The 72,089-nt window shown below is 34.8% G+C and overlaps 2 protein-coding genes and 1 pseudogene across 2 annotated transcripts; 1 reads left to right on the top strand and 2 right to left on the bottom strand.

Annotated features, from left to right (window-relative positions):
* Positions 1–30,074: 30,074 nt before the first annotated feature.
* On the top strand, positions 30,075–31,071 carry LOC115702385 (thionin-like). The gene is made up of 3 exons (XM_030629856.2): positions 30,075–30,447; positions 30,543–30,623; positions 30,738–31,071. Exons 1-3 carry the CDS (start codon positions 30,216–30,218, stop codon positions 30,848–30,850), a joined length of 426 nt encoding a protein of 141 aa, XP_030485716.1. The 5' UTR covers positions 30,075–30,215; the 3' UTR covers positions 30,851–31,071.
* Positions 31,072–37,851: 6,780 nt separating this feature from the next.
* On the bottom strand, positions 37,852–38,289 carry LOC115719060 (uncharacterized mitochondrial protein AtMg00810-like). The gene is made up of 2 exons (XM_030647963.1): positions 38,085–38,289; positions 37,852–38,039 (listed from the first exon to the last, which is right to left on the bottom strand). The coding sequence occupies exons 1-2, from the start codon at positions 38,287–38,289 to the stop codon at positions 37,852–37,854; spliced, it is 393 nt and encodes a 130-aa protein (XP_030503823.1).
* Positions 38,290–41,123: 2,834 nt separating this feature from the next.
* On the bottom strand, positions 41,124–41,260 carry LOC133032873 (small nucleolar RNA Z247; annotated as a pseudogene).
* Between the last annotated feature and the right edge of the window lie 30,829 nt (positions 41,261–72,089).

The following is a 72,089-nucleotide window of genomic DNA, read 5'->3' as shown; positions in this document are numbered from 1 at the left end:
AATATAACTCACTCTCTCTTTAATTGATCTATTAATTTTAGTTCTTCTTCCGCAACAATGATGATAACTTTCTAACTTACAGCTTTGCAAGTTTGATTATGGGAAAGCAAAAGCATTATTTAGTCACCAACATGATACACATAAGAGGGATACAGAAGTCGTTACATGCAATGGTTGCAAATTACTTTTCAAGAACGAAGATAAAATCACTCATCACAAGTCTTTCTTTAAAAACGGAGTGTGATGAGTTGAATTGGTATGTGGATAAATCTTCCTCAGCCAACAAGTATAAGATCAAAAAGAAACACTAAGATCAAGATGTACGGGGAAATGAAGGTTTTCTTCTTTATTTTTGGTGTAAGAACAAATATTATTGATTTTGTTATTTTCTTTTTATATATATAAATAGAAATGTGGATGATTTTGATAATAGATGTGATATAATTTTTCTAAATGAAAAGATCTCCATAAGATTAATTCAAGTAATGAAAAGTTAGTTGTCTCCCGGAAGAATGTTCCCGGACAGCTAGCTTGTCCATTCAGAAGAAGTCTCGTGGAATGATAGTTGTCACCCGAAAGGGAGTTCCCGGATGACTATCATGTCCACTCCGAAAAGAAATTTCGGATGGCTAATCTTCCTCCTGAAAGGGAGTTTCGGATAGTCGACTCCTGCTAGCTCGCTTCCTATTCGAGAAGTCCCTTCAACATACGCTTCAGTCCTTTGTCCCGAGAACCTATGTCTCATCCAGAAGCACTCTGTCTTGTGCTGACGTGGAGATTCTGTTACGAGGAAGTTGTTAAGTTAGTTATGGCGTAACTAACTTAACAATTTATCAATTGCAGCCACCAAGCTTAGGATCTTTATCCCGAGCCTATAAATACCACCAACACTTATCATTTTATGAATGTAGGGTTCACACGAGTTTCGAGAGGAGAATTTTCAAGATTGAGAGGTGGAGAGAACGAGGTACTAAGAATAGAGAGAGAGATTGGGTTTAGATTTTGTATCAAGAATCTTCTGTAGATGAAGAAGATTCTTGGGAAAGAATGTGAGTTGAAACACTTTGAGAGAATTCAACATATAATCGATCTCGATTGTATTGTACCCTTGTTCTTGCTCAATTAATAAAGAGAATTTGGTGGTGTTCCAGAACTGGAGTAGAGTCATAGAGTACATCGATCTATAGGACTTGAACCAATATATATCTTGGTGTTGATTTTATTATTTTACTGCTTTAATTGATTCTGATTTAGATAACTCTCTTCATCCGTGTTTTTCCTCCGATTATTGTTTGTGATTCATCTATCTTGTCATTGCTAACTATGAGTTGATTTAAGTTTTAGTTGATTTGATTCTGCACACTAGTCCTAATTTCCCACAAATCAAAGCATAGTAATCGATCAAGAACACAAAATCAAGATTCTTTCCGCTGAAAATCTGTAAGAAACAGTTATCAGTGACAATGGCAAAATTCGATGGAACAAGAGACTTCGCATTGTGGAGAGAAAGTTTGAAAGGGATCCTAGTGCATCAAAAGGTCTACGAAATTCTTAGAGATGAGAAGTTATTGGCTAAAAAAAAACTAGAAGAGAAATAGAAATGAGAAAGATGGCGGATTACACGATCATTATGTATCTATCAAACAATGTTCGAAGAAAACTCATCCTAGAAAAGACAGTGAAAGGAGTCTCGAACAAGTTGAAAGAATTATACTTAATACTATCAATTGTTTGTTAGATAAATTAACAATTAACCCAAGATCTATTTGTATATAACATAGAACTCAATAATAAGATATAATAATTAGGTATGTGTACCTGATTGATCCATAGCAATTATCTCTGTTTGATCCACAGCAGTTACTCCAATTTGATAGTGCAATACTATCAACTAAGTCTTCCTCCCTAGATTTCTAAATCAGAAGCAGTTTATTTTATCTGATTATCAAAAGGTATACAATTGTGATGAGACAATATGTATTTATAGAGTTAGGGAGGGGACTTAGCTACAAAACCCTAGTTGGGCTGGGCCTGCTCATCAAAGGCTTCAGTCAACTAGAAAAGCCCACACTTCTGCTTCACCTAGACTTTACACACAGATGCTAAGCCCATTAACAATTGATCACCAACAACATGGGCTAACACAGCAAAGAACTATCCAATCAACCCAAGTTTTAAAAAAACCAATAAAACTTAATGTAAGCCCAAATAAAAAGTCTAACATTCTCCCACTTGGGCTACATTAATTTTAATACATATATATTATATATCAAAATAATTTTATTTGAAAACGACTCATGGGTTGAACAACAGAAAAACATTTGTGGCCACTTTAAAAAATGATAGTTCTCTGATAGCATCTCAACATACCGGTCCAATTTAACCTTTGATAATGAACTATGACAGTCATATTGTTTTTAACTCAACAAAAGACATTCATAATCACAAATACCAAAGTATTAAATCGACATGGTCAATAAGTCTAGTAGTGTGGTAAGGAATTATGTTCAACATGTGATCAATTTAAAATAACATAATATCCTTATCAGTCCTCAATTTCACTGATACCGTGATGCTTAATAAATAAGCCAGTGAAATTAAACATACACAACTTAATAAATAAGTCAGTGTCACTAAATTTGCTTAAGAATTAAGCCAACAAAATATCATTGTCATTAAGCAAATATACTTAATATACAATGATCACAACAAGATATGAACTACATGCTTTCAATTCAATTATTCTCGAGAATATAACAAAGCCTAACTGAAAGCATAAACATCCAATAATCAAAAAAGTATTGGCCCACAAAGTAGTTCATAACATCAACAAGTAAATTACATATAAATGTAATCTCAAAAGATAAAGCAAGAAACTCCCACTAACCCAAAGGAGCAAAAGATTATAAAATGCCTATAATAAAAACTTATTTATCAAACAATATGACACTTAATCCTTTGGTTAGAGGATCTGCAAATATCAACTTGGTCTTTCAATATTCTATCACAATGTCTCCTTTCTTGACCAAGTCTCTAATAGTGAGATACTTTATTTCCATATATTTAGAAGCACTACTAATCTCATTATTCTTTGAAAAGAAAACAACAATACTATTATCACAATAGATTAGTATAGGAGAGGAAATAGAATCAACTAGTCGTATCTCTAAAATCAAATTCCTTAACCATAAAGCTTACAAAGATGCCCCATAACATGCAACAAATTTAACATACATAGTAGATGATACGATTAAAGTCTATTTAACACTTTTTCAAGAAATAGCAGCACCAACAAAAGTGAAAATATAGCCAGAAGTTGACTTTAAATCATCTACATAACCACCAAAATCTGAATCTGAATAACCAACAACTTAAAGACTGTTGACATGCTTATACACAAGCATAAAACTCTTCGTTCTATGCAAATATCTCAAAACTTTCTTGGCTGCAACCCAATGATCATGGCCAGGATCAGATAAATATCTCCTAAGAACATCGACCATGAAAGCAATATCAGGTCTAGTGCAAACCTAAGCATACATCAAACTCCCTACTGCACTTGCATATGGGATATTCTTCATTGCTTCTCTTTTTAAGTCGTTCTTAGGACAATGTTGCTTAGTAAATTTGTCCCTTTCAAAATAGGAACGAAACCAGCTTTACACAAATCCATGTTGAACCTTTTGAGCACACGATTATTGTAAGCTTCTTGAGGTAAGCCAAGAAATTTTCAATTCTTATCATGATAAATCTCAATCTCCAAAACTAAAGATGCCTCTCCAAGATCTTTCATATCAAAATTGGTAGATAGAAAACTTTTGGTCTCATTTAGTAATGACAAATCACTGCTGGCAAGTAAAATATCATCTACATAAAGAACAAGAAAAAATATGATGACTCCCACTGATCTTCATATAAATACACTAGTCAAACTTGTTCTCGATGAAACCCAATAGTGTCACAACCTTATCAAACTTCAAGTACCACTGGTGAGATGCCTGTTTGAGACCATAAATGGATCATTTCAATTTGCAAAACAAATTGTCATTTCCATTTTCCTCGAAGCCTTCAGATTGAGACATAAATTGCTCACTCAATTCTCCATTCAGAACAATAGTTTTAACATCCATTTGATGCAACTCTAAATCAAAATGCGCAACTAAGTCCATAATAATTATGAATGAATCTTTAGTGGAAACAGGTGAGAAAGTTTCAGTGTAATCAATACCTTCTCTTTGAGTAAAGCCTTTAGCCACTAAACGCGCTTTAAACCTTTCCATCTGTCCCTTTTTATCCCTTTTAGCCTTTAAAATCCACTTACAACCTATTGGTTTAAAACCATCAGGTAATAAAACTAGCTCCCATACACCATTTTTCTTCATGGAGTCGATCTCATCATCCGTAGCTGCTAACCATTTTGAAGATTGTGGACTATTAAGTGCTTCACTAAAAGTGACAGGATCCACAAAATGATCAATATCATATTCTCCTTCTCCAAGATAAACAAAATTATCATGACACTTTGTTGACTTCTTTTGTCTCTGAGATCTTGTTAGAGGAGGTACTTCTGGAATAACTTCTCTTTGTTGATCATTGTTTTGAATAACATCTTCCACAACTGGAATTTCTTCAATAACAGGATTCTCATTAACAATAGGAGCTTCATCATTAACAAGCCCTTCATCAATAATAGGACCTTCATCATCTTCGATATCGGGAGCAATGTATTCATCAACAATGGGAGCATTACCAACTGGAGTAGGATGGAGACTACTATTATCATCTCTTGAAAATGACATAGGAATACAAATTCCTTTAGAGGACTCCCCCATTTCAAGAGATGTTGAAGGAATTTTTTCAGCAACATCAAATTCCAGAAATTTAGCGATGCGAGATTCAACAATTCGCGTACCACGAGTGGGACAGTAAAAGCGATAGCCTTTTGAGCGCATTGGATAACCAATGAAATAACAGTGATTTGTTCTCGGATCTAACTTTTTCAAATTAGGATCATAAATCTTTACTTCAGCTGGATAACCCCATACACGAAGATGATTTAGACTAGGCTTCCGCCCAGTCCACAACTCAAAAGGGGTCTTGGGAACAGATTTACTGGGAACACGATTTAAAATATAAGTTGCAGTCATAAGTGCTTCACCCCATAAAAACTCTGGAAGATTTATTCTACTCATCATACTTCTAACCATATCCATGAGAGTGCGATTTCTCCTTTCAGCAACGCCATTTTGCTCTGGTGAACCAGGCATAGTGTATTGAGCAACTATACCATTTTCTTGTAAGTACTCTGCAAAAAGCCCCATGTGTTGTCCAGATTCTGTATAACGACCATAATATTCTCCTCCACGATCAGAATGAACAACTTTGATGACTCTTCCTAATTGTTTCTCAACCTTATTTCAAAAAATTTTGAGTTTATCAAGGGCGTCAGATTTTTCTTTAATTAAATAGGTGAATCCATAACGAGAAAAATCATCGATAAAAGTGATAAAATACTTATTTCTGCACAACGTGGTGGAATAAGGGCCACTGATGTCCGTGTGGATAATTTCCAATAAAGATTGACTGCGGTTTGCAGTCTTCTTTCTTGTTTTAGTTAATTTTCCACGAGTACAATCAACATAAGTATCCCAATCAGAAGCATCAAGAGGAGGAAGTATTTCAGATTTAATTAAACGATCAACCCTTTCTCTGGAAATATGACCCAATCTTTTGTGCCATAACAATAAGGATGTTTCCTTAATATGAGGTCTTTTACCCACAGTATTCACAACATTAAAAGAGGAATCTAAAGGAGCCAATGACAACTTGTAAAGACCATCAGAATAAAAGCAATTTCCAATAATTCGAGAGTCAAGCATAATGTCAACATTATCATTTGCAAAATGAAAAGAATATCCTTGTTTAACCAAAAGCGGAAGCGAAACTAAATTCCTTTTAAAAGTAGGAACATAAAAGGTATTGTTCAAAATTATCTTAACAGTAGACTGTAATTCAAGAATAAATGTTCCAACATAGATAACGTCAACTCCAACATCATTGCCCACTTTAAGCTTGGACTCCCTCTCACTTGGCTTCCTGAGATCCCTTAGCCCCTGTAAGGAAGCAGAAACATGAACAGTAGCACCACTGTCTAACCACCAAGAATCAATAGGAACATCAACTAGATTAGATTCAAAACAAACACATGCTAATGGATTACCTGATTGTGCTTGCTTCTTTTCTAACCAAGTCTTAAATTTGTGACAGTCCGTTCTCCGATGCCCCAATTTTTCACAAAGTAACACTTCACATTAGAGTATTTGGACTTTCCATTGTTATTCTTCTGTTTATTCTTATGCTCCTTACCATTACCATTCTGTTTAGTAGCACCATCATTTTTATTCTTCAATTTTCCTTTTCCTTTGTTGGGCTTGAGGTGAGAAACATAGTTAGCAGATTCATTCTTCTCCCTTTTAAGCTTGCTTTCTTCAGCTACACACTGAGAAATTAGGTCGCTGATAGTCCATGTTTGATTGTAAGTGTTGTAGGCTGTCTTGATAAGGCTGAAAGAGGCAGGAAGAGCATGAAGAGCTCGATGAATAATGAAAGAGTCAGGAAGAGGAATATTATGATCTTTCAACTTGGACCGAATATTCACCAATTTCAGAATAAAATCTCGCACTCCTTTTAATTCATCATACTTAATGGTTGTCATTTCATCCATAAGATGTCCAGCTTCAGCGTTTTCACCAGTGTCGTATAATTTTTCTACAGCATTGAAAAACTCTTTGGCATTTGTAGTGTCTGGCAAACCACTCAATAGATGTTCAGGAATGGATCTTTTTATAGTAAGAAGACTACGTCGACTTGACTTTTCCCATTGTGCATGATGAGTTCTCTCGGCAGCTGTACTGGAGTTAGTAAGATCAGCAGATTTTTCTTCTCGTAGGCACAAGTCCAAATCCATTATGCCTAAAGTAAATTCCACATCTCGTTTCCATGTCTTCTAGTTGGAAGCATTCAAAATATGGATGGAAGCATTATTGTTGTTCACAGAAAAGGAGACTGAAAAATTCAAAAATTAAAACTTGAATAAGCAATATGAGCAATGTATTAGAAAATATTGTAGAATCAACTGATCATTATAAACTCCCCTTTGGGGTGAGAATATAACACACACATGATCTACCTTCATGAAGTTAACAACAAAGAAAAAATACATATCATTTAAGAATTTTATTGCCTTTGGTCAAATAAATTTCTTATAAATATGTATTAATTCAAGCAAAAAAATAATAATAAATTTATATATTTAAATTATTACCTTTGGGCAAATAATTAAAATATATATATTTAATATTAACTCATTTCATGGAATGTGAACTAATATATGTAAATACTACCTTTGGGCAAGTAATTACACATATAGTCAACCAAAAGATATAATATTTTCTTCAACATGTTAAATTTGGTGATAAAACAATCTTTGAAAATTAATAATTTTCAACCAAATTTCCAAAAGAGATATATAATTGCTTTTATTATATTGATAATCAAAAAATAAAGTGTCCACCATAACACATTATTTTTGTATCAAACAACCAAGTTTTATAACTTTAGAACAACAAATAATCAAAAGATGTGAACATAAGAAAATTTGTGGAGACTACATAGTCAAAATAAATTAAATAAGGGAGTGACTATGTCTAATGGAAGGAGAAGAAATTCAAAAAATTTTCTATGATTTACGGATTTTGAAAAATCATCAAAAATTATTTTTAATAATTTTTTAACTGCATAATTATCATTAAAATAATAATAATTATTAAATTGCGTCAAAAAATTAATTAAAAATCACCAAAAAATCAGAAATTAAATTCTAATAACGCTGGAAAAAAAATTGTCAAAAAACGACGTCGGACGGCAGCGCACGTGCCCCCACGCGCCGCTGCTGAGAGTGGGCTTTGCTGGCTATTGGTTGTCTTCAACCTCAAGCCGGATCTCCAGTGGGTCGCACGACCCGGTTCGGTCGCAGGCGGGTCTGGACGAATTCCGGCCAAAAAACACCACGAAAACTTGCGATTTTTGATGGGTTTTGTTCGGGACACGATTTCTCATCAATCTATGGTATTAATTTCGGGTATTAAAGATGATAAGGGTCTCGATCGGATTGTGTTCAATCCGAAAACTAAGAACAAAAAAAATGCCCGATTTTGATTTTTGTTGCACGCCGAATTCAAATTAAATGATGTAGAAACATGTAAATTAGTTGGTAATGAGATTTGCACCATCAATTTTAGTGTATAAACTATAGAATCAAAAATCCCAAATTGAAATTCATAAAGAAAAAATACATAAACCCTAAAAGTTTAATCTTAAAATTCTCCTAATTTACTCAATGATTTTATGCAAGTAAAAGAAAGAGAATTTAATGAGGAATAAAACCCCTAAACTTTTAAGATCGAAAAATAAAAAATTCAACATAAAATAATAACGAAATTAATATGTAATTGGAAAAAAAAAGTAACATATACATATTAATTGTTATAAAAATTATAGGTTCTAAATCATATACAATAGGCAATCTGATACCACATGTTAGATAAATTAACAATTAACCCAAGATCTATTTGTATATAACATAGAACTCAATAATAAGATATAATAATTAGGTATGTGTACCTGATTGATCCATAGCAATTATCTCTGTTTGATCCACAGCAGTTACTCCAATTTGATAGTGCAATACTATCAACTAAGTCTTCCTCCCTAGATCTCTAAATCAGAAGCAGTTTATTTTATCTGATTATCAAAAGGTATACAATTGTGATGAGACAATATGTATTTATAGAGTTAGGGAGGGGACTTAGCTACAAAACCCTAGTTGGGCTGGGCCTGCTCATCAAAGGCTTCAGTCAACTAGAAAAGCACACACTTCTGCTTCACCTAGACTTTACACACAGATGCTAAGCCCATTAACAATTGATCACCAACAACATGGGCTAACACAGCAAAGAACTATCCAATCAACCCAAGTTTTAATAAAACCAATAAAACTTAATGTAAGCCCAAATAAAAAGTCTAACATTGTTAGCAAAAATAATTTGCTAGAAATGTTATACGGTTTTAAAAAGATTTCTTCTATTTCTTTAAATAATAATATTGACAGATTTAATAAAATTATTGTAAGACTGGCTAATATAAATCACAAGATTGATTAATTTATATAAACTATTACAAACTACCATCATCATCATCATCAGTTTCTCTTCATCTGATAAAATAAACAAACATATATTCCCCATTGGGGTACACCATATAATATCACCCTTCCATTATTTTATCAATTTGATATTGTATACAGTATAGTTTTATTGTTTTGAAACCAAAAGTATATTTTTCATCCAACAATTTGTTTAAAATAAAACTCTTCCTCAAACTTTGATCTTCTGTAGCTACTCTACAAGAACTCGATCTCCTATCTATTTGATTTTCCATCTCTCTCGTGTTAGTATCCACAATTTTGTATTTTAATTAATTTGAAGTATATTATTTATGTTGAGAAATACTAATAAAAACCAGTAGAATAAATATGCCTTTTTAAAGTTAATATGAATTAATAAACAATGTCTCTATCTATCCAAGGTAGAAATTAACCAAAATAATGCATCACCAAGAATCATATATATATATATATATATATATATATATACCTCAACAACTTTCAAAAAATTAAAATAAAATATGAGAATAATTGACAAAGCAACTACATTAGAACAAGAAAAAGGCTCAACTTAATTAACTTAGATCTTCATTCAAAACAAAGAGAGCCACCAAAATACATAAGAACAAAGGGTATAAGCTGATACTAGACAAAATGAAAGTAGTCAATTTCATCAGTAATAAGATACTAATATATACAAGCTCAAAAGAAGTAACATTTCAACATCAGGTATGATATAATATGGATCAAATATTAAAAGGATAGTTAGCATATGTCATTTCCATTAACAGATAATGTTTCTATTAACTTTCTTGCTGATGAACACCCCATCACCAAGCGCGACACTATCATAACTCAGACATGCTACCATTTAGGTAAAGGAGAACGACATAACCTTTTACAATTGTCTGGCATGACCAGCGCCTTCAACTACATATGAATTCAACAAACACATATTCAAAACAAAATATGCGAAAATAAAATACAGCAACATAATCAAATTAAGAGAATAAACGAAAATATTCAATATAGGTAATGGACATACCTTATCAGAAGAAAGACGCAGTGTTACAATATTCCAAGAGCAATTGAGATTCAAAAAAAAAAGTTCAACATACTCATCATAAACCAATTTGTGTCATATTTGTCATGATGATCATCAATGACAAATTTTCCATTCAACAAATTGGATGTCTTTATTGATATGTTGCAATTGATATTACCTTCATAACAACCTTGCTTATATCACTCTCTTCGTGATTAGCATTTCTCATTTGATGCTTTTCAAGTGTTGATTTGAGATTGTAAGATGCCCCAACCCTGACTTACAATAAGAATTATCAATTGTCAAAGCCTCAAGGAGTGGGAGGTTTGTCATGAGATCTTCAAATGATGACTGAACAGTCATTCTCCATGTACAACTAGATAGTGTGAGAGATTTGTTATTGCCTTACATGCAGACAAATTTACTTTCCCAAAGCAAGCCCAACATAGCACCAAAGATTCAAGATTTATGGTTTCAACTCGAAGAAATACGTAATGTAATTTTGTAGATTATGAATAGAATACGAAGTACTTAACGACAGTTTGTCAAGGGAAGGGCAATCCATGAAAGACTTGGTTAGCACATCAGTAGTTACATTATTTGAAAGTCGAACATCTTGCAATGACAATGATTTCAAGGATGGAAAACCAAATGAGTAACACAACTCGATTCCACTCAACTACAAAATGTTCAAAGATCTTAAGTTGAATATTGTTTTAGGTAAGCAATAGAAGTAATTTAATAACCTTGCTTCTTAGATAGCATTGTATATGAAGCTTGAAACTAATTAGAGCTGAATTAGCAATAAAATACATATCTTTCTTGCGGTGTTCCAAACTATAGTTTAGGCGACAGTTTTAAACCGTCGGGTATAAGAGTCCAATAAAAAATCGTTAACTACTTCTCGCTACATTTTCCATGTGCCCACCTACTTCTTTTATATTTTCCAGATGCCCACCTATTTTTTCTCACCTATTTCTTCTCCATTTCCCACACCCTAAAACGAAAATATTAACTCTCCAAAATCTCACCCACGCATCCGCACCATCGCCTCCCTCTCTCCCCGTCTTCCTCCCTCTCTCGATCTCCCTTTCTTCTCGTGTCTCACGTCCATCGATCCCCACCCACCCCTCCTCCCGTCGGTCTCCCTCTCCTCTCTGCCGCATACGTCGGACCGCCATCGCCTCCCGTTAGTGTCCCTCTCATCTCCGTCTCATACGTAGGACCACCACCACCTCCCGTCCTTCTCCCTCTGTCTCTTTCTCTCTCCGAGCTGGGTATAAATACGTTTATTTATTTATATACTTTTTATTTATTTAATTATTGTATAAATTTAATGTATTTAAAAGTAAGTTATTATTGTAATAAAATTAATTAGTTGTTTTATTTTAGTTTAGATAAAATTATAAAACTAATGGTAGAAAAATCTGTATTTTTTTCTTTTTTTTTTTACATTCCTGACGGTTTAAAACCATCGCCTATAATAGGGTATAGGCGACGGTTTTAAACCATGCCCTATACTATAGGCGACGATTTAAAATCGTGGATAATAATTTGACATTTAAATATACCTACAGAGTTTTAGAAATATGACTTAAGTATTATTACCGCTAAAAGTTACTTATGTATTTATTTACAACCAGGAGTTAGATTTAGGTATTTATACCGCAAATTACTTTTATTATTATTATTTATTTTTTTTAATATTTTTCTTACGAAGCATTGTTTTTAAATTGTTTAAAAAAAAGACTTTTATGTTATATTATTTATAAATTAAATAATATAATATTAAGATTAAAATAAGTGATATATTATATATTAATAAGATATTAATATATGATATTAATGAGAGTCATATCATTTGATATAATATAATTACTCTTGAAATTGTAATTTATGGAGAGTTACAAATCTGAATCTTAGATTTGTAACTTACATATCATATTTGATACCAATAATATATAATTAAGTGTAAAATTATATAGGCGGTTATGAATTCAAAAGGATGAGTTTCGGTGGTGGTGGTTAGTAGTTTCGGTAGTGCGGGGAAGAGAAAGAGAGAGTGGGAGGAAGAGGTGTTGGAATTATTTTACCAGGATCTTAGATCTACTCACAAGTATGTTTATTAACATCCTAAATAAGAACTTTCTAAAACGATAATTTAAACACACATAAAGTTAAAGAAACCTTACATTGGGTGCAGCGGAATAATATGACTCCTTCCGTTCAGATATCTAGCCCTTGATTCCTTTCTGTAGCAGAGTATTATCAATATCTGAACCTGGATCTCTTTCTCTGAATCTTTGATGTTGAATCTCCTTTGCTGATGATCTTTCTTCACGATCTTCCTCACTATGATTGAGGTATCACTTGATGTGTGTGGGCACTACTCATACACTAAGGATTTCGAAATATTGAAGAAGAAGAGAGAGAGTGGTCAGCTAAAGATAGGGAGAGAGAAGGCTCAGTTTTTTCTGACTCAGAAAGTCTGAAGAAAAGTGTAATTTTCCTGAAGCCTTCACTATCTATTTATAGCATTCCACTAGGGTTAGATTTGAATTATATGGCATTAAAATAATGAAAAAAATCAACTTAAAATACACACAATAGGTGGCCGGCCAAGCATTAGTGGATTGGGCCTTGGGTTTTGCAATTTTGTAATTTTAACACCTTTTGTATCTGATTTTCTCAAAAATGCCAATTTCTTAATTCAATGATTTAAATGCCAATTCTAACTATTTAATAACTATAAATAATTATTAAATAATATTGTCATTTATCATATTTATTAATTGAACCATACAAAGTATCATAATTAACAAATATGCCCCTATAAACTCTTTCTTTACAATTTCGCCCTTACTTAGTAAAAATTTCACAAATAGACATAGTCTAATTTGAGAATTATAATTGATTAATCAAAACCAATTACATGAGTCTTACAAGCAATATTATCTCAACTAGTGGGGGGACCATGGGTCTATATAACCGAGCTTCCAATAAGTAGATCAAGAATTTAGCACTAAAATTCACTAACTTATTAATTCTTCGTTGAATCCACGCATAGAACTTAGAATTGCACTCTCAGTATATAGAATGCTCTATATGTTCCACCATATAGACACATCATTAGTTATCCATTTTTATAATCCTAATGTGATCAATGATCCTCTATATGAATGATCTACACTGTAAAGGGATTAAATTACCGTTACACCCTACAATGTATTTATTCCTTAAAATACTTGACCCCGTATAAATGATATTTCAGCTTATGTGAAATGAGTACTCCACCATTTATGTTCGTTTGGTCAAGCTCGAAGGAGATCATCCTTTGCTTACTATTCGCCAGATAGAAGCTATAGATTCCATGTTTATGATAGCACTCCCACTCAATTGCACTACCGTGTTCCCAAAATGTACGTATCACCCTGACCTAAAAGTAGGCTTAACTAACAAATCAAAGAACACGTATAGCCTTTCAAGATTGAGCCTAATCATAACAGGATTCAGAACATTTGATCTAGGATCAACTAGGCGATATTGACTTGAATAGATATTACGGTAAGTTTAATAAATCTAAGTCAAAGTTCAATATCGGTCCCTTCCAATGCATACTCCATGCATCCAACCTGAGCTTTACTTTAACCAATGCTCTGGAAAGAACATAGCATTTCTCCAAATGCAAGTAAACTCTGTTGTAGATTATCATATCAGTAAAACCCTATGTCTGATAAATCTAGGAAACTTTATTCACATAGTCATGTTTACTTTCCAATGTGTTGACGGCACAATAAACAGGATCAAGTATGTGAATAGGGTTTCAGATGAATTCATACATTATGTACATATAATCATGAAATAAATCATGTGAACCATGCAACATTAAATGTTATTTCTGATCTATATTAATATGTAAATCTGATTATATTGAAATGAGTTTTATTTAGGGCATAAAACCCAACAAACTCCCACTTGCACTAATATAAAACAAAAAGTGCGTTTCAAATAATCTCAACACCTTGATATACAAATCAAGTGTAGTAGTAGTAAACTCCTCGTAATAGGATCTGAAAGGTTGAATTAACCACAACCTTTTCTCCACTATTACTCTTCCTTAATCACAAAATCATTGATAATGTGAAATTCCTCTCTATATGTCTACTCTCTTGGGATACTTGATTCTATACCTTTGGCAACTACTTTTGGTTAATCAGGAAATTAACACTAGTAGTTTAAGGCAATTTGGAATGATGCCAAAGATGTATAGAACTTTCCTTAGACTGAATGAGTACCTTTCCTGCAACCTTAACATTCAGTCTCTCTCTGGTAGACCTAGAGACTTCAGATAGGTTTTTACACTTCTCCAAAATCACTATTCCACCCCTAGAGTAACCACCATCTTATCAGAAATATTTACTAGCACATAGGCAAATTTCGAAATCTGATATGGTGTAGTCTAAGAGTTTTAAACACACCCTTATAGACTAACATATAGTTCCTCTTCTTAATCTTAAAATTTACTTGATTGTCTTCCAATGTTCTTCTCCTGGATTAATCTGATACCTACTCATTACTCCCACTCAACATCAGGTGTCTGGTCTAAGGCATACAAAAGCATATCTAAGACCTCTCACTGTTGATATAAGAAATTCTTTCATGGCTTTATCTTTTCTGGAATAGTTGAGACTTTTCCTTAGATAAATAAAATCTATGTCTAAGAAGTTGTGAAGCTTCTATAGATTGCCATTAGAAAGAAAAATGCTTCAGCATCCTACTAAAGTAAGTTGCTTGCATTAGAGTAAGTAATTACCAGGTATACCACAAGCCATAGGTTTAGATAAACTTAAACCTATAATACTAGGAACAAGAAGTTTTGTTAAGTCCATTGAATGGACTTATATACGAAAATTTCCTTTTATGTCCTTGTAATAGAAAACTTTAGGTTATTCCATGTGAATGGATTAAACCATAGTTCTATTGGCTTTTCTTCTTAGTTTCTTCTCTTGACAATCCATTACTTGTTTAAACTCATAATGGATTTTAATCACTAGTGTCTCCCAAGTCATAAGAAGGTGAGTTCCTAGAAACTCTCCCACTACGACAAGGTACTATGAATTATGTCGAAGAAAACTAAATGGTATTAACCTCTTTGTTGTGACAAGACAACAGAGGCAGTGGGATCATCATATGTAAGATGATAGAACACTTTTGGAATCAAGAAAAAAAATATCTCCTTTATTTGCTACTTGTTTTCAGACTTAGTCATTCTCTTAGAAAAGTAGTATTTGTTTGAACAAACACTTTATCTATTGACTATGGGATGGTCCACCCCTAATCACTTAGAATAGCTTACAAACCATGGTTAACAGTTCTAGCTTTTCTTAAGATTTTGATTAGGTCATCCATGAATCTAGTAATGATTTACATTAAGTATACAACCATTACATCATTCTGAAATTGCATTACCATAGAAGGAATTAGGCAACGACTAGTAACTAATCATCAACATGCAACTCGAAATTTCTGGGGAGGTAAGTTTGGATATAATTCAAAAATCAATTTAATGATCTTTGAACTGCATATCTACTAACTATTTCTCCACCCCTATCAGTTCACAAGATCTTTAACCACTTACCTTAATGGTATTAACCATTGCTAGAAATTAATGAAATTTTTCAAACATTTCAAATTTCTTTGCTAAAAGGTATAATCTAGAGTTATTGTTTTAAGAATACAACGAAAAACTCATATCCACCCCTGAATGTACATCCATCTGCGAATGAGATGAACTACTTTCAGTGGATATAGGCATATTAACTCTTTGCAGAGATTGATCTAGTCAAATCCACTATGAACAAGATACAAATGCCATAGATTAAAAAAATGGTAGTGTCTTTTGATGACATAGGTTTAGTTACATCACAGAGTTCTTAGAATACTGCAAGTGGATCCTGGTCACAGAATACCTAACTCATATTCCATACAGTTTTAATCCAATAATAGAAGATGGATATTAAGCACTTGAGAAAGTGTAACTGTATTGTATTCTGGAATTAGAAATATAAGAAAATTTCTATTTGGAATCTAAAATTAAAGTCAAAGACTTAAATTTATACCAAATATAATGAGTAATTCCATCTTGGACCAGCACTACTAATACAAACTCTAAGTCAGATTTGCCCATACAAGTAGGAGATTTCTAAGATTGAGGATTTATATCAATTGGGAATAGAATTTCGGGATTATAATCATAAGCGTCATTTAATTTCTTAAGAGAAAATATAATGACATGAAATGATTTATAGACCATTCATCCAATGATATATTATTGAGCTAATTCGAAATGAATAAGCTAAGAGGAATTAGGATAATTTCGTTTAAAATAAGAATCCAACGATGCTTCGATTAGCGAAAGTCAAAGTAATCTTATTTATATAATCTTCTTGTTTCATATCGTAAAAATACTAGTCTAAGGTGTCATCAATTGATGAACAGCTAGATGTCGCATATACAATATTTATTTTTCGAGATCTAACACTATTATGTATGTCTAATGGTGAAAATCCACTATGGATTTATCTCATTAGATAAACAAGCCAAGTTAGACCAACAATGAAGATTCGAAATTAAACTACAACTTAATAACAGAAAATAACATGGTTCAATATAAATTCATACACAATTCAGAAATTATAAACATATAGCAAGTAGGAATGACAAGTGAAAATACTAAAACTTACAATCCTAAATAATTTCCAAGGTTTTCAACAAACTGATATCAGTGTCCCGTTTAGGCGAGAGTCAAAGCTACCATTCATTGAATAGAGTTGTCAGCTCGTCTAAAATGTTCAACATTCTAGCAACCTTTTATTCGATCAAGATTGGAATTCAGCGTTGTCCCGTTTAGGAGAGAGTCAAGGTAATTCTATCTTATGAGCTTCCACCATTGTTTCATAATTTGCAAGTCAAGTATGGTCGCCACCATCAGGGTGATCCATACCATACAAAACACTTACAAACTACTTATTATGCGAGGTTAAACGGTGCGAAATTGCTAATGATCGTTCCTCCATTAGGGAGGATTACTCACTAAAACAAACGCGGTGTAAAACCCACAATGGAGATCGAATGTCTTAATAATAAAGCTCATTATTTAAAAGGAGTTGTATTTTCTTTGATTCTCTTTATTTATTCTATTTATTTTAAATATATATATTTATTTAATTAAAATTTCCAATTTAGAATAAAAAATTCTAAATATAAATTTTAATTTAATATTTATAAATTTTACTTAGATGGATATGAAAATAACATGAATTATTTCCATCTTAGTAATAATTTCCAATAAATATTTAGAAAAAATATTTAAGTTGTTACAAAATTAATTTAAATTAATTTACAACACAAATTTAATTTTCTATAAATATATATTGCATTTCGAAAAATTAAAGTATACAAGGATACAATTTTCGAAAATGCATGTTAAAATAAAAAATAAATCCTGGAAAAATTATTCTAATTTAATGTTGGCCCAAAATTAATTAATAAAATTAATTTACAACAAAAAATATAATTTTCCTATTTAATTAAATTTATAAGAAAAATTTCAAATATTTAAGTATGATGATGAAAATCAACTTAAATATTAATTTTCTATTTAATTAAATACACTAGAAAAATACTTCAAGCAAAAATATCATCTATCTAGATTTTCCTTTGACTAATTAATTCAATTTCTAATAATATACTTTAATTCAATTTATTTTAATTAATCATTAAATGAAAAAAATCATTGATTTAAGTTGGTCCAAAAATTAATTAAAATAAATAATTAATTTACAACTTAATCTATTTTTCAAGATAAAATTCGAAATTCCAGCATTTAAGAAATGCAATTTCGAAATTTGATTAATAAAATAAAGAAAAAATATATATTGAAAATTATTTAAATTTAGTTAAAAAAATAAATTTCAACTAAAAATAATTTTCTATTTAATTAAATGTCATGAAAAAGAAATATTTAAGTATGATGATAAAAATCAACTTAGATATTTAATTTTCAAATTAATTAAATGTATTAAATTCAAGAAATAAATAATTAAGTGTAGAGAAGGCTTAATTATTAGTCTCTAGTTTAATACTAGGAAAAAATATACTTAAAATAAATTGTACCAAAATTAATTATTTAAATAATTAATTTCACAATTTATAATATTTTCCTATTTAATATTAGAAATAATAAGTAGTCTAGAAATAACTATCTAGAAAATATCTTATTTAACTAAGTATCTTTTCCACAAAATTTGAAAAAATATCTAATTTAAGTTGTATTAGAAAAAATCTAGAACTTAAATATTTTTCAAATTTAAATTTAATTAAATATCAAAAATTAAGTTGTAACCACTTAATTTGAAAATATTCCATTTTAAGTTAATATTCGAAAAGATATTAACTTAAAAAATATCTAAAGAATCTTAATAACCAATGCCTAAAATTCCTCAACTTAATTTTGAAATTTGAAATTCAAAAGATATTCAGATTTAAGTTGGTTAGTTGTAGATAACTAAATATCAACTTAAATAAGAATATTTAATCAAAAATTTAAATTAAGTTCCAGAAAGAATCTAGATGGTTATAATTCTATATTTAATTAAATACAAGAAAATACATATAGTTTAGCTTAGAATAAAAAATTCTTTAAACTATAATTTTCTTAAATTAATTTCAAAATAAATGAAATTAATTATGTTGCCAATCAATTTTATTAGGTTAAACTAGTGTAATTAACCTAGTATAGTTGTTCAAATCAGGCAAATGGGCCTTCACAATTGGGGTAGTTTGTGTGAGGGGGTGCTGGGTTCAGTATGTCGTACCCACTTCTATGGCTCCCAACTCTCACACAAGGCCCAAAAGAGAGGAACTTAACCTTAATAAGAACAACTGTTATTAATTGAATAGGCCCAAAAACTAAATGGGCCTAAATAAATTCTATCAATAACTATGATAATTTATTTTAGCAACAACAACCTATATGTATCTATAATCAAATTAAACACATAGGCTCACACAGGCACACTTTGGATGGGTCCTATCATGTTGCTAGGTCATACACAGATGAAAGAAGATTGTAAATATACCTGTTACAAATTATTATCTTGACCAAGGGAGCCATCAGATCATTAGATCTGGCAAAAGGTAACCATGGCTATTTGCAATCAAGTAATAAAAGGTTTTAAAAACTTACACATAAGCTAAAACACATACTCCTGCAACAAGGTTAGCTGGATAGTTGGATGTAGGATTTATTTAATTTTAAATTAAATAATTAATTTCGAAATAATTAATTAAATAAATAAAATATTTATTTTTCGAAAATTTTTTAACAAAAAAAATAAAAAAGAAAATTCGAAAATTTAAAAAATTTAAATTTAAAATTAAACCTACAATTTTTGAAAAAATAGGTTTCAACCAACCTAAATTTCATTTCAAAAAAAAATTGCTAACTACTTTTAAATTTTAAATGTTATTTTATAAATAAAAATTAAATAAAAATTAGAAAAGATAAATGAAATATCTTTTCAGATTTTAAATTTAATTTAAATAAATAAAATAACAAAATTTAAAAGTTAGCAAAATATCTTACATCTATTTAAAATTACATGATTATAAATATCTTATTTTAAATTTAAATAAGGTCAAAATATCTAAAAAGATTTAAAAAAAAATCTTAAAAGATAAGATATAATTAATTAAAATATCTTAAAAGATAAGATATCTTAAAAATATCTTATAAAATCTGACCTTAAATTTAAAAAAAAATAAGATATAATCAAATTTAAAAATAAGATAGATTTTTAAGCATACTAATTCTATTCAAATTCAAATTACACTAATATCTTGAATTAAATTTAAAAAAATATTAATTAATGCAAAATGATAATTAGAATTGAATTAGGAATAGTAATAGTATAAATACAAAACTATACAAAAAATTGGAAGTTAATTCGATGAAAAAGCATGAAAAATTGAAGAAAAACAAAAAATTTCGAAACTGTACGGACAGATTTGCGATCGCAGGAAAATATCAGCACAGCCTCGATTTTTTCAAATCTTCAAAAAATCATAACTAATTCAAATAAAATCCAAATTAAGTTCTGTAAAAGGCTAACTTGCTTAATTTTTTCCACACTATCCAATAAAAATAATTCCAGATATAAAGTCGCAATTATTTTTCACGAAAATTTTACAAACATCAATCAATCATCAAATAACACTCAATACAACATGATACCATCCAAAGAACATACAAACAATCGTTTTAAAGTCCAAATTTCTTGCAAGTAAATCAATTACCATGGCTCTGAGGCCAGTTGTTGGAATTATTTTACCAGGATCTTAGATCTACTCACAAGTATGTTTATTAACATCCTAAATAAGAACTTTCTAAAATGATCATTTAAACACACATAAAGTTAAAGAAACCTTACATTGGGTGTAGCGGAATAATATGACTCCTTCCGTTCAGATATCTAGCCCTTGATTCCTTTCTGTAGCAGAGCATTATCAATATCTGAATCTGGATCTCTTTCTCTGAATCTTTGATGTTGAATCTCCTTTGCTGATGATCTTTCTTCACGATCTTCCTCACTATGATTGAGGTATCACTTGATGTGTGTGGGCACTACTCATACACTAAGGATTTCGAAATATTGAAGAAGAAGAGAGAGAGTGGTCAGCTAAAGATAGGGAGAGAAAAGACTCAGTTTTTTCTGACTCAGAAAGTCTGAAGAAAAGTGTAATTTTTCTGAAGCCTTCACTATCTATTTATAGCATTCCACTAGGGTTAGATTTGAATTATATGGCATTAAAATAATGAAAAAAATAAACTTAAAATACACACAATAGGTGGCCGGCCAAGCATTAGTGGATTGGGCCTTGGGTTTTGCAATTTTGCAATTTTAACACCTTTTGTATCTGATTTTCTCAAAAATGCCAATTTCCTAATTCAATCATTTAAATGCCAATTCTAACTATTTAATAACTATAAATAATTATTAAATAATATTGTCATTTATCATATTTATTAATTGAACCATACAAAGTATCATAATTAACAAATATGCCCCTATAAACTCTTTCTTTACAATTTCGCCCTTACTTAGTGAAAATTTCACAAATAGACATAGTCTAATTTGAGAATTATAATTGATTAATCAAAACCAATTACATGAGTCTTACAAGCAATATTATCTCAACTAGTGGGGGGACCATGGGTCTATATAACCGAGCTTACAATAAGTAGATCAAGAATTTAGCACTAAAATTCACTAACTTATTAATTCTTCGTTGAATCCACGCATAGAACTTAGAATTGCACTCTCAGTATATAGAATGCTCTATATGTTCCACCATATAGACACATCATTAGTTATCCATTTTTATAATCCTAATGTGATCAATGATCCTCTATATGAATGATCTACACTGTAAAGGGATTAAATTACCGTTACACCCTACAATGTATTTAATCCTTAAAATACTTGACCCCGTATAAATGATATTTCAGCTTATGTGAAATGAGTACTCCACCATTTATGTTCGTTTGGTCAAGCTCGAAGGAGATCATCCTTTGCTTACTATTCGCCAGATAGAAGCTATAGATTCCATGTTTATGATAGCACTCCCACTCAATTGCACTACCGTGTTCCCAAAATGTACGTATCACCCTGACCTAAAAGTAGGCTTAACTAACAAATCAAAGAACACGTATAGCCTTTCAAGATTGAGCCTAATCATAACAGGATTCAGAACATTTGATCTAGGATCAACTAGGCGATATTGACTTGAATAAATATTACGGTAAGTTTAATAAATCTAAGTCAAAGTTCAATATCGGTCCCTTCCAATGCATACTCCATGCATCCAACCTGAGCTTTACTTTAACCAATGCTCTGGAAAGAACATAGCATTTCTCCAAATGCAAGTAAACTCTGTTGTAGATTATCATATTAGTAAAACCCTATGTCTAATAAATCTAGGAAACTTTATTCACATAGTCATGTTTACTTTCCAATGTGTTGACGGCACAATAAACAGGATCAAGTATGTGAAAAGGGTTTCAGATGAATTCATACATTATGTACATATAATCATGAAATAAATCATGTGAACCATGCAACATTAAATGTTATTTCTGATCTATATTAATATGTAAATCTGATTATATTGAAATGAGTTTTATTTAGGGCATAAAATCCAACAAGAGGAAGAGAGAGAGAGAGAGAGGGGAAAAATGAAATGGAGGGTATTTTAAAAATTGAAAAAAATAACATTTAATTGTATAAATGCATTAGGGTTCTAAATTTTATTAGGGAGTATTTTTTTAAGTATGTAAAATAAAATTATTCATATGTAACAAAAATAATTACATTTACTTTTAGTCGTTAGATCATTAATATTATATATATATAAAATTTAATAAAATCATAAAATTGCTGTTTAACTGATTTCCTTTTTCTTTTTAAAAAGAATTTTATTCTTTAGGGTATTAGTGTAATAAATTTTTTGCTTATATGTATTTTCAGTGAAACCATGTTTTGTATGTGTTTTCGAATTTAGATAGAGAGAGTACATTTCGTTGACTTAACAATGAATGTGCTTCATCGTCACCATTTTATTTTGAGATATCAATCTCATTTGACCAAAATCTCTATGACCAGATTTACACATACCATGATGAAAGAAAATAAGTTTGGAATCTATTCATAAATGCTTGTGGTGTGTATTTTTATAGTTTTTTTTTTTTCAGTTTTAACAAAAAAAAAAAAAAGTAACAATATTTCAAAAATACTTTCACCTGACCAAATAAACAAATATATAGTCATAATAAAAAAAAAATACACAAATATCACTTACACACACCTTCAACCCAGGATCCATGCTTCTTAGGCAACTATCGTGTAACCATCGCGCAATCACGCAGCAACCTAATGCAACCGAAACAAAAAATTCACCTAAGAGAGAACCACCTTTAATTCGGGTAATTTCACCTGAGAAGATGACCAGAATCAATCAAAATAGGGGATGTTTCGAATTCATGAAAATTTTTTTTTTAAAAAAAACTACTATGAAACTAAATTCAACTGGAAATCCATTTTAATTTGCATAAAACTAATGTCCTGACTTCAATTTTCAGATGCATGAAAGGAATATCTCAAAATGTTGAACTGGAGTTCCCAATATCCAACTCGAGTATAATCCAAAAAAATTACATCCTGGTATATTTTCGTTATTTTCTAAATTTAATAGTGAATTTGTTTATATTAAATCATAAAGAGACATGTAGATAAAGTTGCATACGTGGAAACACTGTTCTGATTTTTAAAGTTTCATAACAGTTGTATAAACATTTCGCTAACAGTTATTTCATCTGATTAAAACCTTCGTTTGATGCAACCTTTGGCCAACCACCTAGAAATTTTCGTTTGATCGAAACCTTCGTCTGATGCAACCTTCGGCCAACCACCCTACAACCATCGTTTGATTGAAACTTTCGACTGATGCAACCACTGCGCAACCATGTAGCAACCAGCGCAACTATCGTCTGATTCTGTAAGTGATAGTTTAAGAGGTATTTTAGTAATTAAAATCACATGAAAGCAATAAATGTTGTCCACACCTTATGGAGGTATTTTTGTAAATGAAGTGTCAATTTATATTTAGCTTATTTGTACAGCAGGTCCCTAAACCATGTATGTTTTTGCAAGTTGGTCCTCAAACTTTATTTTTTGGCAAATTAGTCTCCAAATTGTATAATTTTTGGCAAGTTGGTGTAACACCCTAACTACCTTAGGCGTATTACGTGATTTTTAAACGTACTGTGCAGCTCGTTGCTAATCAACGAGGTTTATGGAAAAACGTGATTTATTAAAATTTTGCTTTTTGATTAAACTTGTAAAACATATTATAAAAGACTCGGGATCCCGATTATAAAAATATTTACAAAAAGTTTCACTGTTTAACTATTACATCAAAATAAAAGTCGTCTAACGACAGTTACAAAAATCTCAGCCTTGCTGTCCCGAGGATCGTACGCTCCAGGCCTAACCGCCCCGACATGTACAATCTCATAAGCTCGCTCACGGTCCATCAGCTACAGCCTTGCCTTTACCTACGCATGAACATAAACTGTGAGTCGACAGACTCAGTAAGAAAAGCATAAAAATATCATACATAACTAACTGCCGTGTCCAACACGATACTGAGTCCCGCTACTGCCATGTCCAACATGGTACTGAGCCACTACTGCCATGTCCAACATGGTACTGAGTTTTGAACGTTCAGGGGACGGTACTATTGACAAGTATCCTCCTGATCGGTCGAACCGGTCATACTCCGGCTGCTGGTCATACTCCAGCCTGTACCGACGGGATAGGTCAATAGCACTGAACCACCAACCAAGTGTCAGCCTGATCGGTCGAACCGGTCATACTCCGGCTGCTGGTCATACTCCAGCCTGTACCGACGTGACAGGGTTGGATGGTTCGAAGCCAACATACAACTAATGTAATCTAATAGGCTTCCTACATGCTCGCTAAACATGTAATCTACATATGCATACTGTTATACTAATCTTACCTGGATTCCGATTTCAGGTGTGCCGGTCAACCTGACTGGAACTGAAGCTGAGCGGCGGATTACTGGCTCCTAAACCATAAAAATCACAACGCTATAAGTGACACGCTAAATCACTTCCCGGGGACTAAAACTTGGAACTAAAAGTTTCCCTATCGATAAAAAGCATGGCAATACCCCTAAAAACATAAAAACGAGGAAAACTAGGGTTCTGAAAAATCCCCCAACCTAGGCCAGGTTGCCCAACCGAATTCGGTTCGAAGTCGGGACCCCATCCGGAATTCCGGATGCACAATCGGAATTCCGGTTCCTCGCAGGCAGCAACTTCAAAAATTCATAACTCGACCAATTCAACCCCAATTGGTACCAAACTTTCCAGACCTGTTCTAACCACCCTAAAGAACAAATCTAAGGCCTCAAAACCACCCAGAAAACACAGAGGCAAAATTCACCATTAAAGACCAAGCTTTGAGTTCCAAAACTCAAACTTGGTTAAATCCACTAACATGCATCCTAACCTAGTTAATTCTACTTAACTAAGCATAAAATCACCTCTGAAAACATACAAGAACACCCAGAAATTTCACAGAAACAAAATGAACCATTTCACTCAAAAATCACATATTTGCATAGGAAATTCAAAGCTTTAAACAACACCACTAGCATGCATTAAAACCTATGTAATCCAACCATTTAAAACCTAATTAAGCTACTGGAAACAACAATTAAACACAGCAGCAAGAACTTCAATTTAACATGCATTTTCTCAACTTTTTCATCAAACAAACTCAAGAAAACAAGGTAGAGAAATTATATAAAGAAATACCTCAACAAGGGATTACTAGAGCTTGCAATCCAAGCTTGAATCACCACCAAAAATTCCAGCTCTTGAACCCCAAGTTTCAGCCGAAAAAGAGAGAGAGCAAAGAGAGTGTTTTCTTTGGAAAAATTCTATTTTTTAACACTTAGTCTCATTTTTGTAAAAATGAAGAATTAAACATAATTACTCACTTATCACACCTCATTTCAGCCAAGTAAAAATAAACAAATAACATTTAATTTCCATTTAATAAATCACATAAGACAAAATACTAATGGGGCAAAAAGACCATTTTGCCCCTCCACCATAAAACCACATACATCATACTAAAGGGGTATTTTTGGGACATTCTAAATTCCCGGCCATTCCCGACATTCCCAATGTCTAAACCCGTCCCCAAATACTAACACACTAAGTTGTGATTTCTACTGAGCCAAACGCCGAGTTCCAAAATACCGGACACCGGAAATGCGAAATATAAAAACTACTGATGACATAATCATGCATTTCTGAATTCCATAAATAACAGTAATAAATTATTTAAATAGCTATAAATAATTTCATAATTTAAACATAAACAACTGCTAATTTCCAAATTAACTAAGCGGGCTTTACAGTTGGTCCCCAAACTTTATATTTTGGTAAATTGATCCCCAAACTTTTATTTCTTTAGCAACATTAAGTTCCCACTATTACATATTGACATTTTTATTATTTATTTTACGTACTTTAATTTATGTTTTTGTGTCAAATTCAAATATATTTTTTTTAATTTTAATATTTTGAGATATTTTTATTTATTATATTAATATAAATATTTTAATACTTTAATTTATTATATTCATATACATTAATAATAAGGTAAAAAAAAGATAGATACTAGCGGGCACATATAATAGCTAGAGAAAAATTTAGCTCCTCACTTTTTTATATTTTAACATTTATAGTATATTTTAGTGGTGATTTATGAATATGTGGTATTATAATTTTAAGTATTATTACCATCAATAATTAAATTTAATTATTTATTTATTATACTTAAGTATTTACATCATAAATTACAAAAAAAAAAAAAAAGTATTATATTCATGTAAATTAATATTGAGCTTTGGTCCCCACTCCATAACAAATTAACTAAAATTAAAAGGTCTTTTTTAACTCAATACAACGTTGGATAATGCTAACTAACTAATAATACCAATTAACGTTGCTTACAATGTTTAGTCACGTTTTACAAATTTCTTAGATATTTATGGGGCAATTCTCGACCACTACTTATCATTTTTGTGACTCAATAATATTTATTTGTGTTTTTCATTTTTAACTAAAGTATTAAGAGGTGCCGCTTAACACTATTTTATGTACAAATATCATTATTTAACTAAAGTATCGAATTCCATTTAATTTAATGTAATAACTTTTAAAGAGTATCACTAGCTAATCACAATATGACATGTCTAGAAGTGTTAGACACTACTGGTACCCAATAACAATGCTCTTTTATTAATTGATGAAATGTTCAAGCTCACAGAGTTAATTTGCACGTTTTCAAAATTAAATCACCCCACATCACTACAAAAAAATCTTATTTTTAGTCAAAATTGTAACTAATTATAAATCACCATTCTTATGTTGTGATTAAAAAATCTGTGGCTACAGGTATTAGTCACAAAAATTACAATTTGTTGCAACTAAATATATTTTTAGTCACAATACTTATTGTGACTAAAACTGAATTAGTGACAACTTGTATCTAAATACTATGTTTTAGTCACGAGTAACTTTTTGTTGTAACTAAAAGTCACATTTAGGCACGAAAAATTTATATTATGACTACAAAGTTGTCACTAAATATAATTTTTTTTTGTAGTACATTTAAATAATGTTATTGAAAGTAGATGAAAATATATGATGACTGCAAACACTATATAAGTTGGAAGGAATGATGAATAAATTTTGGTGGAAGTCAAGTTGTAATAATTAGTCACGCGAGTTAGATGTCTTGAAAAAGACTTTATAAGCATGAACACGATGGTGGATTAGGATTTCGATTGTCACTTAGGAGATTTTAGTTTATCTATGTTGGGTAAGCAAGCTTAGCATTTGGTGTCTAACGAATCATACAAAAACAAATTCCTCAAAACACAACCTAAAATTAAACTTCTTTTTTAAACTAACAACATAAAAGAGTCTAGGGCTTTACCTTAGTCTTCCTTTCAATCCTTCCTCAAAAACAAGCTAAAACCCTTGTTGAATTGCTGAAGTTTGCTCTAAAAATCTGCTTGGTTCCTTGATTCCTACTAAGCCGAGAAGAAGAGAGGCAAAGGGAGGAGAGATGAACTTAATTTTTGAGTCTATCTCGATTCTTAAATTAAAAATTTCACCTTAATCCACTAAGGATAATAAAATAAAAACTTAAATGGCAAATGTCTAAAAGCCCTTACTCCATTGCTAAGTAAACTCTAAATTTAGGAGTAAAATAGTCTTAACCAATTACCTTAAAAAAAATCTCACTATTATAACTATACATAAATTTTGTTAATACTAAACTGTATCTATGTGACACTATTGGCTAAAACGTCAATTCTACTGTTACTCGGCATAAAATAAAACAATGCCAAAATTTAAAAATGACTTGCATGGCACACCTAGAATCTAATAAAATCTTTATATAATTGAAAAATTATTTCATTAATGTCTATTTTGACATAGATTTTATTTTCTACCAATGCACGTATAGTCATAAATAATTATTAAATTACTCATACTATGCTAATTTCCATTATCTAATTATGCAGTCTAGCCATAGCAAAAATAGATAAGTAGTGGTCAAGATTTGCCCCATAAATATCTAAGAAAAAGTAAAACATGAAATTATAGAGCCTGAAAGCAACGTTCCATGCATACCCATATAAAAGTCATATATATACATAATAATATTCCATGAATATAGATCATATTACCATCCACTAACAAATTAGAATAATAAAAAAAGTTACCTTGTATTTGGTTCCATAACAATATCTTTTGATTTTTTTATTATTATTATTTGACTATACCTAATTGTACATCTATTACTTTCTAGAATTTTAAATTGTTGAAAATTTTCTCATTAATTACAAGAAAAAATATGGAGGATTACAATGAAATACATAAAATACATAGAAATGTATTAGATCAAGATTAGAAAATAATGAAAGAAGAATAAGAACAAAAACACTCAAGAACATACAATAAGCTTAATCAAAGCTCAAGTAGCCTCATGTCTTAGGATGAATATATTCTGACAAAGTTCTAACCATACAACTAGTAATTTCAAGTTAATGTAACAATTATAATGATCATTATTTATAGAATTTTTTCACTCCCATATGAACATGAATAATAACCATAAAATCCTTAGTTATTACCAATTATAAAGTGGGGGTTAGTATTAATTAGGTAATCTGGAGAGTTTTTTGAGCTCTTAGAAAAACTCCTAACATTCAAAAACACATACAATTGATATGCTGAAAAGAAAAATAGTAATTGCTCACAAGTTACCAGTTTTTTCAGCTTTGGTCAATTCTTCTCCAAAGTGTTCCAAATCACTTCCAATCGATTTTGAACTATTTATACACTTTGTAAATGAATAAATCAATTATACAACAGCTACATTAACAATAGCTATCATTTATTCACTCATAAATAACTAATAATATCTTTTACTAATTTAAGACTGATAGTGTAGATAGAAGAATTACACAATTTTATGATCATCATTTCTCGAGAATTTGCAAATTCTTTTTTATGATTGTATTACAATATTATAACATCATATTGTATGTTACTATTAGACAAACATATTATTTTGTCACGCTTAATTATTTTTCCCTTAATTATAAATATTATATTATATAAATAATATAATACAAGTATATATGAATTAGTATATATAATTTTAAATATATATACTTAAGAGCATCTATCACATGTTAGTATCTTAAATTTGATGTATACCTAATACCTAATAGTATTTATTATTTGTTAGTATGTATATAGAAATTAAAGTATTGCATGACCATTTAAATTTAAATGATTGATGTTTCTCATTTTTTTGACTCAAAAAATCAGCATTGTAGATTGTTTGGATTGTTGATTTACATGTATGGTTGGTTTTGGCTTATTATTTTTTTACAGTACAAGTTCCTTATTTTAACTATATATGTGTTGTACCTGATTTATGTTTGATAGAGATTAAAAGTTACTTACCAAAAAAACAATAATCTATGTTTCTTCTTCATGATGATACTTTTCTATCTACTTTTACAATAATCATTTTAAATGTGGGATATAAGATAGGTACTAGTAGGTAAAGCTTACAACTATATAAGTTGGCTATATATACTAGTAGTTTCTCAACAAATTCATCAATAACAAAGTGTCTCTATAATAAATATTTTGTAAGAAGATATATAGTAGAGTGAATTAAAAACTAATAGAAGATCAATATGGAAGGCAAAACTAGGGTTATTGTGAGTGTTCTGTTAGTGAGCCTTGTTTTAGGACAAATTCAAGTTGAGGCGAAGAGTTGTTGTCCAACAACCACTGCTAGAAATATCTACGATGCATGTCGTTTTACGGGAGGCTCCAGAGAATTTTGTGCAAAACTCAGCGGATGCAAAATCATTTCAGGGAATACATGTCCCGACGGTTATAACCATGACATTCTCGAAAACAATGGTACTTAAAATAAACAAACTCATTTAATTATTGTTTGCACTAATAATTCATTATTGATTAGTTAACATCATTTAAATTTGACTCATTTAACTAAGGTGGTGATTCTGTCAATGAATACTGTAAGTTGGGGTGTGCATCCTCTGTGTGCGATCCCTTATCCACTCTCCAAGACTCTGGTAATTAAACCTTTATTATTATTATTATTATTATTATTATTATTATTATTATTATGCTTATTTCTTACTATTATTCTAATTATATGCAACTTAATTGTACCGGTGACTAACTAGACGCAAGTGAAGTTGTGAAGGAAGCTGTTGAAAAATGTACCAAGGCATGTTTTGCTATTTGCACTAAGGGTTCCATTACTGCTACTCCAGTTCAAATTGCTATAAAGGAGTAATAATTGTCATCTAAGGGGTGTCGTCTTTTCTTGGCTTTCAATAATTGTCATATATAATGTGACAAAAATATGCTAGACTTGTCTAATGCTATCTAGCTACTTGTGTTTAAGGTGTTTCCGATTTGTATGTGTCGTAGAAGATTGTCGATCCTAGATTGTATATTCTTCTACTTGTTGTTATTCAAATTAATAAAGATTAATTAATATGTGTCTTTTTTTAATCTTTTTCTCAATTATTTTGGTTGGTTTCTATTTATATTCCACACATCGTATAATTAATTTCAGTCTCATCTTATTTAACTTCAAAATCTTTTCGTATCACAATATTGTTGATCGGTTGGCCTCAAAAATGGTACCACTGTGTGATCCACTCTTCAAAGTGTTTCTTAATTTTGAGATGTTGGAAGAATATATATATATATATATATATTATCATTAAGATGATCGAAAGCAAAAAAAAATAAAATTAATTAGTTAGTTCTTTTGTAGTTAATTTGTTGACAAATTAGTTATCGAACTTAAAATTTAACCAAAATTTAATATACTAACAAATTTTAGAGATTGTAATTATTTTTAATTTAATATTTAAAAGTTATCATGTAATGTTTTAAATCGGTCTATTTTTAGTGAGAATTTTTGTTAGATTTCAAAAAATATATATATAAAAAAAGTTAAATAATATATCTTCAACATCATAGAATAAATTAAATTACAAACAAAATTGACTATACTAACTAATTTTTGGACAAACAATATGGTTAGTTCTAATATTTTATTGAAATATTAGTAACATAATGGTTGCTCAAAAAAATAATAATGTAAATATATTATAAGTAATAAGACAATATAAAATATAATCTTAAATAACTAAAAGTATGATTTTAAAAATAAATCTAAATCATTAGAACTATGATTTTTAGGCAAAGCAGACTTGACTCCAAGTTAAAAAATGCAACTTCCTACGATTACCTGACTCACCTCATAAAAAATCACGAAACAATTTATCGACTTCAGCAGTAATTTTTTGGGGTAAAATAAAGATGCTCATCCAGTAATTCCTAATCCCCAACAACACAGACTAAACTAATTAAGAGAGCTCTTCCTGCAAAAGATAAGTGGCGACTGGTCCAACCATGTAATTTATTTTGTACCTTAGATCAACAATTCCACCACAGTTCGAAGCCTTCTATTTGATAAGACACAGATTAATCTCGTAAGATAGTTCATGACTAGTACAAACAACAAGGGAGAGATGGGATCTTCACACCCTTAAAAGAACCATAAACTCTCGCTCATTGAGCATCAAAGAATACGATGTACCGCATAAGCAGACTAGAGTCGAGTTGATAATTTTGAAGGGAAGCAAAGACTTTTTTCATCAAACCAGTTGATAAATATAATTTTGTTTTATATAACTAAATATATAATATCTTTTTTATTAATGTATATTGTATCTAATTAAATTAGGTCGATTTTTAATTAGATTTTGAAAGTGTCATCTAATAACCGATCCAGTATAAGTACTAGCTAGATCCTAACAATTTATTTTTAATCCAATTCAATCCTATTCTACTTTTTATAATTTGATTGGACTGTTGTCTATAATTATTGGATAGATTTGAATATGTTGCCCCTATATGTGCACATATATATCACTACTCATCGAATCATAATTTTATAATTATTACCTGTTGTTATATATGAATACGCATATTTATATATGAACTAGAGGAGAAGTTAATAATTAACAAAAAGTCAAGGTTTTTCCTACTAATAATAATAAAGCAATGCATGAAAAACACTACCTATACTCCTTTTGGTTGGTGTGTTCTTTATAAAGAAATATAAAAAATAAAATAATGACTAGTGTATATATACTATATATAGTACAAAAAACCTTATAGACTATATAATTTACTTTCTAAATAAAAACTCTATTAATTTTTATATTATCAATTAGCTGTTAATATTTTAAAAGTATGAATAAACATGAATGTTTGAAATTATTTTTTTACTGTGTGTCAAATTTATGTGTACACATATCAGATCAAAGTTGTGAGTGTAATATTATACAAGTACAGTATACTTATCAGTGGTCATTGTAAAAGAATCTTATTGCCAGCAATTAATATATTGTTGTTATAAACACATACATATTTAAATATTTATGTACTAACTACGTACAAGACCAAAAATAATTAAAGGGAGATCTCAGTGCATAATATGAGAGATGACATGTTATAGTCAATCCCATTGTACTACTCCTACTAATTAATAACTATCACCACACAAGTGGATATGGTTGGTTATATAATAATAAAGTCATGCAAGCCTTGACCTTGTCCTTTTTAGTTGGTGCTTTAATAAATTATTACACAATAATTGTTAGTATGTTTGAACGGGAATTGTTATTTAGATCATAAATATGTGTACAGTAATAACAAATATATGCTTGGCTTTATTAAGATATCTCTTAACATTTCTCATAGTTGAATGACTAGTATTTTAACTAAGGTAGTGATAACTCAAGCTAAATTGAAAAAAATGGAGTAATATATTGAGTTTTTAATTGTCAATGAAGGAAGATATCACCAAGATGCATTTTTTTCGGTAGCCCATAATTAAAAAACTTTAAAATTAAGCGTGTTTGACTTCGAGAAATCTTAGAATGGATAATACTTTGAGAAATTTTCTCAAGAAATATGCGAGTAAAGACAAATCACATTAGAGAAAAACTTGTGTTGGTTTACAGAGTCAATCATCATTTTATGAAGCAGCAAGTAGTTTACTCATGTGCACTAAGTAGGTATGTGACTACACAAGTGAATCATGAGCATTACAAATAGTATCAGAGCCTTGACCCAACTAAAAGTATGATTGATAAGGATGTCGGTCCCCATATAAGGTGATTGTGACAATTAGAATCCCGTGATTTGCAAGGATAAATAGATTGATGAGTACTACATATATCAATAAGATCCATATTCTCTTAAGAACTCCAAAATTAATCGTGCTTGATGACCTAGAGCAATCTTAATATGAGTGATCTCTTAGAAAGTTTTTTTAGGGTGCGTGCGAGTGAGGGCAAAGCACGTTAAAAATACTTGCGTTAGTTTGCAGGGTCAGTCGTTATTTCTGTAAGTAATTGACAAAACTTACGTACTTGTGTATACTGTACGTAGGTATGTGACTGCACATATGAAGCAGGTCCATTACATATAATTATAAGGTAGGTAATTTTCTTCAAGTGTAACACACTCTGTGTACAGTATTTAAATAATATTGTAAGAGAGATAGAAAAAGAAGCTTGTGCGAATTTAAATTAGGAGTTGTTGTTTAAAGTGAAAAAATTGTAACTAATTATAAATCATCATTCTTATGTTGTGATTAAAAAATCTGTGGCTCAAGGTATTATTAACAAAAATTACAATTTGTTGCAACTAAATATATTTTTAGTCACAATACTTATTGTGACTAAAACTAAATTAGTGACAATTTGTATCTAAATACTTTTAGTCACGAGTAGCTTTTTGTTGTAACTGAAAATTATATTTAGTCACGAAAAATTTATATTGTGATTAAAAAGTTGTCACTGAATGTAATTTTTTTTTTGTAGTACATTTAAATGATGTTATTAAAAGTAGATAAAAATATATGATCGATGACTGCAAACACTATATAAGTTGGAAGGAATGATGAATAAATTTTGGTAGAAGTCAAGTTCTAATAATTAGTCACGTAGTGCGAGTTAGATGTCTTGAAAAAGACTTTGTAAGCATGAACACAATGAGATTAGGATTTCGATTGTCACTTAGGAGATTTTAGTTTATCTATGTTGGGTAAGCAACCTTAGCATTTGGTGTCTAACGAATCATACAAAAACAAATTCTTCAAAACACAACCCAAAACCAAACTTTCTTTTTTAAACTAACAACATAAAAGAGTCTAGGGCTTTACCTTAGTCTTCCTTTCAATCCTTCCTCAAAAACAAGCTAAAACCATTGCTGAATTGCTAAAGTTCGCTCTAAAAATCTGCTTGGTTCCTTGGTTCCTACTAGGCTGAGAAGAAGAGAGGCAAAGGGAGGAGAGAGGAACTTAATTTTTGAGTCTATCTCTATTCTTAAATTAAAAATTTCATCTTAATCCACTAAGGATTATAAAATAAAAAACTTAAATGGCAAATGTCTGAAAGCCCTTACTTCACTGCTAAGTAAACTCTAAATTTAGGAGTAACATAGTCTTAACCAATTACCCTAAAAAATCTCAATATTATAACTATACATAAATTTTGTTTCGCTAATTCTAAGATACTAAACCGTATCTATATATGTGACACTATTGGCTAAAATGTCAATTCTACTATTACTGGGCATAAAATACAAAAATGCCAAAATTTAAAAATGACTTGCATGGCACACTTGGAATCTAATAAAAGCTTTATAATTGAAAAATTATTTCATTAATGTCTATTTTGACATAGATTTTATTTTCTACTAATGCACGTATAATTATAAATAATTATTAAATTACTCATATTCTGCTAATTTTCATATCTAATTATGCAGTCTAATTATCTTGTGAATTTATTGGTTTCTTCAATCCCAATTTAAATTTCCTCTGCAAAATACCTCAAGCATGAATGGATCACTAAGAAACAGAGAATTCGGAAATGATTCCCACATATATTTTAAATGGAAGATGGGAAACCGGGGATAACTTTAGTTTTTGGCGCAAATTTTGGAAGCTCAAAGTTCCTTCAAAAAAAAATTTAGAATTTCATATGGAGAGGACTTACTCATTGTTTGCCCACAACTCACAATTTGATAGCTAAATTTGTTCCTTCGGAAGATGTCTGTCCAATGTGTGGAGAGGGGATGGAGACTACCTTCCATTGCATGGTTGAATGTCCTTTTAATAATTATTGGAAAGGTCTCGACAGTTTGTTGGGCAATTTGGAAAGCTAGAAATGATCGTGTGTGTAATGAGAAAGAATCTGTGGTTGAAAGGGTGGTCGTTAATCCAATTACTTATCTTTGATTAATTGGGATGCAGCCAATTTTAGTGCAGTGTTTGTTGGAGGCTGCTGGAGGGAGCAAACCAGGGTGTGTTACTTCTGTTGATTTACTTTCTCCTGCTGGTTTACTAATTTCAAATTGTAAATGTTTGCTTCAGAATTTATCGAATGTTGCTATTTCTTTAGTTAAATGATTTGGGAACAAGGTGGCTCATTAATTAGCTCGCTCTTCATGTTCTAGTCCTGATTGTATTATCAATGGGGTGTTGTCCCTGTTGAGTTGATGCCATTTTGTTGGCAGAGATTTAATGAAGTTGATTTCCTTCATCTAATGAAATAAATAGATATATTCCCCATTGGAGTACACCGTATAATATCACCCTTTCATCCAAAAATTTGGTTAAAACTCTTCCTCAAACTTTCTTCTCTACTCTAGAAGAATTGTTCTATCTATTTGAGTTTCCATCTCTCGTGTTAGTATCCACTATTTTGTATTCTAATTAATGCGAAGCATACTAATAAAATGTCTCTATACAAGGTAGAAACAAAAATAATGCATCACCAAGAATCACATATATACCTCAACAATTTTCAAGCAAGATGAGACTTGTAAATATTGATAGAAGGAAAAAAAAAATGTTGCAAGATTTCAACATATGGAGATAAATTTATGATATATTGTTAAAAACAAGAAAAGGGGTCAATTTAATTAACTTGGATCTTCATTTAAAACAAAGAGAGCCACCAAAATACATTAAAACAAAGGGTATAATACTTTAACTTCTACCACTCTTTTCTTTTTTCTCAAAACAAACCAACTAGGCAACATGAAATTAGTCAACTTCATTAGTAATAACTAATAAGATACTAATATAATATATACAAGCTCAAAATGACTAATATTTGAACATCAGCTATGATATAGGATAGCTAGAATATTTCCTCTCCATTGAAAGATAATGTTTCCATGGATGGTGAAATCCACATAACCACATCTTTCAATCGTAACTCTCTCGCTAAGTTACGCATGAACACGCTTGAAAATCTCCCTGTGCAAGAACCAAAAAGAAATCTGACATGCTTCCATTTGAGTAAAGGAGAACGACATAGCCTTTTACAATTGTCTGGCACGATGAGCGCCTTCAAGTACATATAAATTCAACAAACATATATATTTATATATGTATATGAAAATAAAATAAGGCAGCATAATCCAATTAAGAGAATAAAGGAAAATATTAAATATAAGTAATGGACATACCTTATCAGAAGAAAGTTGTAGTGTTACAATATTTCACGAGCAATTGAGATTCAGAAAAAAAATCATCATAGTCATAAACCAATTTGTGTCATATTTGCGATGATGATCATCAATGACAAATCTTCCATTCAACAAATTGGATGTCTTTATTGATATGCTGCAATTGATATTTGAAAGAACTCTGGAAACAGAGTTTTTGAGCAGAGAAAAGAGAGAGAGATGAAAGTAGAAAGTGATGAATTGAATGCTTAATCTCCAACTGATTGAGAACTTTTATATTTATATTGAAGGAGTAGTACAGACCTTATACAAGAAAGGAAAACTTTACAGAGACTAACAAACCTCTAACAACTCTAACAACTTAAAACAGAAAAATACTGACAGAAAAATAATAACAGAATTTAACTGATTTTTACATTCTAACATCCCCCCTCAAGTTAACGCTTGGGGTAAGCCATGAGTTAACTTGTCAAGAAAATAATGGAACGTTGAAGTAGGTAGAGGTTTAGTGAATAGGTCTGCAATTTGGTGCTCAGATTCAACATATCTCACATCCAGTTTGTGTGCTAAGACTCTATCCCGAACAAAATGCAAATCAACTTCGATATGTTTGGTGCGTGCGTGGAAAACAGGATTTGATGCAAGAAAACCAGCGCCCATGTTGTCACACCATAAGTTCGGACACTGAGGCAGAGAGATGCTGAGTTCAGTGAGAATGGATTCAATCTAGATTATTTCTGAAGTGGCTAAAGCTAAGGCACGATACTCCGATTCTGTGCTTGATCTAGCAACGACTGTTTGCTTCTTTGAACACCAGTTGATCAAGTTTACCCCAAGGAATATGCAATAGCCAGAAGTCCATTTTCTGTCATCATGACAGCCAGCCCAATCGGCATCAGTAAACCCTTGAATATCTAGTCGAGTTGAAGGTCAAAAAGTGAGACCAATGTCTTGAGTACCAGACAGATATCGCAAAATGCGTTTGCAGGCTGCCCAATGTTCAGATGAGGGCTGTTGCATATATTGACTTAACCGATTTACTGCAAAGGATATATCAGGCCTGGTCATTGTTAAGTATTGTAAAGCACCTATGATGCTGCGATATTGAGTTGGGTTTTGCATAGGTGTGCCAGTGGTGGCTGTGATTTTTATTGAGGAGCACATGGGTGTGGGTTGGGACTTAGAATCCAGTAGTTGAGTCTTAGCAAGAAGATCACGGATATACTTTTGTTGGTTTAATGAAATAGTGTTGCCTGTTCTGTGAACCTCAAAACCGAGAAAGTAGTGGACAGGACCAAGTATTTTGAGAGCAAAAGTGTGATGCAGCTGATGAATAACATGTTAAACCTGAGAAGCATTTGCACCAGTAATTAGAATATCGTCGACATATACCAATATGAGAAGTAAGGAGCCAGTGGTATTGGTGAAGAACAAGCTAGTGTCGGACTTGCTGTTGGTGTAGCCCCAATTGAGTAAAGTATTTTTCAGAGTGTCAAGCCAGGCCCTAGGTGCTTGTTTTAAGCCATAGATGGCTTTTTGAAGTTTGCAAACACAATCCGGGTAGTTAGGATCCACAAAACCTTGAGGTTGAGCCATATGCACATCTTCTTGAAGCTCTCCATTCAAGAAGGCATGATTAATGTCAATTTGCTGAATTTCCCAGCCATAAGTAGCAGCCAAAGTGAACATGATTCTAATGGTACATGGCTTAATAACAGGGCTGTAAGTTTCAAAATAGTCAATACCTGCCGTTTGTTGAAACCCCTTTGTAACAAGACGGGCTTTAAGTCTTTTAACAGTGCCATCAGGATAGAATTTAATCCGGTAAACCCATTTATTTTGAATAATGATCATATCTGAAGTTCTTGGAACAAGAATCCACGTTTTCTTGTTCTTGAGGGCAGTGATTTCATGTTGCATAGCAGCGTTCCATTTGGCACTTGCAAGAGCAGCTTTAATGGTTGTAGGTTCAACTTCATTATTTATTTGAGCAACATAAAGCTTTGGTTTGTAAATACCATGTTTGGATCTGGTCATCATTGGATGTTGGTTCTGAACTAGGGAAGAAACAGTGGTAGTTTTATGAGAGGAACTGGTAGGAGAAGTAGGAGTGGGGATATTGGTAACATTATGGGAAGAGGTAGTACTTGTGGTTGGGTTTAGAGGTACAGGAGTATGTTTCTGGTGTGAGGGTGAATGCGAGGGTACTGGTGTATGTTGCTGGTGTGAGGGTACTGGGGCAGGGTTAGGATTATGCATATGTGATGGATTGTTTGGAACAAGAAAAGCATTTGGATTGAGGACAGGTGTAGAGCTTTGTGATGTGATAACAATAGGTGTAAACAAGGACTGATATGGGAATTCTAGCTCGTTAAATGTGACATTCCGAGACACATATACACGGCCAGAGGGGTGTAGACATCGAAAGCCTTTGGAAGTGCTGCTATATCCTATAAAGACACATTGAGATGATCAAAAGGCAACTTTGTGTTGATTATATGGTTTGAGAAGTGGGAAGCATGAACATCCAAACACTTTGAACATATTATAATCTGGTGGTTGATGAAATAAAGTTTCAAATGGTGAAACATGATTGAGAATTGGGGTAGGGAGCCTATTGATGAGATAGGCAGCTGAAGCAAAAGCTTCCCACCAGAAATTTAAGGGCATATTGGCTTGTGCAAGTAAAGTTAGGCCAATATCAACAACATGCCTATGTTTTCTCTCAATTTTATTACCTTGTTGTTGATGGGTGTGAGGGCATGAGTTTCTTTGGACAATTCCCAAGTTTTTGTACAATTTATACAAAGGTTCAAACTCTTTACCAAGATCGGATTGGAGAGATTTGATTTGAGTGTGGAATTGCCTTTCAACAAGAGTATTAAATTGAGAGAAGATGCTGCACACTTCAGATTTGTTTTTCATAGGAAAGATCCAAACAAATTTGGTAAAATCATCCCTAAAACTGAGATAGTATCTAAATCCATCACTAGAAGGATAAAAAGATGGCCCCATACATCTGTTAAAACTAATTGAAAAGGCTGAACAGCTTTATTCTTGGTAGCTTTAAAGCTAAACTGATGCAATTTGCCAATTTGGCAGGCATTACAAAAAGGAAGTTGATTACATTTAGCATGGGGAACAACTTGAGACAAGACTTTATTAAGAATGACGGGAGAAGGATGACCAAGTCGACAGTGCCATATGTTGGCAATTTGAGACTTGTCTTGAATAGGGTTGCTGGTAGTTGTATGATTGTAAGCTTGGGGCTGAGAAACAGTGAGTTTCTTGATGGTTTCTTGAGTTGTAGGTGGGGAGACTTTGAGTTTGTAGGACCATCACTGAGATGGCCCTGCAGAAGAACTTGGCTGGTTTTCTTGTCCTTAATAAGACATGAAAGATCATCAAATTCAAGGGTTACATTGTTATCTTTAGTAAATTTAGAAATGCTAAGCAAATTCTTTGTGACATTTGGAACATGGAGAATGTATTGTAACAAAAGGGACTGATTTGGGAGAATGGTAGGGACAGAACTTGTGCCTATATGATGAATAGATAAAGAAGAACCATTACCTACAACCACCTTGGCTTTACCCTTGTAATTAGTAGCTGTGGTGAGATTTTCAGCATCATTGGTCATATGGTGAGTAGCTCCACTGTCCAAATACCAAGCTGTGGAAATGTCAGTGTTCGAGTTGGATTCAGAGAGAAGAGCTTGGGGATTTTCACCATTATTGGAAGAAGTAGATGCTGCCCCTGTAAATGTGAGGTCAAAACGATGATAGCGTTTAGTTGCAATATGACCAGCACGGCCACAAAGCTGACACACAGGTCTATTGCCACGGCCTCCTCTGTTGGAATTGTAAGATCTGCCACCACGATAACCACCTCTGGATCCTCGATTTGAATATGAACCCCTTGTGCTGCTGGTGTTGGTATTGGCTATATTTGCTTGAACATTGTGAAGAGAGTCTGTAGTATGTTGTTGGATACGCATCTCTTAACTTTGCAACATAAATTGGACTTCGGAGAGGGAAAGAGATTCAGATCGAGAGGTAAGATTGACTATTACTGCTTCATATTCAGATCCTAAGCCACCAAGAATATAAAGAACAAGATCATCATCATTGAGAGGTTGACCAGCTGCTGCTAACCCATCTGCATGTTGTTTCATTTTTAGTATGTAGTCCTCGATAGATAAAGATCCTTTCTTGGTGGTTTGGAGGAGATTTCGAAGCTACAACAATCTTGCACGAGATCGTGTGGCAAAGAGTTGAGCAAATGTTGTATAGATCTCGGATGAAGTGTGGCAGTGAATAACATGTCCCAACATGTGTTCAGTAACAGAATTCATGAGCCAATGCATCAAGAATTGATCAAAACGGATCCATTGTTGAAGATCGCGATTGGGAATATTACATGCAAGAATGGGTGGAGGTTGGGGAATGGTGCCAAGAATATAGCCATCGAGATCGTAAGCACGAATAACAGCCAATACCAAAGATCGCCAAAGAGTGTAATTGGTACGATCTAATCTGACGTTTAGGGGGAGGAGATGATTGTTGGGGAGGGGAATTTGAGCTTGTGGTTGTTCGATCCTTATTGCAGCAGGTGGATCAATTTGTTTTCCATGGCCATTGCCATTGTCGCCATTGTCACCTTGAGTAGACATGGCTCCGATACCATGAAAGAACTCTGGAAACAGAGTTTTTGAGCAGATAAAAGAGAGAGAGATGAAAGTAGAAAGTGATGAATTGAATGCTCAATCTCCAACTGATTGAGAACTTTTATATTTATATTGAAGGAGTAGTACAGACCTTATACAAGAAAGGAAAACTTTACAGAGACTAACAAACCTCTAACAACTCTAACAACTTAAAACAGAAAAATATTGACAGAAAAATAATAACAGAATTTAACTGATTTTTACATTCTAACATTACCTTCATAACAAAACGAAACTAAGTTTGGCACTGATTTAATTGTGACAACCTTGATTATATCACTCTCCTTGTTCATATTTCTCAATTTGAGGCTTTTCAAGTGTTGATTTGAGATTGTAAGATGCTCCAACCCCGACTTATGATAAGAATTATCAATTGTCAAATCCTCAAGGAGTGGGAGGTTTGTAATGAGATCTTCGAATGATGACTGGCTTTTCATATCCCATTCACAATTAACTAGTGATAGATTTTTGATTTCCTTACATGCAGACAGATTTATTTTCCCGAATAAAGCCCAACATAGCACCAAAGATTCAACATTTATGGCTTCAACTCGATGAGATACATTAGGAAACTTAAGTGTCATGAACTTGAGGCTTGAACTTTGTACTCGGACCAGATTACGAGTAAAACACAAACTTAACAACAGTTTCTCAAGGGAAGGGCAATCCATGAAAGACTTGGTTAGCACATCAGCAGTTACATTTTTTGAAAGCCGAAAATGTTCCAGTGATAATGATTACAAGGATGGAAAATCAAATGAGTAACCCAACTCAATTCCACTCAACTCCAAAATGATCAAACCTCTTAAGTTGAATACTGTTTTAGGTAAGCAGTAGTAGTAAAAACAATAATAACCATCATTCTCACTCTCACCATTTCTTGGTTCTAAGTCAAGACTTAGTTCCTTGATTTTATTGTTAACTGCAAAGCTTAACCATTTATCTATGCTGCAAGCCTTGCTTCGTAGAAAGCTTTTTATCTGAAGCCTGAAACTAATTAGAGCTGAATCAGCAATAAAATACATACCTTTCTTGCGTTGTTCCAAACAAATGTCAACATAATTTTCCAACTTTTGAAATTCGGGAACAATAGTAGTAGTAGTATCACAGAAAGAGAGTTTAGGAAGTGAATACCGTATCAATTTCCAACGCTTTGAAAGGATGCAAGTCCGAACCACATCATTTGTAGTTGGGAGAAATGACAGAATATGTACAAGAATTATATTAGGTAGCTTAGATAATCTGTCCTCAGCTTTAGCAATCGATGTTCTCTTAAATTTGATTCTTTTTCTCTTCGGAAGACCACAGTTGTTTATACTACTCTATTCAGCCATGAGTTCATAACCAATCAAAGTGGACTGAACTGTATTAAAAAAAAAACAATGAAAAGAAAATTACACAATAATGAAACTACTTTTATACTAAGTTCATAGCTCAAACATGCAATTTGAAAATGGTTATTTTGTCAACATTACGATACAATACAAAAGAAAGAACTACAAATCACAGATTTAATTCCAACTCTGTCTCACTTTCACTTGATTAGCCAATTTCAAAAAAAGAAAGTAAACATATATGTTAATTCTATTAGATTTAGAGTGAAGAGAGTGAACAAAGTGAACTCTGTTATTATGATTGTAGAAGAGTTACAGAAAGAGAATAACAAGGAGCTATATATAGCTCTGAATACAAGAGGGAAAATCTGTTATAAGAACAGAGTTAGTTATTACAGCATAACAGAAATCAGCTCACTAACTAACTCATTAACAACTTGTCTAACCAATCAATTCACACGTGCTTTGCTTAACACTCCCCCTCAAGATGGCTGGTAGATATCTACTAAGCCCATCTTGTCTTTTAAGTACTTGAATTGATTAGGCAATAGTGCTTTAGTTAACATGTCTGCAAGTTGCTCCTTAGTTGAAACATGTGATGTCTTGACAATTCCCTCTTGAACTTTCTGTCTAATTAAATGACAGTCTATCTCTATGTGTTTTGTTCTCTCATGAAACACGGGGTTGGCTGCAATGTGTAATGCTGCTTTGTTATCACAAATCATCAATGCTGGTCCTTTGTGTTCAACTTTAAGTTCTTTGAGTAAGGACAGCAACCATGTCAATTCACTAACAGTATTTGCCATTGCCCTGTATTCTGCTTCTGCAGACGATCTCGAAACTGTCTTTTGCTTTTTACTTTTCCAGGAAATGATCGAATTTCCAAGGAAAATGCAGAACCCTGTAGTGGATCTCCTAGTGTCCACACATGCTGCCCAATCTGAGTCTGTATAAGCTTTGAGTAACACTACAAATGTAGCAGGAAATAAAATTCCCTATCCTGGACTTGATTTCACATACTGTAAGACTCTTTGAGCTGCCTGCAAGTGTCTGGACCTAGGATTAGTGAGAAATTGGCTCAACTTGTTCACTGGATAGGCAATATCAGGTCTGGTAATGATCAGATATTGCAACTTTCCAATGACTTTTCTATACAATGTAGGATCTACTAACACATCCTTTTCATCTTGAGCCTCTTGTGACAGTTTCAAGTTCACTTCCATGGGTGTACTGACTGGTTTAGATCCAAGATACCCTAGCTCTTCAAGTAATTGAAGAGCATAAGGTCTTTGTGAGATGAAAATACCCTTATTGGATCTAGCAACCTCAAGGCCAAGAAAATACTTCAAGTTGCCAAGATCTTTCAGTTTAAACTTATTGTTTAACCTGACTTTGAGTGTTTCCAACTCACTAATATCATTACTAGCAAGTATAACATCATCTACATATACAAGTAGAATGATGAAACTTGTAGATGTGAACTTCATGAACAAGGAGTGGTCTGTTGCAGAGTGACTAAAACCTTCAGCAACTAGAGCAGTGGAGAATTTTTCGAACCATTGTCTTGAGGCTTGTCTCAGTCCATAGAGAGATTTCTTTAGTTTACAAACAGCATTAGGTGGTAGTGTAGTCTCCCCCTTAGGACTATACCCAGGAGGTAAAGTCATATACACATCTTCATGGAGATCTCCATGAAGAAATGCATTGTTCACATCAAGTTGATGTAAATGCCACCCATATATTGCAGCAAGGGCAAGAACAAGCTTGACAGTTACAAGCTTAGTCACAGGAGCAAAAGTCTCTGAAAAATCAATTCCAGCTTGTTGATTGTACCCCTTAGCCACCAATCGAGCTTTAAATCTCTCAATGGACCCATCTGCATTGAATTTAATTTTGTAAACCCACCTACAACCAATCACATGCTGTCCAGGAGGCAATGTAACAATTATCCAAGTTTCATTTGCTTCAAGAGCAATGATTTCAGTGGACATAGCATGATCCCATTCAGGGATTCCATGTGCTTGTTCAAAACTTGTAGGTTCAGTGAGACTAGAAATAGCCAGAACCAAAGCACGAAATCGTGGGGACAGCTTAGAGTAATCAAGCACCTGGTTTATAGAATGTGCAGTAGCTGGCATTGAGTCCTGAGAAGCAACAGAGACACTGTTAGAAGACAAAAAGCAATGATAATCGTTTAAGTAAGAAGGCTTACTAAGTTGTCTAACAGGTCTGGTATGCAAAGTATTGGGAGAAGAATTAACAGGATTGACAAGTCTACTGTTGGGCAAAGGTGGAGTAGATTCAGCATTTTTGCTGAGAGAATTATCTGGGGAAGGCTCAGTAAGAACAGCAGATGGTGATGTAGGATAAGAGAAAAAGTGTTCATACTGAGGTGGTAATGTTGCAGCAGCAACAAATGGAAAAATAGTTTCATGAAACTCTACATCCCTGGAATAAAAAACTTTGTTTGTGTTCAAATCGAGTAACCTGTATGCTTTCATCCCAGTAGGGTAACCCAGGAAAACACATGATGCAGCCCTAGGTGTGAATTTGGATCTAGCATGAGGTAAGGTAGATGCATAAGCTAAACACCCGAATGCTCTTAGATGGTCATGAATAGGTGGTTTGTTTCGAAGCCTTTCAAAAGGTGTTTTGTTTTGAAGAAGTGGAGTAGGAGTTCTATTAATAAGGTAAGTGGCAGTAGTGATGCAAGTGTCCCAGTATTCCAAAGGAATGTGAGACTGAAATAACAAAGCTCTTGCCACATTCAATAGGTGTTGGTGTTTCCTCTCCACTACAGAATTCTGCTCAGGCCTTTGCACACATGAATGATAGTGCACAACACCAAGAGAGTTAAACAAATTAGGGAATTGAAGCTCTTTGGCATTATCAGACCTAACACCTTTAATTTGCATGCCAAATTGGGTTTTAATAAGCTGAAAAAACTGAGGAATGACAATTTGAGCTTCAGCTTTGGTTTTGATGAACCTAACCCAAGTAAATCTAGAGTGGTCATCTACAATTGTGATAAAATACTTGCAACCATCTAAGGTGAGGGCATTAAAAGGTCCCCAGATGTCTACATGTATCAAATCAAACAAGTGTGCAGATATGTTGTTGTGAGAGACAAAGGATAGCCTTTTTTGTTTAGCATAATGGCAAATCGAACAATGAAAGTCCAAGGAAGTATTGGCATGAAAATGCAAATTTTTATTCAAAGGATGTGATTTAATATAAGAAGAATGGCCAAATCTATAATGCCATATAGTATCACTAGAAATTTTGGAATCAGAAAATACAGAAAAGGTAACAGGCTGCTTAGATTCAAAGGCTGGTGTAGTAGACTTTAAGTAATACAATCTCCCAATCTTTTCACCCATCCCAATCACCCGTTTCTTCAAATCGTCCTGAATAATACAATGACGAGTTTTGAAATTAAAAGAATAAGCACCTGTGTCAGTCAAAGCACTTACAGACATTAAGTTGCAATGAAAGTTTGGTACATACAGAACATGATGAAGAAACAGGTCAGGTAAAAGGTGTATAGTGCCAAGACAAGAAACTTTACCAGTAGATCCATTAGGCAAATGAACAACAGTAACATTAGGATCGAAATACTTATCTTGGAATAAGGAAAGATCATGGCAAACATGGTGTGTTGCACCAGTGTCAATAATCCAAGTAGATTTAGACAAGTTTAGCAACGTACCAGAAAACTGAGAAACCATAGGAGGTTCAGTGGGAGCAGGTAGCATTTCTGGCATTTTTTGGGACAGCAATGCCATTAGCTTTTGACACTGCACAGAGGTAAGACTAGAAATCAGATCTTGACTACTATCAGCTCCCTCACAAGCTTTGTCATGATTTCCAGCATTATCTCCTGTGATGTTTGCAGCACTAGGTCTCTGTCCATGTGTGTTTCCTTGAGCACTAGCATTTCGATTAGGGAATTTTCCATGAAGCTTGTGCCATGGAGGATAACCATTTATGCGAAAGCACCTGGAAATCGTGTGTCCAGTAATCCCACAATGTGTACAAATCAAGTTGGATCGATGTGTCTGCACTGCACCAGCAAATTGATTTTGATTCAATCCAGCTGCAGATCTTGGTTTTTCACTCTCCACAGGTGCAGTAGACAAATTCCTTTGACTCTCTTCTTGTATGACAGTCGCATAAGTTTTGTTAATGTTTGGAATAGGATCTTGCATCAAGATCTGAGATCTGACTCCAACATAGGACTCATTGAGACCAACTAAAAACTCAAGAACACGATCCTCATTTTGATAATCTTGAATAATCTTCATTGCTCCACAAGTACAAACTGGCTGTGGTCTGTATTCCTGAATTAAATCCCATAGAGACTTGAGTCGAGTGAAGTATGTTGTTATACTATTCGATCCTTGAACCAGAGACTGTTTGGTTCAAATAGCTTCAAAAACACGAGGAGCATTTTTCTGATTAAATCTTTCTTCAAGATTTGACCAAATCGTAGTAGCATTGTCCATGTACATGATGCTTTCAGCTATCTCATTCGAAACAGCATGTAATATCCAAGATATCATAGTACTGTTGCATTGATTCCATAGCTCAAATTCGTCATCATCTTCTTCAGGAGCAGGGAGCTTGCCATTGACGAACTTAAGCTTATTTCTCGCAATCAAGGCCACTTGCATCGCACGCCTCCATGAACTGAAATTCTCACATCCAGTCAGTATCTTCGGAACTAAGCTCGCTCCAGGGTGATCACTATTAGAAAGAAAGTAAGGATTCATTGCATCATCACAAAACGATCGTGTTCCTGGTTCCAAAACAGAGAAACGATTAGAAGTATCTGAATTGCTTCTGGTTTGAGCTCCACCACCTCGAGCCATCAGTAAACAGAAAACAAGAACGAAGAAGAAGAATTACAGGCGAACCTACTCTGATACCATATTAGATTTAGAGAGAAGAGAGTGAACAAAGTGAACTCTGTTATTATGATTGTACAAGAGTTACAGAAAGAGAAGAACAAGGAGCTATATATAGCTCTGAATACAAGAGGGAAAATCTGTTATAAGAACAGAGTTAGTTATTACAGCATAACAGAAATCAGCTCACTAACTAACTCATTAACAACTTGTCTAACCAATCAATTCACACGTGCTCTGCTTAAGAAATTCTCATAAAATTAGGGGTCTTAAGTTGAAGAATTCCTTCATGCGAGTTGGGTAGTTGAAAAGCTTTAATTTTTAAAACATTTCCGTTAGTAAAAAACTTCCACAGTGTTGGGTTTTTTAGTTCCAATGACAGCAGCATTGTTAGAAAGAAAAGGTATAATGTATACATTACTAGCTTCTAACCTTATGTGTAGCTGTAGAATCGTTTTCTTTCTTGAACCAACCAAGGTTTGAGCTGAAGAGGTTACACTTCACAAAGAGAGATGTTAGGGTTTATGTTGAAGAGGAAGTATAGCTCTCTCAGTCCGGGATAATTAAAAAGAAGATGAAAAATAGCAAGTCTTATAAATATTATTAATTATATTATTAATTATGTGGATGTTCATATCTTTTATTTATTATTATTAATGTAATTAACATTCTTTTTTTTAGTTTCTTAATATTTGACTCTTATATGTGTATAAATAGGATCACCTATTGGAATAAAACAATAAGAAAATTCTCATCTCTTCTCTATTTTCTCTCTAAATTATAATATTACATAATACTAATATTTCATAATACGTTATCAGCACGAGCCTCTAATTAAGTTTTCTTCATGGCAAACCTTACAAAACTTGACTTTGTGGCACTTGATATTTTTGGAAAAAATTATTTATCGTGGATTCTTGATGCTGAAATCCATTTAGATGCTATGGGTCTTGGAGACACCATCAAAGATCAAAATACTGAAACAAAATAAAATAAGACCAAGGCTATGATTTTCCTTCGCCATCATCTCCATGAGGGGTTAAAATCTGAATATTTAACCGTAAAAGATCCTCTTGTGCTTTGGCAAAATTTGAAAGAAAGATATGACCATCAAAAAACTGTCATATTGCCAAAGGCTAAGAATGATTAGTTGCACCTGAGGTTGCAAGATTTTAAATCAGTAAGTGATTATAACTCTACAATGTTTAATATCACTTGTAAATTAATGTTGTGTGGAGAAAAAATTACTGACTATGAAATGTTAGAAAAAACATATACTACTTTTCATGCCTCTAATGTGCTCCTGCAGCAGCAATATAGAGAGCGAAATTTTAAAAAGTATTCAGAAATTGATTTCATGTCTTCTAGTAGCTAAGCAGAATAATGAACTTTTGATGAAAAATCATAAATCTTGCCCAACTGGATCTGCTCCATTCCCTGAAGTGAATGCTACAATTGCTGACAATCATAATCATAGTTGTGGTCGTGATCATAATCGAAGTAATAGATGTGGTCGTGACTGTAAAGCCCGCTTAGTTAATTTGGAAATTAGCAGTTATTTATGTTAATCATGAAATTATTTATAGCTATTTAAATAATTTAGTATTGATATTTATGGAATTCAGATATGCATAATTATGTCATCAGCAGTTTTTATATTTCGCATTTCCGGTGTCCGGTATTTTGGAACTCGGCGTTTGGCTCAGTAGAAATCACAACTTAGTATGTTAGTATTTTGGGGACGGGTTTTAGACATTGGGAATGTCGGGAATGGCCGGGAATTTTGAATGTCCCAAAAATACCCCTTTAGTATGATTTTAGTGATTTTATGGTGGAGGGGCAAAATGGTCTTTTTGCCCCATTAGTGTTTTGTCTTATGTGAGTTTTTATTTGGAAATTAAATGTTTATTTGGATTTAAATGTTGGCTGAAATAATTAAGTTAAATGACTATTTTCTTTTAGTTTATTTCATTTTCAACACTTAACTAAAAATAGAAAAAAACTTGGAAAAAGAAACTCTCTTTTCTCTCTCTCAAATTCGGCTGTGCATGTGTGGGTTTGGAGCTGGATTTTGCTCAATTTCTCTAGTGAATTCTCATCCATAGCTAAGCAATCTTCAAGCTAGGTTAGCTCCTTTAATTTTCTCTTGAATTTTGATGAAAAATGATGATTCTTGCATGAGTTTTTAGTTGATTTTGCTGCTGTGTTTTTGTGGTTAATTTGTGTGATTCAAAGCATGATTATTGATGTTGATTGAGCTGTGTTGAAAGCATATTAGTTAGGTTGTTCAAGCTCTTAGTTTTTATGTGAAAAAGTATGATTTTTGAAGGAAAATGTTGTGATTATGTTTCTGTGAATTGCTGGGTGTTCTTGTATGTTTTCAGAGATGATTATATGCTTGCTTGAGTAGAATTAAATAGGTTAGCATGCATGTTAGGTGGTTTTGCTCAAGCTTGAGTTTGGAACTCAAAGCTTGAGCTCCAATGGTGTTTTTCATTTTACGTGCATTACAGGTAGGATTGATGCTTTAGAAATGTTATTTGGGATGTATGGAGTAGGTCTGGAAAGTTTGGGACCAATTGGGGTCGAATTGGTCAAGTTATGGAATTTTTGGTTGTCGCTCGCGAGGAACCGGAATTCGGTTGAGCATCCGGAATTCGGATGGGGGTTCGAAATTCCCGAACCGGAATTCGGTTGGGCAACCGGTCTTCCGGATGGGGGATTTTTCGAACCACTAGTTTTCCTCGTTTTTGGGTTTTTAGGGGTATTGCCATGCTTTTTATCGATAGGGAAACTTTTAGTTTCGAGTTTTAGTCCCGGGAAGTGATTTAGCGTGTCACTTATAGCGTTGTGATTTTTATGGTTTAGGAGCCGTAATCCGTAGTTCGGCTTCGGTTCCATTCGGGTTGTGTAAGCACACCTGAAATCGGAATCCAGGTAAGATTAGTATAACAGTATGCATATGTAGATTACATGTTTAGCGTGCATGTAGGAAGCCTGCTAGATTACATTAGATATGTATTTAGGCTTCGAACCATCCAACCCTGTCACGTCGGTACAGGCTGGAGTATGACCAGCAGCCGGAGTATGACCGGTTCGACCGATCAGCCGACACCGGTTGGTGGTTCGGTGCTATTGACCTATCCCGTCGGTACAGCTGGAGTATGACCAGCGGCGGAGTATGACCGGTTCGACCGATCAGGAGGATACTTGTCAATAGTACCGTCCCCTGAACGTTCAAAACTCAGTACCATGTTGGACATGGCAGTAGTGCTCAGTACCATGTTGGACATGGCAGTAGCGGGACTCAGTATCGTGTTGGACACGGCAGTCAGTTTTATGTATGATATTATTATGCTTTTCTTACTGAGTCTGTCGACTCACAGTTTACGTTCATGTGTAGGTAAAGGCAAGGCGATTCTTGATGGACCGTGAGCGAGCTTATGAGATTGTACATGTCGGGGCGGTTAGGCTGGAGCGTACGATCCTCGGGACGACAGGCTGAGATTTTGTAACTGTCGTTAGACGACTTTATTTTGATGTAAAAGTTGAACAGTAAAAACGTTTGTAAATATTTTTATAAATCGGGATCCCGAGACTTTTGTAAAATGGTTTATAAGTTAATGAAAAAGCAAAATTTTAATTAATCACGTTTTTCCATAAACCTCGTTGATTAGCAACGAGCTGCACAGTACGTTTAAAAATCACGTAATACGCCTAAGATAGTTAGGGTGTTACAATTTGGTATCGAGAGCCGCCGAGTTGTCTTCCGAAGATCGTCACGACATGTACAATCATCATCGAGCTAGCTCGGTTCACGGTTCGGTAAGCCTTTATTGCTTTAGTAGTTTATTTTATTCGGTTATGAAAAGAAAAGCCTGTTAGGAAGCATGTTAGTAGCCTGATAGTAGAATAGGCGCATGTTTCATTTCTAATTTCCAAATTAAGCGGCATTAGTAAGCTCGCCCTGAATACGACCTGATATGCCAATTCTTGGTTTCGCAGGCGGTTCTAACTAGATGGACGCCAGGCGGACTACCAGGAGTCAGGGCAACTCCGTAGGGTCGAATCAGGGACAGGGAGCTCAGTTTCCCCACTGCCCAGGGGCCGAGGTAGAGGTCCCCGAGGCAGGGCTCGTGGTCGGGGTGATGAGAACCCGCCACGGGCTGCCCGGGCTCCCCAGTCGATCGGGGAGCCCCGAACCGGGAGTTGCGGTTTGCGGAGATGCAAGCCCGGATCGAAGAACAAGACCTCGAGATTCGGAGGTTGAGACGGCGGGGTGCTCCCGCGGTTCCGGTGCCCGTAGTTCCGGTGGCACCGCCCCTGCCGCCTGTGCCGAGATAGTGGTGGCGGCCCACGGATTGGAACCTTTGTATGAGCGGTTCGGAAGCAAGCACCTCCGTATTCTGGGAGGTCCGGATGTGTCGAAAGCCGAGCGGTGGCTTACGGTGATCACCGAATTCGAACTTTATGGGTGTCACCGGTAACGATAGAGTGGTGTGCGCCACATTCCAGTTCCAGGAGGATGCCCTGGTATGGTGGGACATGGTGTCTCAGATTCACGACGTCAGCACCATGACTTGGGAGAGGTTCCAGGAACTCTTCAACGCGAAATACTACAATGAGGCGGTTAGAAGCGCCAAGAGGAAAGAGTTCGTTCACCTGACCCAGCGGGAGAACATGAGTGTCACCCGAGTATACTACTCGGTTGTGACCGGTTGGCGAGGTTAGCCTCGGGAATTGTGCCGACCGACTTCGGCGGGGAAGGAGAAGTATGCGGACGGGTTGAATCCCAAGATCAGGCATGACCTGATGATTACCACAGACGACAGCACCACCTATGCTCAGATGGTGGAGAAGGCACTGCGAGCTGAGGGCGCAGTGGGGTGTATGTCAGAATCAGCCAGTACTCCGGTTAGTGGCGGAGCTCCTACCCCTCCCCGCATCGGGCTTTAGCGGGGAGTAGTGGTTCGGCCATTGATCGGAGGAAGAGGGCACCCACTCGCTTCCGGCGGCTCGAGTCGAACAAGAGGTTCCGGGGAACCGAACGCAGGAGTCGTCCCGGTGGTAATGAGACCCGATTCTCCTACCCCGAGTGCCCTAGCCGTAAGAGGCATCATCGGGGAGAGTGCAAGGGGCGGGGATGCTTTCATTGTGGCATGCCCGGACACTTCAAGAGGGAATGTCCCCGGCTCGGCCGCAGGCACCGAGAGCTCCGGCGATACCCACTCCGGCCCGGGGTATTCGCGATCACGCAGGCTGATGCAGATGCCAGCCCATCAGTTGTTACAGGTCAGATTTTTATTAACGACTCGCTTTATTCAGTGCTGTTTGATTCTGGGGCTACACGTTCTTATGTGGCGGCCAGAGTCTTTAGTAAGTTGGGTAGACCCTTTGATAGATATGAATCAGGGTTTGGAACCCTGTTACCTGGCGGAGAATTGGTTATCTCCAATAGGTGGATTAGGTCTATGCCGATCAGGATAGATGGTAGAGAGTTAAGCGCTGATCTGATAGAGATGAGCTTAGTCGAATTCGATATTATTTTAGGAATGGATTTCCTATCTAAATATTCGGCGAGCATTGGATCGTAAGAGGAAGATGGTGGTCTTCCAACCGGAAAGTGAAGAACCGTTCGTATTTGTGGGTTCGGTTCAGGGATCTCGGATCCCGGTGATCTCGGCTATGTCAGCGAGAGAATTATTGCACGGTGGGTGCTTAGGGTTTCTGGCCATGGTGGTGGACACCACTCGGCCAGACACCATTCGGCCAGAGGACATCAGAGTGGTTCGGGAATTTTTGGACGTTTTTCCCGAAGAACTTCCAGGGTTACCACCTCATCGGGAGATTGACTTCGTGATTGACTTGGCACCAGGGGTGGATCCGGTTTCTAAAGCCCCGTATAGGATGGCTCCAGCTGAACTTAAGGAATTGAAGATTCAGCTCCAGGGGTTGCTTGACATAGGGTTCATCCGGCCCAGTGTGTCACCCTGGGGAGCCCCGGTTTTGTCGTGAAGAAGAAGGATGGATCTATGAGGATGTGCATCGACTACAGGGAGTTGAACAAGCTGACGGTGAAGAATAAATATCCATTACCTAGGATCGATGACTTGTTCGATCAGCTTCAGGGGAAGACGGTCTTTTCTAAGATTGATCTCCGTTCGGGTTATCATCAGTTGAGGATCCGAGAGGAGGACATTCCAAAGACGGCTTTCCGCACTAGGTATGGACACTACGAGTTTCTGGTTATGTCATTCGGACTAACCAATGCTCCTGCAGCATTCATGGACCTGATGAATAGAGTATTCAAGGATTTCCTCGATATCTGTGTGATTGTGTTTATCGACGACATCCTCGTGTACTCTCAGTCAGAAAAGGAGCATGAGTTACATCTTCAGATGGTGCTACAACGACTTCGAGAACACAAGCTCTACGCCAAGTTCAAGAAATGTGAGTTCTGGTTGTCTCAGGTGTCCTTCCTAGGGCACATTGTGAGTAAGGATGGGATCAAGGTGGATCCCGGGAAGATTGAATCCGTCAGGGATTGGCCGAGACCGAAGACAGTGACAGAGATCAGAAGCTTCTTGGGATTAGCTGGATACTACCGTAGGTTCGTGGAGGGGTTCTCCAAAATTTCAATGCCCCTAACCGAGCTTACAAAGAAGAATCAGCGATTTATCTGGACAGATAAATGCGAAGCTAGTTTTCAGGAGCTGAAACAGAGATTGATTACTGCTCCGGTACTAGCTTTGCCTTCGGACGAGGAGAAGTTCGTGGTCTATTGTGACGCATCCAAACAGGGTTTGGGGTGCGTATTGATGCAAGCCGATCGGGTTATCGCTTACGCCTCCCGTCAGTTAAAGGATTATGAACAGCGATACCCGACTCATGATTTAGAATTGGCCGCAGTGGTTTTTGCACTGAAGATTTGGCGGCATTACTTGTATGGTGAGAAGTGCGAAATCTATACCGACCATAAAAGTCTCAAGTATTTCTTTACTCAGAAAGATTTGAACATGAGACAAAGGCGTTGGTTGGAATTAGTGAAGGATTATGATTGTGAGATCTTTTACCATCCCGGAAAAGCCAATGTAGTGGCCGATGCCCTGAGTAGAAAGGGTCCCGTGCAGGTAGCTAGCATGGTTCAGATCTCACCTCAGCTAGCAGAGGATATGGTTAGATCCAGCATTGAGTTTGTGGTAGGTCAGCTTCACAACTTAACGCTGCAATCTGACCTGTTAGAAAGAATAAAGATTGCTCAGACGACAGATCCGGAGTTAGTGAAAATCCGAGATGAGGTATTGGCTGGTCAAGCCAAAGACTTTTCAGTGTCAGATAGTGGGATGCTTTTGTATAAAGCCAGGGTTTGTGTCCCGAACAGTGTGGACTTGAGAAACGAGATCTTTGAGGAGGCTCATTCTACTCCATATTCTCTGCATCCCGGCACCACCAAGATGTACCAAGATTTGAAACCGTACTTCTGGTGGAGCGGTATGAAGAAGAATTTGGTAGAATTCGTATCGAGATGCCTCACGTGTCGGCGGATCAAGGCCGAACATCGGAGACCACGGGGGTTGTTGCAGCCTCTAACCCTACCAGAATGGAAATGGGAGGATATTACTATGGATTTTGTGGTCGGGTTACCTAGGACCACGGGTATGCATGATTCCATCTGGGTAGTGGTGGACCGATTTACGAAATCTGCTCATTTTCTGCCGGTCAGAACAACATCTTCAGTGGATCAGTTGGCAGAACTGTACGTCAGGGAAATAGTGAGACTTCACGGGGTACCGAAGTCTATTGTTTCGGACAGGGATCCGAAATTCACCTCCAAATTTTGGCAAAGTTTGCAACGGGCAATGGGTACGAAGCTAAAATTCAGTACAGCATTCCATCCTCAGACAGATGGTCAGTCCGAAAGGACAATTCAGATACTGTTGTACGGTAGGAAATGTTGAGAGCCTGTGTTATGGACTTTGAGGGTTCATGGAGCAAATATCTACCGTTAATAGAGTTTTCATACAACAACAGTTACCAGAGTACGATAGGGATGGCACCCTACGAACTTTTGTACGGTAGGAAATGTAGATCCCCTATCCACTGGGATGAGACAGGGGAGAGGAAATACCTAGGTCCAGAGTCAGTTCAGCGGACCAATGAGGCAATAGAGAAGATTAAAGCTAGAATGCTTGCCTCCCAGAGCAGACAGAAGAGTTACGCTGATCCGAAACGTAGGGATGTTGAGTTCCGAGTAGGGGACCATGTGTTTTTGCGAGTATCTCCGATGAAGGGGATTAAACGTTTCGGGAAAAGAGGCAAGTTATGCCCTAGGTTTACAGGACCTTTCGAGATTCTCGAGAAGATAGGTCAAGTGGCATATCGGTTAGCATTGCCTCCAGCTTTATCAGCAGTGCACAACGTATTTCATGTCTCAATGTTGAGAAAATACGTTTCAGACCCCTCTCATATACTCAGTTATGAGAGCCTTCAGCTTCAGTCAGACATGTCTTATGAGGAACAGCCAGTGCAGATCCTGGATAGGAAGGATAAAGTCCTTCGGAATAAGACCATAGCGTTGGTCAAGGTTCTCTGGAGAAACAGTAAGGTGGAAGAAGCCACCTGGGAGCTTGAGTCAGATATGCGAGCTCAATATCCAGAGTTATTCAGGTTAGATTTCGGGGACGAAATCCTTTTAAGGGGGGGATAGTTGTAAAGCCCGCTTAGTTAATTTGGAAATTAGCAGTTATTTATGTTAATCATGAAATTATTTATAGCTATTTAAATAATTTAGTATTGATATTTATGGAATTCAGATATGCATAATTATGTCATCGGCGGTTTTATATTTCGCATTTCCGGTGTCCGGTATTTTGGAACTCGGCGTTTGGCTCAGTAGAAATCACAACTTAGTATGTTAGTATTTTGGGGACGGGTTTTAGACATTGGGAATGTCGGGAATGGCCGGGAATTTTGAATGTCCCAAAAATACCCCTTTAGTATGATTTTAGTGATTTTATGGTGGAGGGGCAAAATGGTCTTTTTGCCCCATTAGTGTTTTGTCTTATGTGAGTTTTTATTTGGAAATTAAATGTTTATTTGGATTTAAATGTTGGCTGAAATAATTAAGTTAAATGACTATTTTCTTTTAGTTTATTTCATTTTCAACACTTAACTAAAAATAGAAAAAAACTTGGAAAAAGAAACTCTCTTTTCTCTCTCTCAAATTCGGCTGTGCATGTGTGGGTTTGGAGCTGGATTTTGCTCAATTTCTCTAGTGAATTCTCATCCATAGCTAAGCAATCTTCAAGCTAGGTTAGCTCCTTTAATTTTCTCTTGAATTTTGATGAAAAATGATGATTCTTGCATGAGTTTTTAGTTGATTTTGCTGCTGTGTTTTTGTGGTTAATTTGTGTGATTCAAAGCATGATTATTGATGTTGATTGAGCTGTGTTGAAAGCATATTAGTTAGGTTGTTCAAGCTCTTAGTTTTTATGTGAAAAAGTATGATTTTTGAAGGAAAATGTTGTGATTATGTTTCTGTGAATTGCTGGGTGTTCTTGTATGTTTTCAGAGATGATTATATGCTTGCTTGAGTAGAATTAAATAGGTTAGCATGCATGTTAGGTGGTTTTGCTCAAGCTTGAGTTTGGAACTCAAAGCTTGAGCTCCAATGGTGTTTTTCATTTCTGTGCATTCTGGGTAGGATTGATGCTTTAGAAATGTTATTTGGGATGTATGGAGTAGGTCTGGAAAGTTTGGGACCAATTGGGGTCGAATTGGTCAAGTTATGGAATTTTTGGTTGCTGCCTGCGAGGAACCGGAATTCCGGTTGAGCATCCGGAATTCCGGATGGGGGTTCAGAAATTCCCAGAACCGGAATTCCGGTTGGGCAACCGGTCTTCCGGATGGGGGATTTTTCAGAACCCTAGTTTTCCTCGTTTTTGGGTTTTTAGGGGTATTGCCATGCTTTTTATCGATAGGGAAACTTTTAGTTTCGAGTTTTAGTCCCCGGGAAGTGATTTAGCGTGTCACTTATAGCGTTGTGATTTTTATGGTTTAGGAGCCAGTAATCCGCCGTTCAGCTTCAGTTCCAGTCAGGTTGACCGGCACACCTGAAATCGGAATCCAGGTAAGATTAGTATAACAGTATGCATATGTAGATTACATGTTTAGCGTGCATGTAGGAAGCCTGCTAGATTACATTAGATATGTATTTAGGCTTCGAACCATCCAACCCTGTCACGTCGGTACAGCCGGAGTATGACCCGCAGCCGGAGTATGACCGATTCGACCGATCAGGCTGACACTGGTTGGTGGTTCAGTGCTATTGACCTATCCCGTCGGTACAGGCTGGAGTATGACCAGCAGCCGGAGTATGACCGGTTCGACCGATCAGGAGGATACTTGTCAATAGTACCGTCCCCTGAACGTTCAAAACTCAGTACCATGTTGGACATGGCAGTAGTGCTCAGTACCATGTTGGACATGGCAGTAGCGGGACTCAGTATCGTGTTGGACACGGCAGTCAGTTTTATGTATGATATTATTATGCTTTTCTTACTGAGTCTGTCGACTCACAGTTTACGTTCATGTGTAGGTAAAGGCAAGGCAGTTGCTGATGGACCGTGAGCGAGCTTATGAGATTGTACATGTCGGGGCGGTTAGGCCTGGAGCGTACGATCCTCGGGACAGCAGGGCTGAGATTTTGTAACTGTCGTTAGACGACTTTATTTTGATGTAAAAGTTGAACAGTAAAAACGTTTGTAAATATTTTTATAAATCGGGATCCCGAGACTTTTGTAAAATGGTTTATAAGTTAATGAAAAAGCAAAATTTTAATTAATCACGTTTTTCCATAAACCTCGTTGATTAGCAACGAGCTGCACAGTACGTTTAAAAATCACGTAATACGCCTAAGATAGTTAGGGTGTTACAGTGACCATAATCAAAGTCGCGGTCGCAGTCGCGATTGCGGTCGAAACAATGTTTGGCATCGTAATGGCCAAAATAAAATTCATATACTCCAATGAAAAGCACAACTACTGAGAACAAGGGAAAATGTCCTCAAAATAATAATTGTAGAAATTTTGAAAATTTATGTTCCAGATGTGGAAAAAAAGGACACTTGGCACGTGCCTGTCGTACGGCAAAACACCTTGTTGATCTTTACCAAGCATTTGTGAAAGGAAAGGGGATAATAGAAGCAAATTTTGCCTATCAAGATGATGGTTTTCTCAAAGAGCCATTGGATATTGCGCACTTAGATGTTGTAGATTTTTTTAATGAATATCTCATTAATAGCAACATGAATATCGATAATGGAGATGGGAATGACCACAATTAGTCATTTATCTTTGTTATGTTTTTTTTTATTATTATCATTTATTTACTTTAAGGTGTTTATTTTATTTGGCATATTTATGTAATGAACTTTTATTATTTAAGCATTTATATTTTGAACTTATTATGTTATTTTTGGTTAATGAAGTAATGGACATTTGTCATTCTATACATGATTCTACAAATAATGGTGATGATATGTGTTTGGTGGATAGCGCAACTACTCATACAATACTTAGAAGTGATAAATATTTTTCAAATTTATCAAGAATGAAGGCAAATATTAATACAATATCAGGCACTGCAAATTTAATTGAAGGCTCCAAAAGAGCCATTATATTGATGCCTAGAGGAACAAAAATTATTATAGATGATGCCTTATTATCCACCAAACCAAAAAAGAATCTGTCGAGTTTCAAAGATATACGTCGTAATGGATATCATATTGAGACAATAGATGAAAATAATTTTGAGTATCTTTGCATTACATCTATTGTTTCAAGAAAAAAGTGCATATTAGAAAAATTACCTGGTTTGTTTTTAGGTTTGTACGTTACACGTATAAGTACAATAGAAACTCATGTTATTGTGAACGAGAAGTTCACAAACCAGAAAAATTCATTTGTTATTTGGCATGACCAGTTAGGCCATCCCGGTTCAATTATGATGCGTAGAATAATAGAGAACTCACATGGTCATCTATTGAAGAACCAGAAGATTCTTTTCTCCAGTGAGTTTTCATGTACTGCTTGTTCTCAAGGAAAGTTAATCATTAAGCCCTCACCGGTAAAGGTTGGAATTGAATCCCTTGGATTTCTTGAACGAATTCAAGGCGACATATGTGCGCCTATTTGCCATTATGTGGACCATTCAGATATTTTATGGTATTGATAGATGCATCAACTAGATGATCACATATTTGCTTATTATCTACTCGTAATGTAGCATTTGCAAGATTGCTTGCTCAAATAATCCGATTAGAGCACAATTCCCAGACTATGCAATCAAGACAATCTGCCTTGATAATGCTGGTGAATTTACATCATAGGCTTTTAATGATTATTGTATGTCAATAGGGATAAATGTAGAACATCCTGTTGCTCATGTACATACACAAAATGGTCTAGCGGAATCATTTATTAAGCGCCTCCAATTAATCGCAAGACCATTACTTATGAGAATAAAACTCCCAATTATAGCTTGGGGACATGTTATTTTACATGTTGCGGCACTTGTACGCATTAGGCCAACATCATATCACAAATTCTCCCCACTACAATTGGCTTTTGGTCAGGAGCCAAATATTTCTCATCTAAGAATCTTTCGTTGTACAGTATATGTTCTGATTGCTCCACCACAACGAACAAAGATGGGTCCTCAAAGGAGGCTGAGAATATATGTTGGGTATGAATCTCCATCTATCATTAAATATCTCGAACCCACAATTAGAAATATATTTACAGCACGTTTTGCTGATTGTGATTTTGATGAGACAAGTTTCCCAACTTTAGGGGGAGGGGAAAAGAAACAGTTGGAAAAAGAATTTATACGGAATGCACAATCATTATCTCAATTTGATCCTCGTACAAATCAATGTGAACTTGAAGTTCAAAGAATAATTCATTTGCAAAATACTGTAAATCAATTACCAGATGCATTCACTGACCCAAAGAAAATTACAAAATCACATATTCCAGCTGAAAATACTCCAATTCGAATTGAAGTCCCAGAAGGACAATTAATTAATGATTCTAAAGCACGTTTGAAACGTGGTAGACCAATCGGTTCCAAAGATAAAAATTCTCGAAAAAGAAAAGGAGCAAATAATCAAGATAGCCCTAATGAAGAGGCTAAAAATTTCGAGGAAGACCTTGACATAAACAAATCTCTTGAAGAGATTCAGGTACCTTAAAATATTAGAAATAATGAGATCTCAATAAATTATGTTAATACGGGAAAAGAATGGAACCGACTCGAAGTAATTATCGACAATATTTTTGCTTATAATGTAGCGCTAGAAATTGTAAATGAAAGCGAGGATCTTGAACCTAAATCTATCAAAGAATGTCAAAATAGAAAAGACTGAAAGCGAGGATCTCTAAATTATAATATTACATAATACTAATATTTCATAATACAGAGAAAATTATTAAGGGATTATTTTATAAATATCTAAAAATAACAAAAACATAAAAGTTTTTTTTTTATTTTTTGAATTTACAATATATTTTTCTTTTGTTTGTTCCATTGGATTATTATTATTATTATTATTATTATTATTATTATTATTATTATTATTATTATTATTATTATTATTATTATTATTATTTTAATAAACTTAGCAACTTTATTAACTAACAATCGTTAATAACAATAGAACGCACTTTGTTGGAACAATCCTCCAACTGAAGCACACGACCTGTAGAGAAACAAGAATCCCTGGCTAAAACATGAGCCAACTTGTTTGCAAATCGTTTGACAAAACACAACTCAACATTATTTAAAGATAAGAGAAGAGTACGAACATCATGAACTAAAAGACCAAAAGAGGATGACAAAGTAATTTGGCTTTTCACAGCTTGAACACAAACTAAGCTATCAGTTTCCAAAATCACTTGTCCCCACGAATGACGGTCAATCCAGCTTAAAGCTTCTTTGATGCCAACAATTTCAGCTATTTCAGGTTGCACCCGCCCCACCTTTCCCATCGTGTAAGCTTCTACCAAATTACCGCTGGAATCTCGAGCCACACAACCAAAACCAAACCGGCCTTCTCGCTCAAACAAAGTGCCATCAACATTAACTTTAATATTATTTATAGCAGGTGCAGTCCAACGCTCAAGCACACGGTCCCCATCAATCAACAGAGACAAAGAAAGACCCTTTCTTTTTCGAGCAGATTTATATTGATCAAGCAGAGTTCTTGCTGAAGCAACCACATTCGCAGCAGTACGACTCCTTTGTTACCAAACAAAGTCGTTACGGGCACGCCAAATTGACCAGCTAACAACCGCGGCTTCCTCCATCTCTTCCTGCCTACCACGACTTAACAAAACCAGCAGCCAATTGCAGAAAGTGACATTCAAAGGGCTACCCACATCAACCATAGTTCTATGCCAGCACGCATGAGAAAAATCATACCCCACCAAAGCTTGGTAGATCGTTTCATTTGAAGCGTTACACAAAGGACATATAGAATTAACAGGAACATGCCTGTTCTTCAGCTGAAAACAAGTAGGAAGCGAACCCGAAGCTGCCCTCCACTAGAAAATTACTAACTTTTGGTGGAACCTTCAGATTCCACAGCTCCTTCCGAAAATTCGAACCACCATCATTAGGCGAGGCCCCTTTCATTTCTTGTAAATATTTATAAGCACTCTTGACCGAGTACTGTCCGACGCTTTCATATTTCCAACTCCAGCAGTCATTTGTAGCAGATGCACTTGGTTGAATAGATAAAATCAGCTCCTGATCTCGAACGTTAAAGAGATCTCTAATAACTCCTCCTCCCAAGCATGGTCGTCCGTCTTAAAAAGACTGCCAACATACTGGTTTTTAAGAGCAGGATGAGTTGAAGAGACAAAACTATTGGTGCAGTGAGGAAGCCAAGGGTCCATTAATATTGAGATTTGATCACCCGTACCAATGGTTCGAGTGACACCTGCTTGTAACAGTCCCTTAGCTGAAAAAAACTCATCCATATATAGCTTGGGTTATCTCCCGAATCAGCTGAAAAAAAAAGGAACCATGAGCATAATATCTTGCTTTGAAAACTTTACTCACCAAGGAGCGATCATTGACTAGCAACCGCCAACATTGCTTTCCAAAAAGAGCTAAGTTAAAATCCTGCAAGCTTCGAAAGCCAAGGCCTCCAACATTTTTATGAAGGCTCAACCGGTCCCAACTCATCCAACTAACACCTGCTTTCAAAATAGAATCAGTTTGCCACCAAAATTTTACCATAAGACGCTCCAATTCCTTGCAAGTCTCCAAAGGTAACAAAAAAACACTCATAGCATAGCTGGAAATTGATTGCACAACCGCTTTCAGAAACACTTCCCTTCCTGGTCGAGATAAAATTCGTCCTTCCCAACTCTGAATTCTCTTTCTTATTTTGTCCTTTAGAAAACCAAGAATAGTGTTCTTGTTCCTACCAACCGAATAAGGGAGCCCAAAATAAGTGTCATTCTCATCCGCCTCATATATATCAAGCATGTGGCAGATTGTATCTCGATGATAAGTGTTGGTATTGTGACTGTAGAAAACAGACGACTTGTTGAAATTAATCTTTTGCCCCGAAGCCAACTCATAAGTGTACAATAATTCTTTCACATTATGTGCTTCTTCCTCTGTAGCTTTACAGTAGATGTAACTATCATCTAAAAAAATCATGTGTGAAATAACTGGTGCTCCTCCAGAAATCTTGCAGCCCGTTATTAAACAACTTTGTTCATAGCTACGTAATAGACTTGAGAACCCCTCAGCACAGAGGATAAAAAGATACGGTGATAGAGGATCACCCTGACGAAGGCCTCTTTGTGCAGTAATAGGACCTAACTCCTTACCCCCATGGGAAATCATGTAAGAAATAGTACCCACACAAGACATAACTAAATTGATCCATCTTCCATCAAAGCCCATCCTCTCGAGCATGGCCCGAATATATCCCCATTCAAGATGGTCGTAAGCCTTACTTATGTCTAGCTTGAGCGCCATAATACCATCACGACCCCTTCTTTTCCTTTTCAAATGATGCATTATCTCATAGGAGATCATAATATTATCAGATATTAGACGACCTTGAAGAAACGCACTTTGAGTATCCGATATAATGGAAGGCATAACCACTTTAAGCCTATTAGCAATGACTTTTGAAACAATCTTATAAAGAACATTACAAAGCGCAATAGGTCTTAAGTCACCCATATCCATAGGTTGTTTCTTCTTGGGTATTAAAACTAGATTAGTATTGTTTAAACCCACAGGAAGATTTCCAGAGCTAAGAAAATTATGTACCATGTGTATGACATCTCGATTAATCACCGGCCAGCATTTTTGGAAAAAAAGCTGGTGTTATTCCGTCAGGCCCCGGAGCCTTCTCAGGATGCATTTGGAACAATGCTTTTCGGATTTCATCATCACAGACCGGCTAAAGCAACTCCATATTCTGCTCTACTGTAACACGAGCTTGCACACTACTTGTAACTTCTCTCCAGTTCGCATTAGATGAAGCAAAAAGAGCAGAAAAATAATCTACCATTATTTGTGGCAAGCCCAAAGACCAATCCACCCAATTTCCATTCGAATCTTTGAGCTTTGAAATGAAGTTATTACGTCTCCTATTAGTTGCAAAAGCATGAAAATATTTACTGTTGCTATCACCTTCTTGCAACCACAATTGCTTCGATTGTTGACACCAAAAAACCTCACGTTGGGTATAAGCTTCATTCAAATTGTTCCTTGCCAATTTATAATTTGCCACTGAGGTATCATCTCTCCCCAACTTCCACTTTTGCACTTCATTTTTGCATTGTTGAATTCTCTCTTTAAAATTACCCGTAAACTCCTTCCCCCAAACCACCAACCGCTGCCCACACCTTTGAATCTTCTGCTGCACTTCAACATCACCACTGCCATCCCAACAATCTTTGATCAATTGATAACAAAATGGTTCCCGTAGCCATGCATTTTCAAAACAAAAACGAGTGACCCGTTACTGAACAACAGTATTAAAAAGTTCAAGCAAAATGGGCGAATGATCGGATGTCGATATCTCAAGATTGTAAAGTTTAGACGAACTAAACATTTGCAACCAACCAAGATCCGCTAAGCCTCTGTCCATACGAACTTCAATCCAACTCGAAGTACCCCTACCCCTTTCCCAAGTAAAAGGATAACCACAAAGCTCTATGTCTTGTAACCCACTGTCATTCAAAGCTTGTTGAAACCTATTTATTCAGAACTCAGGATACCAATTCCCTCTCCTTTTATCCTCATGAGCACACACATTATTCATATCGCCCATTACGCACCAAGGTAAGCTTGAGTTAGCCGCCAAGAAGCGCAAAAGATTCCAAGTCATAAGAAGCCCTCTGTTTGGTTCCCCATATAGCCCCGTAAACCTCCAGTCTGCCATACCCTCAATTGAAACGTTTACATCAATATAATTAAGAGATAATCCTAGGACCGAGACCTCCTCTTCAACCTTCCAAAGTAACGCCATACCTCCACATCTTCCTTGCACATCAACCACCATCATTCCTTCAAACCCCAAGGAAACTCGAACCCTCTCAAGCTCAGCTTAATTACTGAGAGTTTCACACAGGAAAATTAAACTAGGTCGCTTTTGGATCACAAGATCCTTAAGGAATTGAACAGCCCATGGGTTCCCAAGCCCATGGCAATACCATGATAAGATTTTCATAATGGGCGGTGGCCTGGATACCAGCACCCACCGAGCATGTGTTTGTTGAACCCTCCTCAACTTGGTTCATATCCACCTCATCCCCCACTTCCTTCGACCCATCTATTAAGCCCAACTCCATTCTCCTTCTCTTTGAATTAACCACCAATAAACAACCCTCCTCTTTTTGAGGATTTATTTCATGATTTAACTCAGTCAACCTATCCCTCTCCACGTTTATAGGGATATGTCTAGTAAGCATTGATCTATCTACCTGTCCACATTTATCTCCTTGTTGACCCATGTTCTCCTCCACAATCATAGGGATTGTTATGCCGCCACCTGTAGCCGATTCTTCCCTCACCTTTGAACGACGAACCAATCCAACAGCCATGGCAGCATCATTACCAGTATCATCTTCCATAGCCACCATGAATTGCCTCAGCCATTTAGCCCCAATTGTATGATTCTTATGCACTGGCTTCACCCTCATTTATTCCCCATATGGTTTAACAATCCTTCCATCTGGGACATCAAAGCGTCTAGGGCAAAATTTATCGAATGGCCCATTATCCCACATATGAAACAAAATGTTGGAAGATGTTCATACTTGAAGTTTACCCAAAATTGGATACCCTTTGTGTTTCGCAACTTCATACGCCTCTTAAGTGGCCTCGTAACATTGATGGTAACACGAACACGTAAATAATCTCTCCATAACCCCAAGAAGTTCTTCTCGTCCGATTCAACAAACTTACCAATGTAATTTGCAATATCTGTGACTATCATTGTCGTTTTAAATCCCGATCGAAGATCATGTAATTGTACCCACATATCAACCTCATTCAATTCCAACAGTCTCGAATCTTCCCCCCTCCTCAGCCTTTTGAAAATCAGCAAGAACTTGTTGAACATCCACGGGCTACGATCAATCATGCTTTGGATATCTAACTCATGGTAGAATTGAAACAAGTATCGATTAGTATCCAACTCTTTAACGAACATTCCTTTACCCGGTTGCCAAAGAGATGCCATCAAATGTTGCATAGCATCAAAATTAATGGATCTTTCTGTCAAGAACCTTCCAACAATGCACCATCGGTCATCATTATCATTTCCCGTAGTATTACTAGCATCATAGGACAATATCGCCTCTTCTTCATCGTCAATAGTGACAATCACCATATTCTCCGCTGCCTCCATTCGCTGATAACTACTCGACGCCATGGACAGCCGAACAAACTTAAAACCAAGAACCAAGCACTAACGCCAGAACCAATAAAACAAACCAATTAAAGAAAACTATAAAACTATGTCAACAGACAAGACATTTATACTAGTATAATACTAATATTAATACTAGTATAATACCAAAACTAATACTAGTATAATACTAATACTAGAATAATAATATACTAAACCATAGAGACGGAAAGAAATCCTAATTCTATTAAAATACTTAGTTAAAAATCAAACATTATAATTCTAATACTAGTCTACTGCAAATACTAGTAAAAACCTAATACTAATAGAAGTCCTAATCATAACCAAATACTTTCAAACTCAATACTCTAATGCCCTAATACAAAGATTTTCTTTTCCAAATCCCAATCCGATTGCAAGGGTGCATAGACCAAGGGTCTCCGTTGGTTGTCAACAGCGCGCAGAGGAGAAGCCCGTATGTCCGTCGTCAACCACGAGCAATGCCCGCCATTGCCGTGAGCCCTGCAGAGACGGTGTGAAACCCAGCCTTCGTATACGCAAGAGAGAAACCCAGCCAGTCGCACCATCACCGTTGTCGCACCATCGCCACCCTCACCGTCGTCGCACCACCGTCGTCACTGTCACTGTCGTCGCGAGGGAAGGAGACGATAGACCCTTCTGGAATCGTCAAGAAAGGGAGATGATAGCCCTTCGTTATTGCATTTGAGATATTCCTTTTCTGTTTCGTTATCGTGTGCTGACGTGGCCTATCAATTCAATCGCGTTTGAGATTAACAAGAGTTGTTAAAAAAAATTATTATTATTATTATTATTATTTGTGAATTGACAATATGTTTTCTTTGGTTTCTTTGGATTAATTTTTCTTTTTATTTTTAAATTTTCGAACCTTTGTTTTACAATTGTTCTAAAAGGGTTTGTTTGGTACGCCGTACTATATCGTATTGTATTGTATAATATTATAATGAATTGTATTTAATGCAATATTTTTATGTAAAACTATATGTGTTATTAAATTTTATGGGCTTCTAACTATATAATATTTTAGTATAAATTAAAATTTAACATAGTATTATATAAAAATATGATATATAATCCAATTCAATACAATACAATACAATACCACCTAATATAACATACCAAACGGGCTAAAAAAATTATTTTCATATTGTTGTAATATTATGTTATGTTTCCATAACATGAGAATAACAATTTTTTTCACAAAAAAACAAAAGTCCATAAAAAAAATAAAAATAAAAATATGTAAGAAAATTTAAAAAAAATGTGATTTTGAGTTTGTTTGTTATAACTTTTGAAAATGATAAATCTACTTTAAAAAAAAAAATTATGATTATTAAAGTCCATTATTTTTAACTCAGTTAATTATGTTGGTTAGAAGTTAGTTATAGAGACAGTACTTTTTTATTATTCTGTTAGTAACGGAAGTTAGCTTTCACACTTGTATATATACTTCATTAGGTCTTACTCTAATATGGGTATCAGACGTTTACAATTTTCTCTGAGTTCATGTACTTTGTTTTTTTTTCAAGGAGAGAACAAAAGCTACTAGTTCAAGAAATTCTGACTAAACTCCATTGCCGAACAACTCTTCCGCTATACCAGATGCTCCATCGAACCCTCTGATCTCTCCAGCTTTCTCCATTACTAGAGACAATAACACGCAACAGACCATCGCTAATACTCGACCTGCTCACGAAGACAGCTCCAGCCCTTGTTTCTTGAACTCCAGCGATCATTCTAGATTAACTCTGGTCTCACCGCCACTTTTTGATAAAAATTTCCAACCATGGTGTCATGACTTCGAGCTATTTGTTGGTGCACATAACAAAATAGTGTTTCTCTAAGCTACCTTACCACAACCACCAATCAACGATCATCTGCACAGTCACTGGCTTCGTTGCAACTAGACATTAAAAGCAACATCATGTTCTTGGACACTGTTGCTGAAATGTGGAAGAAGCTCAACTTAAGGTAGGATCAAGGCAATGGTCCTCGCATTTTCCAGAGTTTTAGATTGACTCATTTTAAATCCAAAGATCCTTTCTTTTAAGTAAATCTTGTTGATCAATGATTTCTTTTGGAATTGTTCTTCTAACTTTGTCTAGATTTTAACAGGTGTATCTTCTTTATCAACCAATCTGATTATAGAATCAGATAGGTTGAAAATTATCAATCCAGTTGTTGTTTCAAGCAATTCTTCCTGTTGTGCTTTAGTTGTGTCAGCTGGCCATTCCACTGGATCACTTAGGACCTTTAGCAATATATACAGAGCCAATAGAGCCCTGATTTTCTTCTTCCGAATTTGATAATCACTCGAACCATCAAATCTATCAATATCCACCTTAATAGAACTCATAATTATATAAAAGTTATTTCAAGAAATTGTAGAGATATTAAGTTTAGAAAAATCCTGATATTGACTTTGAGATCTGTGTGATGTGTAGCTTGATTCTTGATGTTCTGAATTTTTTTGATCCTTTCTTGATTTCTTTCTGTTGTAGCTTTCCTGCCTAGTTTGGCTCTGATACCGCTGTAGGAATTTTACCCTTTTGTCCTACACAAAACATTAAACAAATCAAGTTTTCCCAAGGTCAAAATAGACCTTTCACCCTGAGTCAAAGCCCAGTTGACTCCCAAGAGTTAAATGCCAAACGACAGTCTTTAATCCCTAGACTACAAGTCGTTTTGAGCTTAACCTAAATTACCCCCAGAACCCTCTAGAATCACTTCATTCATTCACACACACAACTCACAGATTGAAACCCTAGCAGAGCTTCGAGTTTCTTCTCAAGAAACTTGAAGTCTGCTCACAACCCAGAAATCCCAGTTAATCACTTGGTAGATCAAAAATCAAACCCCAAAACCATACCCAAACAGATAAACATAAAAAATAATAGCAAAAGAAAGATTATAAAGAGTGCACCAGATTTTTATAGAGGTTCCCCAATAATTTCTGGGTACATCCTCTTCGAGCTCGCCTCAGAAAAGCTCGTTTCCACTATTGGATCTTAAAGATCAAAAAGTTACAAAGCTGGATTACAAATCATAGGTACGATTGGTAATCCTTGTATTTTACAGTGTTTATTTCTCTCTCTCTCTCTCTCTCTCTCTCTCTCTCTCTCTCTCTCTCTCTCTCTCTCTCTCTCTCTCTCTCTCTCTCTCTCTCTGAATATTGTGCTAATCTTCTTCTTCTTTTCTTGTGTATGTCTTCCTTTAGTTTGGATCTCCGAGCCCTAAACCTAGGGCTCCACTCCAAGAGTACTTAACCACTGTAAGTCTCCTTCTCTCCAATTCGCTGATCTGTTCTCTATTGTTCTGTGTTGATTTGCATGTATTTATAGTCTGTAGATTCGAAGAGAGAGCTGGGAGTTAGTTGCAACAGTTTTAACAAACTTTTCAACTAACTATTGGTTCTGTCTGTAAATTGTTAGAGGCCGAAGGCCACATAGGTTTTTCCTGCTTTATATTTCTTGTTAAAATGTTGATCTGGACAGTGCATGTGGGGATTTATTTTAACAAATATAGTTTATTGATCTTAAGTATATTTTTGTAGATTCTATTACATTAGTAAATAAAAAGATAATATTGTATATTTGAAGATGAATGAGGAGAACAAAGAGAACATGTTGTATTGAATAGAAGTTGTAGGTGACACTAGTTCAAAAAGGAAACAAAATAGAAGACTTTATAAAAAACCAAAATACTTGAATAAAATTTCATTTTTATAGAAATGTTATTGACAAATAAAATTAAACATTTTTTTATTAAATTAAAAAATAAATGTATCATGTATGTAAAACCTTGATTTCTTAAAATAACTATAGGAAAGAGAAGAATGGAATCCACCACCAATAATATTGACATGTATTGTAGCTTACTGCTTGAGCTATGAGTTTTTTTTCTCATGCAATTTAATGAATTAAATTTATATCTTGAAAAACCGTATTTTTGCAAATGTCAGTTGTATATCAGAAAATATAAAAACTGTAAGCGTTTGCAGCAGCAGAAAGTAATTCTGCTACAGCAAAACTGAACAGGTAGAATATAAAATATTTGCAGAAAAATAAATAACTTGACACAAGAGATTTATACGTGGTATCAGTGTTCTCACGAACACTCCTAGTCCACGGGGCCACGCCCAGAGAATGAAATCAATTAATAAAGTATCAAAATTACAAAGACAATTGACTTAAACAAGTTTAGACTCCCTCTAACGAATTGCCGCAATCCTTTGTAATCCACTTTATGAATCTGACTTCTTGAAACACCTTCAAGCCCGAACTCCCTTCATCTTTGAAGTGTGAGTGCTTACTTCCTCCCGAAGTAAGGCTTCAACAAGTCTTCTCCCGAAGACCAAGTGCTTACTTCCTCCCAAAGTAAGGCTTTATCAAGTCTTCTCCCGAAGACCAATCTCTTGTTCAGTCAAGTAGTTCTTCACAACCTCTAGGATAGAGTAAGAACAGAAATAGAACAACTAGAACCTAGATGAACAACTAGGCTCTCACAAAGTAAAGAAACACTCTCTTCTCTCAAAAGATAAATGCAAAAAATGAATAATGGAAGAGGTAATTCGAATGGTTGCTCTCTAGGCTCTATTTATAGAGCATAGAAACCAAAGAGGCAACCACAAGTTCGAATCTACAGCTGTACAAAAACTTTCCAAAAGAAACACGATCTGCTACATCGTATCTCGGATGTCGACGCAGATCTGACCGAAAACGGGAAACTTGCTAAAATCGGGTCCGATCTTCTATCAATGCTTGATTCCTGCCAAAAACAGATTAGATATTCTGATTGTATCAAGATACAATCGAAATCAATAAGGAAAAGGCAATAAACAAAGTTTCCCTAAAAAAGACAACTTTCCAAAAGAGAATTTCTTCTCTTTTAAGAAGTTTTCAACAAAGGAAAGTTCAGCTGAAAAGTGCAACTTTCCTAACAAGGAAAAGAGAAACTACAATCCGAACAAACAAGGTAAGAAATCGGTTTTGAATGCACAAGAATCTTACCAT

The sequence above is a fragment of the Cannabis sativa genome, chromosome X (assembly GCF_029168945.1).
Source record: "Cannabis sativa cultivar Pink pepper isolate KNU-18-1 chromosome X, ASM2916894v1, whole genome shotgun sequence".
Lineage (NCBI taxonomy): Eukaryota > Viridiplantae > Streptophyta > Magnoliopsida > Rosales > Cannabaceae > Cannabis > Cannabis sativa.
The sequence above is the reverse complement of the archived record's forward strand: the minus strand, read 5'-3'. Positions and strand labels throughout refer to the sequence as shown.

Bases quoted from the DNA above. Each gene is read 5' to 3' on its own strand.
- LOC115702385 (XM_030629856.2), top strand. From the start codon at position 30,216: ATGGAAGGCAAAACTAGGGTTATTGTGAGTGTTCTGTTAGTGAGCCTT. The intron at 30,448-30,542 runs GTACTTAAAATA...CATTTAACTAAG, and splicing joins TGACATTCTCGAAAACAATG to GTGGTGATTCTGTCAATGAA. The intron at 30,624-30,737 runs GTAATTAAACCT...GTGACTAACTAG, and splicing joins ATCCACTCTCCAAGACTCTG to ACGCAAGTGAAGTTGTGAAG.
- LOC115719060 (XM_030647963.1), bottom strand. From the start codon at position 38,289: ATGTGCTCCTCAATAAAAATCACAGCCACCACTGGCACACCTATGCAA. The intron at 38,040-38,084 runs GTACTCAAGACA...CAACTCGACTAG, and splicing joins CATTTTGCGATATCTGTCTG to ATATTCAAGGGTTTACTGAT.